General features: G+C 42.9%; 2 protein-coding genes and 2 pseudogenes across 2 annotated transcripts; 2 read left to right on the forward strand and 2 right to left on the reverse strand.

Moving 5' to 3' along the window:
- Positions 1–11,240: 11,240 nt before the first annotated feature.
- On the reverse strand, positions 11,241–11,756 carry LOC147447266 (uncharacterized; annotated as a pseudogene).
- A 2,442-nt stretch (positions 11,757–14,198) lies between these two features.
- LOC147447267 (uncharacterized) lies at positions 14,199–23,935 on the reverse strand (annotated as a pseudogene).
- LOC147447268 (uncharacterized) lies at positions 22,492–22,740 on the forward strand. Its single transcript, XM_086524290.1, has one exon. It carries the CDS (start codon positions 22,492–22,494, stop codon positions 22,738–22,740), a length of 249 nt encoding a protein of 82 aa, XP_086380416.1.
- Positions 23,936–24,922: 987 nt separating the features above from the next.
- LOC147447269 (glucan endo-1,3-beta-glucosidase 11-like) lies at positions 24,923–57,674 on the forward strand. The gene is made up of 2 exons (XM_086523120.1): positions 24,923–25,553; positions 56,427–57,674. Exons 1-2 carry the CDS (start codon positions 25,484–25,486, stop codon positions 57,509–57,511), a joined length of 1,155 nt encoding a protein of 384 aa, XP_086379246.1. The 5' UTR covers positions 24,923–25,483; the 3' UTR covers positions 57,512–57,674.
- The last annotated feature ends 14,415 nt before the right edge of the window (positions 57,675–72,089 follow it).

Raw genomic sequence — 72,089 nt, forward strand, 5'->3', positions numbered from 1 at the left:
TCGTAGTCAGAGGAAGAGTCACTAGCCGCTATGCTCGGGTCTTGGTTTGTACTACCTTGGGTCCCCGCCGAGGGCCCGGAACCTAAGGTAGGTGGACATTGAGAACTCGCATAAGTCGAAATTCTATCTAGTTGCTCCGTCTCTAGAATACAACCAAAGCGCAGATGCATGTGCCTTTGGCATCCTACAAGCATCGGCGAATAACCTCGAAGGTTAACCGCTTACTTTTTTAGGCGTCCGTTTTCATTCGTTTTTTTTATGTTTTTTAATATTTTTGAATGATCTATTTTTTATTAAAGTGTGTGATAGCTCAAAACGAGCGTATCACTCCGAGGGTCGCGAGAGGGTCGCAGTGTGCTTTATAGCACAACGTTCGGTCACCCTCCGTTGGTCCTCAAAAAATCTATTTTTAGCTACGTGTGAGACTAAAATACGTAATTTCAAAGGGCGACTGAGGCTTGAGCCTGAGCGTGAGCTTGGGCTTGGGTATAGGCTTGGGTCTATGAGATATTCCCGATCCCGGTCCTACCTTTAAATTTTTATTATTATTACTTGTATTATTTTATTTTATTTTTATTTTTTATTTGGGGATAAGGTCACCACGGCTTGCGCGCGACCTTATTACTTTTAATTACTTTATTTTATTTTTATTTTTTATTTGGGGATAAGGTCGCCGCGGCCTGCGCGCGACCTTATTACTTTATTTTATTTTTATTTTTTATTTGGAGATAAGGTCGCTGCGGCCTGTGCGCAAGCACACACACACTCTACCTACCTACTTACAACTAATACACCTATTGTTACACACTAACACACTTCATTAGCTCTCACAGATCTACTTCCTACTTACTTTACTTTACATTACACAAAACTAACAACCTTAATACTAAGACCTTATCACAGAGAAAACGCAGTAACCTTTCAAAACTTCATTAACAAAGAAATACACACTAGCAACACAAAATCCTTCTTCTCAACACACACACCTTCCTTCCCTACCTTTCCTACAATTGAAATTGCACCACAAAAGAAGCACAGAGTGCCATTCAAGCTTAGTGTATGGCATTCCCTGGCAGCAGTGCCAAAAATGTGCGCGTATGTCGCACGTGTCAATGCAAGGAACTTGCCGATACACTGTGTGCGAGCCACAAATGGCTCCAAGCACACAACGAGCCTAAACTAGTAAGCTCAAAGATGGCGATGGTGTGTCACTCACCGTTCTACGCTTGCTATCGTGGAGGATTTCTTGTCGTGAAGAAGAGGGAGACGCCGCGCTCAACCGCCTCGCCGCCGCAATGCTCGATCACTATCTCTCTCTCTCTCTCTCTCTCTCTCTCTCTCTCTCTCTCTCTCACGCATACACACACACACACACACAAGGAGATGAAGAAGAAGAAGATGGAGATGGAGCAAGAGCACTCTTCAATCGCACAAATGAGAGAATCAGTGAATTTTAGGTTTAGTTGACTTTTATATGGGCTCGCCCCATTCACACTTGGGTGCCCATGCTTAGCCAACTAATCCCTTGAATGTTCCAATTTTAGAGTGTGCCTCTCATTGGCGATCACTCTTAACCATTCCTATTGGACGGACAAGCCCGATACCTGACACTACCAAGTAAATAATACAACATATGTCGTAGGTGATAGGGTGTCCATGAGCCGTGAGGGTTAACAAGCACATTTTAAAACATATCTATGCACATTCGCATGCGAATCAAGCCAATACACTCCAAGTTGCTCTAGGCATTAGTGTGTCTTCCTTTGAGAACAATGGAAGGCTATGTTCAGTACATGGGTTTCCATGAGATAGCACTCATATTATTTTGGACCAATGCATAGTAGCAATATTTCATCGAGACCTAGATGGTACAAGCATCTACCTACAAGTTGAAAGGTCTTCGCTTGCCTGATATGTTTGATGGTATTCGTAATAGTTTGGCTAACATTATTGTGCACATCACACGTGTTGACAAAATGTCTATCAGCCCTTTTGAGTCGATGACTTTCTAGGAAGAGAGTCTCTGTGATGGGATTGCAACAACATCTCATTTGGCCTTGTGCTCTCCCATATAGGACATTAGTGCTCTTAGAAAATGGGGTTGGTTGTCTATAGATTGAACAGATCCTTGGTCTCCCCAATATGTTTGCATCTCAAGATTTATTTAAGATCCTGTCTCAAATTCATCTATTGGTGGAAAAAACACTCTTCTTCCCTCATTGGTCTGGTTTACGCATTTGCTTAGTTCACTTTCATTGGCATCTCTGACCATCTATTTCTCTACACTCCTCTTGTATACCAAGGTGGAATCCCAAGAAGAGTTTTCTGTGGTATTCAACACTACCCTTGGTTTTGATGCTGGTTCTTTGAGTTTTGGTCGATGCTTCTGATTAGAATCTGGCTCTATTCGCTCCTGGTTTTGTGGAATCATTAGTGCTGGTGGGACAAGGATCGCATCTTTAGGTTTTTTAACTAGAGGTTCTAGTAAAGCTTGGGTTGTTTGAATCATTTTTTGATACATTTCAAGCCTTTGCTTCTCTAGTTTTGCATATGGATATGTCATCCACCTTTATTATTGAGTTTGATTGTTTCTAAGCCGTGTGTCATAGGATTTAAGGAGGGTTTCTAATGGTTTGTTGACCATTTCTACCAATATGGATCCTCTTGAACTAGAACTCTTGGTTTTTTCAACTATGCTTGGCTCTGGTAATACCTCAGGGGTTCCCTTTTCCTTGTTTGTTTCTCCTTCTAGTTTTCTCTTGTTTGTTTTAGTTCTTCGGCTAAGGAAGTCTATTCATGTTCCGTCCTAGCTTTCCACAAGTTTCACTGACTTTTTCATTCAATGCTAGGTGCATTAGTCTTTGGTTCTTCTATGATAGGTTTGTTTGCCATTTTTTGAGCTTGGGCTCTTGTGATCACCTGGATTGGTATCACATATTCTGTTTTTGACCCACTACAAGATGGTATTGCCTCGAGTATATTCAATGTTACTTTTTCTCCTTTGTTAGATTCCTTTGGGCAATCAGGAATCGGATGACTGATCCCACACTCAAGGCAATATTTCACTCTAATGATTTCATCATGTAGTCTCTCATCAGGTGGTCACCACTTGTTAACCCATGATGCCACCATTATTCTTTTGTGCATATGTTTAGTCATGGGACGGGCTTGTTGATCCAAGAGGTTTATAGTAAAAGCCTGGTGATACTAGACCCATTTAGCACTGACTGACAAAATTTGGGTGCCCGTACGTGAAAAGGACGACAAGCCCTAGATAAGGCTGTAAACTAGGGCTTTTAAGGCATTCAAAATGTGCAAGCTCTTCTCTGGCTTCACCTCTTCTTGCATGTTTATGAGCGTGTGAGTGAGTGAGTGTGTGTGTGTGTGTGTATGTGTGTGTGTGTGTGTGTGTGTGTGTGTGAGAGAGAGAGAGAGAGAGAGAGAGAGAGAGAGAGAGAGAGAGAGAGAGAGAGAGAGAGAGAGAGAGAGAGAGATCAAGCATCGGCACGGTGACACAGAGAAGGACGAGCGACAACACAGTAGCTTCTTCTTCTCTGCATGCACACGGAGTCCCTAAGTGGCATCACTGTAGGAGGTGAGTGACACACCACCTTATAGACGTAGATCTTGTTTGCATCTGTCAGGTTGTGTGCTTTGTAGCCTTGCGGCTCGCACACAACGTATAGCAAGTCCCTAGAATTAGACACCACCACACTTATAACAAGGTCCTTTGGGTTGTTGAGGTGCTCCTTGATCAGTCCTCTGAAGGTGCCACGGGAAGCGTGTGTGAGTGCAAGTGCAAGAGCAGAGAGAGACGTGCTTTGGGTGGAGCGCACAGAGCAACATAATCCTGTTGCAGCTCCTTATTCTTTTGTGTATTAAAGAATAAGTGTATATAGGTTAAGTTAGTAGATGGGTTAGTAGTAAGTGGGATGTCCAGCCAGTTGGCCTGAATCCCAACAAACTCCCACTTGAAGGCCAACGCAGCCCAAGTGACTTGGTATGTACAACCGTGAAGCAATATACTGGCTTCAACACTATACCCATCAACTCACTGCAATGTGTAAACCTGTACAAAGCTAAGCCTTTCGTCAAAGCATCTGCTGGGTTGTCGTCAGTGTGTACCTTGACCAAATCAATGAGCTCTCTCTCTCTCTCTCTCTCTCTCTCTCTCTCTCTCTCTCTCTCTCTCTCTCTCTCTCTCTCTCTCTCTCTCTCTCTCTCTCTTCATTCTTTGTGGGCATATGTACAATTGTCCACACAAAAGGGAAAGCTAAGGCAAAAACACAAGTTTTTGGAAACACGGGTAACATTGCATATTTTGGTTTCAAAAAATTTACAATGTTTGTTTAAAACTTTAAAAGAATTGACAAAAAACTTTAAAAATCCCAATATTTAGATAAAAGCACAAAGTGAAACTCGAAAAAGTTTAGAGTTTTTCACAAAAGTACAATGTGATGCCTTGATGCCCACACATTCTCAATGCTATGTCCAGTGGCCAAGGTCAGTGTGAAAGCATGCTCTTCGTCCTTGTTTGAACCACATGACATTGATGCAATGAGGCATTCATGAGAGTTGGAGTCCTTGTACAATACTCTCCGACCAATTAAAGCACCATGTGTAACTCATGCCCCATGTCGTGAAGTGAGTGGCAATATCACTTGGCATGATGCCACACTTTGATCCACCAAGAAGGTCTTGGTGCAACAATGATGGCTATACACTTGATTTCTCTTTGCAAAGCGCACTCGCTTTTGACCCCTTTGATGTTTCTTCCTAAGCTTTCCCGTTACTCTCAAGGGTTGAATAGGCACCGTTATGATTGTCTCATCATTTACAACTCTCCGTTGTCCATGCCCGAGTCGGGTGGCTGTCACATGCCCCTGAATTTCTAAAATGCTTTCCTTCTTTGGCAATTCGATCTCCTTGGGAGCCCTTTCATCTGAAAGACATGAATAATCCAATTGTACCTACCCTATCAATGATTGTACCTGCCCCTCATCAAAAGATGGGATATGTTTCTCAATCTCATTTAACACACTCTTCAAATCTTCAATGCATTGGTTGAGGATATGCGACAAAAAGGACCGTTACATGACCATGTCATTGGGAGGCTCATCGGGCCCTCCAATTATGGAGCCAACGTCCTCTTGTGTATTCTCCATCGCCATTTCCCTAGTTGTGTCAACGATTGGGAGAATACGCCACAAATGAGGAAAGAAGTCTCTTACTACTAGTCGCATGCCATATAGGTGCTTGCACATGCTTGCCCAATCTGCATAATCACAATAAGAGGATTGCAGGCTGACATGATACCATATCTCGTGGCATGACACACTCAACACCTTGAAAAGGAGGGCCACTTCCTCAATCACTTCAATGGTTGATGGGTCACTTACATATCTGCAAAGCATTTGTTCTCCACCCAACACGTGTTTCGTTCGCCCCTTGTCATTCCCATACATGTTGTGTTTACCTGAGTCAAATACAAAAGGAAAGTAGTATATGTTACCATATACATGTGGTAGTGATGTGTGTGAACACACTAGGACCGCCGGGGCAATTTTTTCCTCTTTAGGAGGTTTTTTCCCCTCGAGCATTGTATATACGCCCATCACTCTAGGGCTATCCATCTTTCCATTGCATACTAAGTAACACACTCTCTATTGTGTGCCTTGAGCTTCCTTCGTCTTCTCCAAGCTATGTGCGTTTCTCTGCAACCCTAATTCCAACAATTGGTATCAGAGCAGGTTGCGTCCTCCCGGGCTTAGTCGCCAGCTACTCCAGCACACGCCTGCTCACTTTCTCCGATTTTAGTGAGCTTTGGCAAGTGTTCGCAGGTTGGAAAATTTGTTTTGGGATTGCTCGGAGTGCTTAGTCTGCTCAGATTTTTGATTCGAGCTCATTCCGGCTTCCGTTTCCACTACAGGCAGTACTGCACAGGCTATTTCGTCATTTTGTGCAGAATTTTTGTCAGTGCCGTTTTCTGCATAACAAGTGCCTCATAGTCTTCTACGGTTTGTGCTATATAGCACGTGTTGTTCCCGCTCCATTTCTCCTATTTTCGGGCAGTTTTCACATCAGGTGCAGCATTTACCATGGCTGACAACAACACATATGTGTTCAAGATGTTTGCTACTAAGGACAGGTTGGATGGGGACAACTACCCTATGTGGGCTTATATGATGCAACATGTTCTTGTGTCAAAGGTCGACTGGAACATTGTGCACGGCATTGATGTACGTCCTGGTTCTGAGGATGTAGGCAATGTTGAGGATGTTGCAGGTCTTGCTGCTATTAGAGTTGTTTTGCCTACGGTAGAACAAGCTCGTTGGGATGTAAAGGATGAACAGGCTCATGCATTGATTGTGTCGTTTGTAAAGCGCACCATTGTTCCTCACATTCGTTCAGCAAAATCTGCAAAACAGGCTTGGGATATTCTAACGGGTCTTTATGCAAACAGCAATGAGGCTAAAATTGCTTTGCTGCGTAAAGAGCTGAAGTTGAAGATTATGCATGAGGAAGATGATATGGACACTTTCCTTGCTGGTGTCAAGGATATCAATGAGCAACTTATTTCTGCAGGTGAAGTCATTTCAGACAGTTCCCTTGTGCAGACTGTTCCTGATGCCTTACCAGATTCCTACCAGACTTTTGCTAGTACTTGGAGACTGATGACCCAAGGAAATCCTGAAGTTGTCAAGTTTGATGCATTATGCACATTGCTATTGCAAGAGTCACTTTCCAGAAAAAATAGAACTAGGCAGTGTGCAGTTGAACAGGCTTTTATTGCTTCTCAAAGAAAGGGTGGTAACAACAATGCGGCCACTTCTTATGGTTTTGCTGCGAGTGGCAAAACTTCTGTTCCTAATGCTTCTGCTGGCAGCAATTCGTCTGGAAATTCTGGTGTGATAAGGGCAAAAAGAAGATGCGTTGCCATTATTGTAAAGCTAATGATCACTTGATTAAGTCATGTCCTAAGTTGAAGGCCAAAGAGGCTAAGAAGAAGGAGGGTGGTTCCACTGCAAATGCTGGTTCCACTACAAATGCAGCCATTGTTGAGTCTTCTGTGAAAGGAGACTGTGTTCCTGATGTTGATGCAGAATGGGCTTTTAGCGCAGAGTGCACTTACAATCCTGCTGTCCATGATGCATGCTTGTCAGTTGTTGCAGATTCACATGTGTGGTATTTCGACAGTGGTGCTACAAAGCACATTACCTCACATCGTGAATTGTTTACCTCTCTCGAGTCTGTCCCTCATGGGAATTCAGTCACTTGTGCCAACAACGCCTCTTATCCAGTTCAGGGAGTTGGAAAGATTGTGCTCACTGCTGCTAATGGCAGTTCCTTCACACTTGTTGATGCACTTTATGTACTTGGGATCAAGAAGAATCTCTTGTCTGTATCCGCACTTGCTAGACTTGGACTTGTAGTCAAATTTGTGGATGACAGTTGTACAGTTCATGATCTCAGTTTTGGTGATGAAATTGTTGCATCTCGGCTTTTGTGTCGTGGGCTGTATAAGCTCACTTTGTATGACAAGTGTGGACAAAATTTTGCAAATGCTATTGCAGATTCAAGGGCTATTTCAGATGCAAAACTTTGGCATGCACGTTTTGGTCATCTGAATTTTGCCAGTTTGCTGCGTTTGCAGAAATCTGATATGGTTGCTTCTTTGCCGCCTCTTGAAGCACCTATCAAACATGTTTGTGAAGGCTGTATTTTGGGTAAGATGAGGCGTTCTAAGTTTCCAAAGGATGGTTCAGTTCAGGCCACATGCAGGTTGCAGCTTGTGCATAGTGATGTTTGTGGGCCCATGCAAACTCTGTCCTTGGGCAATTACCTTTACTTCCTGAGTTTCATTGATGATTACTCTAGGCATGCATGGGTATTTTCGCTTAAAGAGAAGTCCGAAGTTTTTATGTGCTTCAAACAATTTCTGGCTATGGCTGAAAATGTCTCGAAATGTACTATGGGCACCCTCCATTCCGATCGAGGGGGGGAGTATATGTCTCATGAATTCAATGCATTTCTGGCTAGTCGTGGGATAAAACACCAATGTACAGTACCTTATACACCTCAGCAAAATGATGTTGCTAAGAGGAAAAACAGGTCACTAACGGAAATGGCATGATGTATGGTCAAAAGTCAAGCTTTGTCGCATTCTTTTTGGCTTGAGGCCATCATGTGTGCCAGTTATGTACTTAACAGGTGTCCAATGAAAGCTTTGCAGTCTATTACTCCATATGAAGCATGGCATGATAGAAAGCCTTCTATTGAGCACATGCGTGTTTTTGGCTGTTTGGCATATGCTTTGGTGCCACAAACACAGCGGAAAAAATTTGGACGATAAGGCTGTCAAATGTATTTTTGTTGGTTATAGTGCTGAAAGCAAAGGTTACAGGTTATATCATCCGCAAACAAAGCGTATTCTGGTTTCACGGGATGTAGTGTTTGTGGAAGATTCTGTTCAGCCCTTGCTGTCATGTACTAGAGACAGTACTGTAAGCTCACATGACATTTATGACACTTTGTTGGCTCTTTTCAGTGGTGGAAATACGAATGTAAGTTCCAATGAGGCAAATGTACAGCCTATGGGGGTTTTTGAAAATGTTACAGATCAGCCTATTACTGATGCAGATGTACATGATGTACTTGATGAGAAAAGGGTTGAAAATGAGCAGGCTAGAGGTATGCCAAAATGACTGGTGCACACTTTGTGTGACAGTAAATTGGATGCACCTTTGTCTACTCGTACTCGTTCAGGCTCTCGCCATGCATCTTATGCATCAGATTGTTATGCTTTGGCTGTGTCTAGCTTACATGATGTTGAGGAGCCTCTGTCTTTTGATGAAGCACAGAATTCAGAAAATTGGATGGTTGCCATGCAATCAGAATATGATGCACTTATAGAAAATTACACATGGACTTTATGTGATTTGCCTCCTGGCAAAAAGGCCATTGGTACGAACTGGGTTTACAAGTTGAAACAAAATCCGGATGGTGAGATCGATTGCCATAAGGCTCGACTTGTTGCAAAGGGCTATGCACAACAAAAGGGCATAGATTATGAACATACTTTTGCTCCCACTTGTCGTATGACTACTGTGTGTTTCCTATGTGCATTGACAACTCATTTTGGTTGGGATGTACATCAATCAGAAATTGTTACTGCTTTCTTGAATGGTGACATATTTGAGGAAGTTTCTGTAACGCAGCCTCGTGGTTTTGTCATAAAAGGACAAGAGGACAAAGTGCAGATGTAAGAAGGCTTTGTATGGGTTGAAGCAATCTCCTCGTGCTTGGTATGAGAAAGCTAACACTCATTTGGTCAAACAAGGCTTTCGTAACAGTCAAACAGAAAGCACATTGTATGTAAAGCGTGAGGGTGATGTACTTCTCATCGTGGTTCTTTATGTTGATGATTTGCTGATCACTGGACCAAATGAGAGACATATTGTTGAATTTAAGGCTGATTTGAATGCTACTTTCAGATGAAAGATTTGGGGCTGTTGCATCATTACTTGGGTATACAGTTTAAGCAGTGTGATGGTGGTATTGCCTTGTGTCAGACATTGCTATGTAAGCTTGGACTTGAGGATTGCAAACCTATTGCCACTCCCATGGAAACAGGTTTAAAATTGAGTCTACATGATGCTAACGATCCTGCTGATGTCACTCTTTACCAAACTGTTGTTGGCTGCCTCATTTATGTATGCAACACGAGGCCAGATATTCAATTTGTAGTCTCACAAGTCAGCAGATTTATGCATAGCCCAGGGTCTAAGCATTGGCAGGCTGTCAAGAGGATTTTTCGCTACCTTAGTGGCACTTTACATATTGGCTTGTTTTATCCCAAGGGGGGATCATTGCCGCCAAACTTACATGCTTTTTCGGACTCATATTGGGCTGGTTGTTTTGACACGCGAGTGTCCACAAGTGGTTTTTGTTTCATGCTTGGCAGTTCGTGTATATCATGGTTGAGCAAGATAGCAACCTTCTGTGGCCACTTCGAGTTGTGAGGCTGAGTATAGGGTAGTCTTCACAGCTACAATTGAGTGTGTATGGCTCAGACGCCTTATGGATGATTTGGGTGTTGGACAAGACACTGCCAACATTATCTACACTGACAGTCAGAGCGCATTGGCAGTTGCGAGCCCGGGGCAGTCACTTATCAAAAGACCCCTATATCACATGCGTTCAAGAGGTAATTAATAATACCCCGATATACATACTATACTTACACTGTGAGCCTATTTAAAAAACCCCCACCCCCCTCTGTATGTATACATTTTTATACATTTTGGTCTTTTAATAATCCTCTCCGGTTAACTCACGTGATATCATACACATTCTAAAAAGTGATCGCCCAGGGTTGCGAGGAACCCAGTTTTTCATGCTCGCACAAAGCACATTGAGGTGCATTACCACTATGTCAGGGAGAGGCTCTCAGCAGGAGAGATCAGCTTGGTTTATGTGCCAACACAGGACAACCTTGCATATCTTTTCACAAAGGCATTGTCTCGTGAGAAGCTTGAAGCTTTCCGCAAAGCTTTGGGCTTACTCCCCTTTGTGGACTGATCATGTCCTCAGGGCATGGCACTTCCCTTTACTCATGTGCCAGCTCTCATTCACCGCATCACTCCAGGGGGGATTTGTTACCATATACATGTGGTAGTGATGTGTGTGAACACATAGGACCGTCGGGGCATTTTTTCCCTCTTTAGGAGGTTTTCCCCCCCGAGCATTGTATATACGCCCATCACTCTAGGGCTATCCATCTTTCCATTGCATACTAAGTAACACACTCTCTATTGTGTGCCTTGAGCTTCCTTCGTCTTCTCCAAGCTGTGTGCATTTCTCTGCAACCCTAATTCCAACAGTATAAAGACTCAGTTAGTCAAACTATAAACCAAGCAAGGACATAAACCAAAGACACAGTTACCTAGAATGCAGGATAAAAATACAGTTACTCAGAGTGTAAACCGAGTCAAGGAACCAAACCAAGGACACAATTACTCAGAATGTAAACCCAGGCAAAGATATAAACCAAAGACATAGTTACCCAGAATGCACGATAAAATACAGTTGCTCATAGTGTAAACCCAGTCAAGGAACTAAACCAAGGACACAGTTACTCAGAATGCAGTATAAAGATACAGTTACTCAGAGTGTAGACATAGGCAAGGACGTAAACCAAAAACACAGATACTCAAAATGCAGTATAAAGACACAGTTACTCAGAATGTAAACCCAAGCAAGTACAAAAAAGGACACAATTTCTCATATTGCAGTATAAAGGCACTATTACTCCAAATGTGAACCCAAGCAATGGCAAAAGGTAAACCATGGCATACAAAAAATAGAGGGGCAATTTCAATCTCTTGTTTTTGTTTGAAGAACTCCACCGCAGTACCACCCATCCGCGTTCTTGTGATTGAATCGCCAATAAGGGCATGCAACAAGTCCAAGGCTGATCGATTGATCCGTGCATCCAACAAGGTATACTTTATGTACTACCAAAGTCTCTCCACCAAATTCGTGGTGTCAACGGGCCCATGAGGGAAGAGCCGGCCGAACTTTGGCCACAATTAATGCCAAGTGCATGTCTTTGCAGCCCATCCATTGCTAATGTATCTTAATATGTTATCATGCTCCAAGCATTCCTGAAGGAGTTCTCTGTACTTCGAGTCAAACTCTTCCTCCATCGGGCATTGCATCATACTCTCCATTGCACCATGCAAATGGTCCTTCATTTCCTTGGGGACCTGCAAGAACACACGAGGAGGGGGGAGGCAATCATAAGCATGGAAAATGGAGAGGTGAAGAAACATAAGCAAGCCTTTGGTCGCACCTGTGGAAGTAAATGCTCCACCGAAGCTTTCTTTGTGTGGAACCAGCATACTAGTACAATGCATGCAACTTGGGTGATTTTACTATTTTCACCCACTTCCCAGCAAAATGGATCGGACTCAACCACTTTCTTGATGGCTTGTAGTGAAGTGACGCACTTATCAATCACCAATGCCTTTGGCGGATGTTGTTCATTCTTTGAAGGACTAGTTTCAAAGTAATCTTCAAGGCGACTTTTTCCTGGCCAGTTCCTACATCACATGTGCATAACATGAACCACACAGGTACGCCAACACCATGCTGATTAGGTACCATTGTTGCATACAGGGGCATGCCAAATACATTTGTCTTGAAGGTTGAGTCTATTGCCTAGGAACTATTGCTTGAGAAACACATACACATGCGAAGCATCCAATCATCTTGGATAACTAGAATGAAGGGTCGGTTTGTCTCCTCAAGTACATCAGGGCTGTAGGGCTGACAGTGTAGCACCTTGTTCTCAACTTAAGAGCCTCCCTGTACATTGATGACCAATCGTCACTTCCAAGACTTCCTATAGTAATGAATATGGTTAACATAGGTAAGTATAAACCTAGGCAGACAACATATAAACCCGATCGAGTGTAAACCCAGCTACATTTCAGTTCACAAAAAGTAAAACCATAGAAAGGTCATTGTGACCTTCGACACGCAATTTGTAGGACATCATATGTCATAAAATCTAATATCTAACCAACCCAATTGATTTTCTCATATTAAACTGATCATTTAATGTGGGAGAATAAACAAGAACAAGGGTTATAATATAGACATGTGCTCATGGATCTGTCTCAACACGGGGCCAAGGTTAAAGGGGTCCAAATGAGAGATGTTCTGTTAAAGAGCAATGCTACCTAATGGAGCTTAAAGACCTTAGGGTTATCTTCATTAAAGACCTCCAAAAGTTAGTGTTAAAAATTCCTTTGATCTTAGGGAAGCTAGGGCTAAGCTTGAGGTGGGAATCCTACCCAAGCATGAGGTGCTTGTCGGCTTGCTAAGTGTTAGTGGAAACCTTGCTCAAAAGCTTGAGGTGCTTCTCACATGCTTAAATGACTAAGTTTCTTGAAGTGTTCAATTCAAAGATAAATTCTCAAGAGGCATCAACGTTTCCATGCTCGATTGACTAAGTGCTTGAAGTATTCAATTGAAACCAAATGACTTAATAAGCATAAAAGATACATGTTCAAATGATCCTCCACATGTGGCCCTCATGATGTGCTTGAATGTTATTGGATAAGTTTTAAAGGGATCCAATGAGAATTTAGATACATAAAAATAAATAATTAAGTTCTTTATCTCAAAGAGGAAAAAGAGGACACGTGTCCAAATGAAATAATTAAATAATACGAGAGAGAGAGAGAGAGAGAGAGAGAGAGGTGGACCAAGCATGAGAGGGGGGTATACTCTCCCCCCCCCCCCCCCACACACACACACACACATTCTCTCATTGTGTGGAGTGCAAAGTGCAAGAGCTCCATCTCCTTCTCCAAGCTTGTTGAGAAGTGGAGAGCCTACACCAACACTCTTGGCTATTGAATGCAAATCCAACCAAGAGCCATGCTTCAACGCTTAAGCTTGCCATCTTCTTCATCTTCATTACCATGCTATTATGCTATGCTAAGCAAGAAGAGTGATGATAAGTGAGGAACTATTTCTTTCTCCTATGGATGATTCTTCTTCCTCTTCCCTACCCTCATTCCCCGCTAGCTCTCTCCACCTTCGAAGGTGTTTGAGGCCTTGGGACTGAGGCTTGGGATAGTTATTCTTTTTGCAAAGTTTATGTTATGCTTGTGATGCATGAAGCTTTCCATCTTCATAGCATCACCAAGGTCACAAGGAACACAAAGATTGTATTGTAACAAGTCTCTCTTGATGGGAGAATCTATAATACAAACGCCTTTTGGAGGGGGGACCGGCTCCAAGTAAATCCGGTCCTCAACTATTGTCATGTTCTCTAATATTGTCTCTCTTGCAAAAGTATTGTTCATGCCAAGTTAATTAAGTACTATGTTCATGTTGCTACCATCAATTAAGTTCACCCCTATGTTCTCAAAGTAATCTCACAAAAATGCTCACTCTAATTCTCTTAATTCCGCTATTCTCAAAGTTCATAGGCCATTTCCATTACATCATCTGGATTTCTTTTGGAATCATGAAGAATCTATAGGATACTTGCTCTACAAGAGATGCCATGTTGATGTGGATGGCTTCTTTAGATACACTCATCCTTGCAACATGTACCAACATCAAACAAATCCTCCATGCATCGCTTCTTCACCATAGGATGCACATGAAGGTGATATAGGTCACTCTGCGACCCTGGAACATGCCCTTTGTGACCTCTCAAATACCCGTATTGTGACCTTCCTTGTCTCATGTCTTGGAAAAACCACAAAAACCACGAAGGGGCATCCACACTTCTTGGATGTGCAGAATGGCCTACGCTCCTTGCCCTTTCTTCGTGTGTCGCCCAATAGATGGCACACAAATTTCCATTCTGTTTGTATTGCCCAATTTAGTCTAACCAATCTAGCTTTGTGTTGACAGGCATATCAGAGTACCAATTTAGTAGTTAGTCGGAAGTGCTTCATCGGATATAGTTAGTCGGATGTTGTTTAAATCGGATATTTAACAGTTATGATATATCAAGACTGAGGTTGTTATTACCAGTCTGTTTTGTATGATGGTTATAAGTCGGTTCTGGGAGTTGTGATGGCGCAGTTGTATTCAGAGATGTTGTAGCTCTTCTTGATCAATGAAGCACTCTTGTTATCTTAGCTCTGAGTTATCAATTTCTTCTATCTCTTACCTTTAGTATGATGTTAGTACTTCTGTGTATTATTTCCGAGTTATGAGATGCTGAAAGAATTGTGATGCACTATGCATTTCCTGTGTTGATGAACCACAACACATTTGGCAATCCTGCGGGTTCAGTTCTCGTGGCCGAGGACGTATGGAGTTATCAGGTATTATTCTTCCGTTCATGAATCTCATTTTGGTGATAATGCATGTCCGAGCGAGGTAGAAGACACTCTCGTATATATTACACACGGCCTCAAGCCAGAGCAGGCAATATAGATCCATTCCACTATGAGGATGTGATTGTAGAGGAACAAATTGATCTACCACCTCAAGAACGGCTGGTGAATTCTGGGGAGGAGGGTTCTGGAGCAGCAGAGGACAGGGCAGTGAGGCAACTTGTGGGGGCACTACTCTTGACAGGAGGACCTGCACGAAGTAGAAGGCGACTCCAATTTGACCCATTGAGAGGATCTAGCAGGCAAAGACCTGTAAGAATCCCAAATCCCATCCCCATGGCTCAACCACCTCCTAATCCGCAGATCAAATCCTCCAAATTCAAAGGGAAGCCCAAAGAGGATGCAGATTGTCATGTAGCACAATTTGAAACCCGCTGGCAAGCAAGTGGATACCAGGTGATGTTTCCAGATCCTATAAAATTACAGCAATTTGCAGCTACCTTGGAAGGTAAGGCCATGAGCTGGTTCAGCCAATATGGTATGGCTCACTTTCCCACTTATGCTGCACTTAGTTTGGCTTTTCTACAAAGATTCCGGAAGGAGAAAACTCCTACAGATATTTTAAGCAAGTTACGACGCATCAAACAGGGGACAATGTTGGTAGAAGATTTTGCTCAGAGATTTAGAATATTTGTTGAGAGATTGCAAGGAAATGAAAGGCCAACTAATGAAATGTTGGTTGGCTACTTTCTCAAAGGATTGAGGAGTGGTATTAAAAATGCAGTGGCCAGCATTGACATTGGAGGAGGTTTTGATAATTTGGTACAGGCTGCTTCTAGAGTTGAGAAGAGGATGGGAATGACAAAGTCTAGTAAGAGAGGAGACAAGGAATCTGAAACAGGTTCCTAGTCAGAGACATCTTCTTCTGAAGAATCGGATACTGGTAGTTCATCTGATGAGGAGGAAACGAAGAAAAAGAAGAGTCCTAAGAAGAAGAAGAAGGACAAAATAGGGGGTGAAGTTGATATAGTTCAACAATTAAAGAATATTGGCTATTCAGTCATAGCACCTAAAGAGAAAAGGTACTGTGAGATTTGTGAAAGAGATGGACACACCACTACTCAATGCTGGTACAACCCTAAGCAAAGGGGTAAAACATGTACAGGTGCTGGGCGGGGTATTGCTTCAACAGAGGCAAATCAGGTGGCTCCATTCAGAGGAAGACCTCCTGAACAGGGATTTCAGAGGGGACCTGGAAGAAACCAGGATAATAACCAAAGAAGGCCCCAAGGGGTTATGCCTTGTGTATATTGTGGTGACCCTACACATTGGGTTGGCCTTCGTTGTGCCTTATGGGTAAAACATCGTGAGGAGAGAGGTGTTCTTGTTGTTCCATTCAATCAGGAGAATCAGCAAGCAGGTCCTCCACGACCACCTCCAAATCAACCACGGGCACAAGCAAATGTGATCATTATCGACATTCCGATTTATCAGGATACCCCTAATGAAACAACAACAGTGCTTCTGACTGAAGAGTATGACAATGTGGAGAATGATTGTCAATATCCAGATAATATGGAAGATGAAATTGATGTGCTGGCTGTGACAAGATCCAAGGCTAAAGGTCCTATTGATTGGGAACAACAAAAAGGGGTTAGAGATCAGGTGCAGAAACAGGTTCAGAAGTAGCAGCAAGGTCAACACTTGGAGGATCATGCAGAATCTTCTGATGCACCAGTACAACATAAAAAACAGGTTGAAGTACCTGAACCAGATTGGTTTGAGGTATTAATTAACTCTCCTTTACACTTGTCTTTAGACCAAATGCTTTCTATAGTTCCAGCATTTAAAGAGAGATTGTTACATAAGTTACTAGGAAAGCACTATGAAAGTTCCATGCGGCAGAAAGAGGAGCCTAGGGTGAATAGCATTCATCCTTTTGATGTGGATTTCATGGTTCCAGTTATCAAGGTGACTTTACAGGACAAGATATTTGAGGAAGTATTGCTAGATGGAGGATCTGGTGTCAATATCTTACCTGAGTCAGTTTATCTCACAATGGGCTTAGGGAGATTGGAACCAGCACCTTTCCAAGTTAAAATGGCTGATCAAAGGAGGGTTCAGCCAATTGGAATTTTAAGGAACTCTTCTATTCAGATTGCAGGGATGTAATTTCAAGTTAATTTTGTTGTTCTCAGAATGAAGGAAGGTGATGCTTCCTATGAGATGTTGTTGGGAAGACCTTGGTTTAGGTTAGCCAAGGTGAAACAGGATTGGGGTGAGAATCAGGTGGTGCTTACCAAAGGGAAACAAATAATTAGCATACCTATGTTGGGAAGAAAGCACATTCGTGGAAAAGAAAGACCCTTGTTTGCTCAATCAATCAGTCTTGCTGAGGAAGTAGAGGATGATGAGGAGGAAGCCTTTTTGCAGGCTAATCCGACTGTCATACCTGTTTTTGAAGTTGATATTGAGGGAATTTTGCAGAAGGATCAGGAAACAGAGGAACTTTTTGATGAACCTGTCATGGGACAGGAAATTCAGGGTTCCGACATACTAAAACTGATGGATCAGAGTCTATCAACTAGTGTCAAAGAGGAAGTTCAGCAGGAGGAGAGGGATGCCAGAGATATGGTGGAAAAAATTTACAACAAACAATTTGGAGGATCTAAAAGGGTTCAACAGGATGAACTAAAAGAATTGAATTTAGGGACTGAAGAAGAACCAAGGATGGTTAAGGTTAGCATTTATGTGGATGGGGAATTCCTACAAGAGTTATGGCAATTATTGTTGGAATATAAAGATTTTTTTGCATGGGATTATGCAGATGTAAAAGGTATTGATCCATTACTGCATCAACATCACATTAATCTGAGAGAAGATGCCATTCCGATTGTCCAGCAGAGATATAGGATGAATCCCAACTTTGCACAACAGGTTAAGCAGGAAATTGATAAATTACTGGCAGTTGGGTTCATCAAGCCTATTCATGAAGTCACTTGGTTATCTCCAATCATTGTGGTACCAAAGAAGAATGGGAAGATTAGGGTTTGTGTGGATTACAGGAAGTTAAATGCTGCAACTATTACAGATCCTTTCCCAATGCCCTTTTGTGATGCTATCTTAGATGCAGTAGCAAGGAAAGAGATGTATAGTTTCCTTGATGGTTTCTCAGGGTATAATCAGATTCAAGTTGCAGAGGAGGACCAACATAAAACAGCCTTTATTACAGATTGGGGAGCCTTTGCACCTACTGTCATGAACTTTGGCCTTAAAAATGGAACACCATCCTTTAATTTTACAGCTTATAAGACATTTGAACCTTATTTGCAGGATTTCATGAGAGTGTTTGTAGATGACTTTTCAGTTTTTGGTCAAAGGGATTTACACCTTGAGCATCTGAAATTATGTTTTGAAAGATGTAGGATGTTCAGATTGTCCCTTAATCCCTACAAAAGTGTGATGGCTGTCAGGAGTAGTGTGCTATTGGGTCATGTGGTATCTCAAGAAGGGATGTCAATAGATGTGAAGAAGATTGAGGTAATACAATCAGCACAAGCACCTGGCAATATCAAGGAATTGAACAGGTTTGTGGGACAAGTTAAGTGGCACAACAGGTACATCAAATATCTGGCTAATGTATGTATGCCTCTTACCCATTTAACCAAGAAGCATGTAGAGTTTGTTTGGTCTGAACCACAGGAAAAAGCATTTCAGATTCTCAAGAAAATGCTCTCAGTTGCTCCCATATTACAACCTCCAGATTGGGTATTGCCATTTCATGTGTTTGTTGATGCCTCGGATATAGCTATTGGAGCTGTTTTAATGCAGGAGAAGACCCAAGGGTGGTTTAGACCTGTGTACTATGCTAGTAGGGTGCTTACATCTGCTGAGAAAAACTATGCAGTGACTGAGAGGGAGGCATTAGGGATGGCTTATGCTTTAAACAAATTCAGACATTACCTCTTGTGCAATAGGGTCATATTCCATGTGGATCATCAAGCATTGCTTTATCTTATTAAAAAGCCTTTACTTACAGGTAGATTGGCAAGGTGGATGCTATTGTTGCAGGAATTTGACTTCCTTATTGTTCACACACCTGGCAAGGAACATGCAATAGCTGATTACCTAAGTCGGATTGAGACAGGGGAACAACCGACAGGGATTTCGGATCAGTTGCCAGATGCAGATTTATTTGAAGTGCAGAGTTCCATTTCTGATTCATGGTATGACCAAATGCTGGTGTTCCTGACTGATGGTGTTATGCCAACACGGTTTACAATAGACCAAAGGAGGAAATTTTCCCTAACAAGCAGACCCTTTTTAGTGATTGCTGGAGAATTATATAGAAAAGTAATTGACCAGGTCATTAGAAGGTGTGTACCAGATTTTGAACAATCAGCTGTGTTGCAAGAAGCCCATTATGGAGCAGCAGGAGGACATTTCTCAGGGGACATTACAGGAAAAAAGATACTCCAAGCTGGTTTGTGGTGGCCAACTGTGTTGAAGGATGCTCATACCTATGCAAAAAGCTGTGTGGTGTGTCAACAGTTTGGTCAACCTGATTCTAGAGATAGAATGACAGATCATCCTATACTGCCATTAGAGCCATTTCAAAAATGGGGTATGGATTTTGTAGGACCAGTCAAGCCTACAACAAGTAAGGGATGCAAGTACATTCTAGTAGCTACTGACTACTGTACAAAGTGGGTGGAAGCTGTGGCATTGAAAGATAACAAAGCTCAGAGTGTGGCAAAGTTCTTGTATCACAACATTATGACCAGTTTTGGATGTCCAGTAGAGTTAGTCAGTGATAGAGGAACACATTTTTTGAATGAGGTGATTTCTGAGTTAACAAAAACCCACATGATAATGCATAAGAAATCTACAGCTTACCATCCCCAAGCTAATGGACAGGCTGAGAGTACCAATAAGACTCTTATAAAGATTCTGAAAAAGATTGTACAGGAGAATAAGAGGGATTGGGATGTAAAGTTGGATTCTGCTCTGTGGTCATTCAGAACAGCTTTCAAAGTGACAACATGTATGACCCCATTCCGATTGGTGTATGGCTTGGAAGCTGTAGTACCAATGGAGTTTGTAGCACCTAGTCTGAGGATTACTGCTGAGAAGATGACTCCAAAGCTCTCAGTTCAGCATAGAAGCAAGTATTTAATGCAGCTGGAAGAAGACAGGTTGATCAGCTCCTATATATCAGAAGTCATTCAGAGAAGAAGGAAAGCTTGGGTCAGTATGAATGTCAAGTTTAAGGTTTTCCAGGTAGGTGACTGGGTAATGCTTTACAACTCAAGGTTAGGTCCACATCCTGGGAAGCTCAATTTAAGGTACAAGGGGCCATATCAGATTATAATAGACCTAGGTCAAGGAACTTTTATTGTAGCAGATGTTTTTGGCACAAGGGTAGAGAAACCTGTTAATGGTTTCAGGTTAAAAAAATTTCAGGGCAAGCCACCCCATTTGGATTGGCTCAAACCTATTATACCAGAGGTTGCATTCTGTGGAATGGTGGAGTTCTCTTCAGGAATGATGAACCAAGTCACTGATGATTTATCATCAGAGTGCATAGGCTTTGCATTCATGTCAGGGATCGGATTGTATTTCATCGGAGTTTGTTGGCTCGGAGTTTACAGGGTCGGAGTTCACCTGATCCGATTACTTAAACAATATTTAAATTTCAAATTTTGCGTCGAAAAGGGTGCAAAGTTCCTTCCACTTAACTCCATCATACGAGTAAGGGACGACATCATTTCCTCACACACTTTTAGAGGCCTTGGCGCTTGTGCGATTCACGTAAGTAGCGCGCGCATGCATACTCCACGACTTGCTAAGCTTTCTCCTACTTCTGCTTCAGCTATGGCTAAGCCTAAACCTCTTTCTGTCATGAGACCGTCGCCAGAAGATGAGCAAGGAGAAGTTGGTAAGCTGCGCCCTCGCAGAAAAGGAGTAGTGCTCAGAGTTGATGTATCTGACCCAGAAGACGAGGTCGACGTGCTACCTGAGGAAGAATCAACACCAATGTCATCAAGCAAGATGTTGCAAAGCTTAATTGAGCCTTTCATTGATTTCAGGGTGGAAATTGACTGTCAGGCAAAACGGAATGAGAAGTGGTTGAAGGCAACAGGTTTATATGAATTTGCTACTCTACCCTGGGGCCAATGGAAAGGGAACATTTATGCAAAAACGCAAATGGAGCTGTTACGAAAATCCAAAGGTGCCATTTCTGAGAAGGTACATCTTAGTCTAGGTGTGGTAGCTCAGGTATTTCAGCTTCCCTTTACCTCTGTTACTGCAGTACCAAAATGTTCAGATGAAGATATGAAAAAAGAATTTGGACCAAGAGAAGGAGGTAGGCAGTACTTTATGTTGAAGAATGTAGAGTATTGGAGGAGAGAACAACTGAAATGGTTTTTGGAAAGAGTTTGTTTTCTAGCTAAATATGACTACATGTCTAAGGAAAATTGGGCACCACTGTATTTTGCTGAAAATGGGGGGAAGGTCAGTTGGGCACATTGGGTGTATGATAGGATTCATGCAGAAGTCTTTACCTCGGATAGAAGAAAGACCCACTTGAGTAGCAGGTTAGCAGCATTTCTGTCTACTTTGTTTGCTTTTGCTCAGAAAGTTGATGTAGGGGAGGTCACAGTTTCTCTCATTACTCCTATAAATGTGGTCAGTCCTGGGCCGGAACATGGGAGAATATCTGACAAAGCAAAGTTTAGTAAAAGCATGGATGAAAAGCTGAGGACCATACAGGATTTTATTGAAGCAGGATACACTGAGGATGAGGCCAAGATGGCATTGGCTAGTCATGAGCAAAAACTGCTTATGGGGAATTTGCTCAAGAGTTTGGATGTTGAGACACAAACTCCTAGTAGGGTTATAGGCAAAACTTTTAACATGCCCAAAAAGAGGAAGTTGGATAGTGCTTTGCAGGAGGTGGCCAAATCATTAGATTTCTCTCTAGCTGGTCCTAGTACTTCTACTAAATCTGATTTGCTTATTACTGATGTACCAATAGCTCTGAAGATGTTGCAGGAATTACAGGGATTTGTAAGGTATCAACAACACAATATGGAGGAACATTTACAAAATATAGCTGAATCTTGTCTATCTAAAGCAATGCTACACCAAAAGTCGGAGTTGGTGGAATCCTTGAAGCAGGAATTGGTAGAGCAGAAGGAGAAACATCAACAAGAGATGCAGGATCAGCTGCAACTACATCAACAAGAGATAGCAAAGGTTAAGCTCTCCTTGGGAATGTTTCAAGAATGGACTAAGGAATTGGAAGGCAGAGTCAATTCTGAGCTGGATCAGGTGTCTAGCAGAAATACAGAGTTACAGGTGGAGAATGAAATGTTACAACAAAGGTTGAAACCTTTGGAAGCTCTGGAAAAGCAAGTATTAGCTCAAGAAGATATCAATTGAGAGAAAGGCTGACATCAGTTATCAAGTATCCCTATGAGGCTGTGAGATCAGGCTTCATCAGTTCTCATGAAGCTGCCTTATTAGAGACAGTAGAATCTCTGAAGAAAGAAAAAGATGTTTATCAGGAGCAGCTTCAGAGTTCAAGGATAAACAGTTGCAGGTGGATGAAGAATTCATGGTACAAGGTGGTTCTGCACTTAAAAAACTAGTGCATGTTCCTGTTCAAACACTGCAAGCTGCTGAGGAAATTCAGAAGTCAAGTGGAGAAGCTGTGCCAATGGAGGTTGAATATCAGAAGGAGATTACAGATGCTGCAAATATTGAAGTTCCAGAACTCAGTGCAACAAAGAATGAGGAGACTGTGGTAACTACAATACAAGAAGCTGATACTGAAACAGTTCTCAAAGATATGTTTGAAGTTTAGGATGGTCAGGAATTCTTTTGTCTATCTCTTGCTGATCAAGGGATATGTGGATTCGAGTCAGATTTCAGAGAAATCCACCACCGGGCTGTGCCATGTGTTGACAGGCATATCAAAGTACCAATTTAGTAGTTAGTCGGAAGTGCTTCATCGGATATAGTTAGTCGGATGTTGTTTAAATCGGATATTTAACAGTTATGATATATCAAGACTGAGGTTGTTATTACCAGTCTGTTTTGTATGATGGTTATAAGTCGGTTATGGGAGTTGTGATGGCGCAATTGTATTTAGAGATGTTGTAGCTCTTCTTGATCAATGAAGCACTCTTGTTATCTTAGTTATGAGTTATCAATTTCTTCTATCTCTTACCTTCAGTATGATGTTAGTACTTCTGTGTATTATTTCCGAGTTATGAGATGTTGAAAGAATTGTGATGCACTATGCATTTGCTGTGTTGATGAACCACAACACTTTGTGGTTGACAACTACACTATCTAGTGTTTTTTGAACATCAGCAAAGCCCACTATGAGCTGCTCAATTCACACGTCACTCTTGCTAGCACTCTCACCCCTGTCATGTAAACCCAGGCACTGTAGCACAAGAGCAAAGGTCAAGGACCTCCTTTCCAAATTCAAGTGAAATACCATGCATCCTAATGTTGGTGCACCATGTTTTTGCGATTGCTGTCCTGGTTGCGGTCCAATCAAGATGTTCACTTATGTGGCATGAAAACACAATTCTTTCCCAATCTTCTACGCATGGAATCCTCTTTCCAGTGCTATTGACAAGATACATATTACCTTCTTCATCGGTGACCATGTGTCTTTCCCATTTTCTCAAGTCCAAGAGGCCCTGTTTGTCCACTACTTTGAGAGAATCTATGGTTGGTCCTTGCCCTTTTTGTATGGAAGCAATTATCAGGCTGCATGCTTGTCTATCAAAGGCAAAATACCGATTAAATGTAAATGCAAAAGCATCTAGGTATGATTGTTGAGCCATTCCAAACAAATCTTGCATTAATTCGTGGCTATCACTAGAGTCTCTCCCATCCATCTCCTTATCAGAGGTGCTATAAATTTGATACATATCAAGAGGGCCTTGTCGCCCAAGCATTTGGTTTGAAGAATCTATCCACTGTGGCTGTTGCTCAACGGGTGGGAGTTCATTCAAATCCTAACGACAAGCCATCCCTTCCATTGTCACCCTTATTCTCAGTCTTGCCCGGGTTTATAAAGACTTTTCCACATCTCCCCAACTATCCAATCATGAAGCCATGGCAAGAAGATCCTCTGCCCTACTGATAGCATCAAATTTCTCCTATTTTTGCATTGCAATACCCTAACTTGCCCGGGTTTACAATTGAAGAGCTCAACTATGGGTGGCTGTGGAGAGATGTCAATTCTTCACGACGAATGTAGCTTGGCAATCCAGAGCAGGGACAGAGGCTTAGAAGTGGCGAGCTCTTTCAAAAGAGGAGAGGGAGAGGAGAGCTGCATCGACACAAGGCCATGGTGAGCTACAACATCACTTGCTCTACGTGCTTACGCTCGTGCCATTTGGAAGAGGGGGAGAGAAGGCTTGCAATGGCAGTCCCTCGACGCTCTTCCCTCGCACCCTTGCAGAGCATGCATGGAGAACCTTCGTAGTACCACGGTGTAACTACCTCTGCAGCCCCCAATCATGCGATTTTTGAAATCGCACGACGTGGCACTCAGCCCCATCATCATCCCCGCCCTGTCAACCCCACCTCGTCCATCGTAGTCTGTCTCATCACCCCGCCACGTCGGCACTCCGCAACCCTCGACGAGCTCGAGTTTATGTCTTGCAACGGACAACCTCGGGTGCGTCGCAATACGTCTCGCCACGTGTCCGACCGAGATGCCCTCGCTCCTTGCCCCACTCGCGCACCGTCGATGCCATCAAACGGGTCTATCACCATCCAAGGAAAATAGTCCTCAGCTGAAGGTTTACCTCCTGGTAGGATTCACAATTTCACTCTTGCAAAGGCCTTTTGGGTCAATTGTCAATCGGCATTAGTACGCCGCATTACTCGGAAAACGCTGGTACCTGGGAACAGGTGGCGACAACAACGCCCAAGAGATATTGAACAGACCACCTGGTCTAGTTCTTGCTCAGAAAACTCAATAATACACTATGGCGCAAGCTAAATAGCGTCGCAGAGAGATTCAAAAACTCCCTCGCCCCCCCCCCCCCCCCCTTCCCCCCGGCCTCTCTCTCTCTCACACACACACACACACACACACATCACACACCCACAGCGGCTTTGAAGGATTTGGACATATCTTTTGAAACACAGGAAGAGGGTCTTTAGCATGGATCTGCGTGAGTGTGCTGGTGGAAATGGTACGAAACGTTCGCCCGTTTATATGAAAGGCATCTCTTGCAGATGGAGGGCGGAATCCCTCAGAATCGCTTCTTCTCTCCTGGGTTCGAATCTGCATAGAATCTGTTAGGCGGGTAGTCTTCCCCCCCTTCCCCTGTATATAACCCTTCTCTTCCAAGAGGGTACCCCCTAGCTATGGATCTGTTGTCGGTGCCGAGACAGCGCGCGACGTAGTGTACATTGCTTTTCCGCACACGAGACGTATTTAAGCTTCAGCTCTCCGCTTTTTTGCCCGGAAGTGCCTACTCTCAGCTTTTTTTTCTCTGAGAGAGAGAGAGAGAGAGAGAGAGAGAGAGAGAGAGAGAGAGAGAGAGAGAGAGAGTCATCTCCCAATCGTATCCATGAGGATGGGCAAGACGGAAAGTTCATCAAAGATCGCACTGGTCCTGCTGCTGCTTTTCTTCTTCTCAGGTTTGTTTACCGTTGGTTATTCTTCTCTCTTTTACACACACACACGCGCGCACACACACACACACACACACACACACACACACACACGTAGTTGCGACAAACACCTACAGAGCGAGCAAGAGAAATTTTTTAGAGAGAGAGAGAGAGAGAGAGAGAGAGAGAGAGAGAGAGAGAGAGAGAGAGAGAGAGAGAGAGAGAGAGAGATCCGTTGGTAGAAAAATTTGGCCCCTGGATGCTTCACCCTAGCCCGAGAGGCATAACGAGTGTAAGAGATTCATTTAGTTGAATACATGAAACTAGAGGTCATATGTTCAATTCCTGGATGCTTCAACCAAGCGCTGGAGGCATGTAAAAGATTAGCTCAGAGTTTGCATGAAGGTAGCAATTGCATTCTGGATGGTGATGATGGGTCTAGAAATTAATGAGTGACAATGTGTGGTCTCAGGCTCAAGGTTAAGCCATTTGAGTGGCAAGCCATGAATTCGGGAGCAGTTAGCCTTGTTAGTTAGAAAGGATTGTTAGTGACCAGGGATAGAATTATGTACTTTAACCATCTTTACTTCTCTAAATTGGGAGTATATGTTGACGTTGCCAATATCACAGAGTGCGCTGCAGAGTTGTTGATATGGGAGAGTGGGGTTGACTTCTTTCCCTTACCCATCCATGGGCCTTGCTTGAATGTAAAGGTTCTTGACAGAGTAGGCTCAAAAACTCACATGTTAGAGCCGTTTGAATTTGTATTTTGTTGATGATTGAGTAGTCAAAAGGGATTAGATGGTAGGGACAATCCATATTGACAAGGATGTTTGAAGTTTAATTCTAACAGAGAGATAACTCTTAGTCCTTTGACCTTTCTCTATGTGGATGATAATATCAGTCGAGGCATTAATTGTACTGACTACATACTCTGTAGCAAAAACAAGGCTTGTAGAAGTTGAAGGTGCTTTGGCATTAGAAGTCGTCCTCTCACTTGAATGATGATGATCACTCGCACAAGTAGTGCAAAATTCATCCTCCTTTGGGTTTTGCGAGGCTTGTTGAGAGAGAGAGAGAGAGAGAGAGAGAGAGAGAGAGAGAGAGAGAGAGAGAGAGAGAGAGGACAAGTCTTACGGGGCACAACTCTACTATCACAAGAGTACAAGGCTTTGCACATTACAATGCCAAAATGGGGTTGCCCCCTCCTCCCTATCTAGGTGAGCACAAACGTGCCCGTCGCCCTCCCATAAATTTCCAGGACCCTAAAACTAGGAATAAATGGAAAATAGGAGAATAAGTAGGGCGCCCAAAAGAAAGGCCACAAGTGGTTGGCCGAACTGAATTTGGACCATGCCCCCATATGCCTAGAATTTGGAAAAACCTCACAAGGTCGGTATAGCCACAAAGAAGCCCTCACTCACAAGAACTAGATGGGAAAACCAAGGAGATGACCTTCAAAACTTTTAACACCCCCTCTCAAATCTTGGGTACACAATCAATAAGACCAGGGATGTGGGTTCTTGTAACGGGAGGGCACCGTGTGCCAATTGAAAAGAACAGTGCAACAGACTTTTAGCTCTTCAAAATATTTAGAGAGAGAGAGAGAGAGAGAGAGAGAGAGAGAGAGAGAGAGAGAGAGAGAGAGAGAGAGAGGGGTATGAGCCTCCTGAGAACGGCCACGGGAGGGGACCCCCCACCTAGACACGCTAGCCTCACTCCACGCACTCGCGCATCGTGGGGACTCCACGCAAGGTTCCCCGGGGCACGCTATGACCCTCCGTGAGTGCGGCGGAGCCTGAGGCTACGTGGAGCTAGGGACCCGGAACGCAAGACCCGCGAAACGCAAACGGCCGTCGACCCATGGAACGCAACCACGCCCGAGCCGGCCCCGTCCGAGCCGGGCCCCCGTGAAGGCAACTCGACCCGAGCCGGTCCCGTCCGAGCCGGGCCCTCCTGAGCCGGTGCCGTCCGCGCCAGGACCCCTTGAAGCAACACCTCGACCCGAGCCGGGCCCTCCTGAGCCGGTGCCGTCCGCGCCAGGACCCCTTGAAGAAACACCCCGACCTGAGTCGGTCCCGTCCGAGCCAGGCCCTTGAAGACAAAACGTCCCCTCCCCGACGCGCCCAGATTCTGGGGCGTCACACTTGGTATCAGAGCTCAGTAAAAGAGCTCCTGGAAAAGAGCTGCAGACCGACGTGCCCGACGCGCACGATCCTCACGACGACTCCAACCTCAATGGCCCGGGTCGTCAAAATCTTGGTACAAAGTGCTCCAGGAAAAGAGTTGCAGACCGACGTGCCCGACGTGCACGATCCTCACGACGGCCCCAACCCAACTCCCGGGGCGGGTCGTCAAAATCTTGGTGGAAAGAGCTCCAGAAGGCAACCCACGTCCCCGTGACGCCTCCAAACACCGGGCCGTCACCCGTGACCTGCGCTGGCCCCGATCCGAGCCGGGCACCTCCAACACACAAAAAGGAAAGATGCGAGCCAGACAGGGCTCTCCACATGAGAAAAAGGCAAGATGCGAGCCAGACAGGGCTCTTCATAACAAAAACAGAGAACCACCAAAAACGCGATGGACCAACCCAACTGTGTTCGTCGCGCCCCGGCCACGTTTTGTGGCCCATGCTGAGCTGAAGACCCATTCAAGTCTACAAAGAGACCACAGGGCCCCGAGCTTGCCCTCCAAATGACGTCCAAACAGGGACCAACTTCGCAAGTGCTGCATTGCGACGGAACGCTCCTTCAGATTCGGCTTTCAAGAAGCCTCTGCGCGGGCCAACGTAGCAGGTGGCTCCGCGCACATCGGGTTACCTATTCGGGGAACGCTCAAGTATGGGGAATTCTACTTGGGTGTTCAAAGCATACATTTTCAGCCTTCTGCCAAAACCCCAAAAATACACACACTCACTTTATTCTCAAAAGTACAAAAACAAAGCATGCCTACTTACTTGCATTTTGGGAACAGTTTTGCTCACTTGCACTTATATGCACCCCTTAGTCCCTTGGCCTCATGCATAGCCAAACACTCTTTTTCCCCACGTTCGATGAGGACGTCGAACTTTCTTCAACCGAGGGTGTATATAAGGGGTATGAGCCTCCCGAGAACGGCCACGGGAGGGGACCCCACACCTAGACACGCTAGCCTCACTCCACGCACTCGCGCACCGTGGGGACTCCACGCAAGGTTCCCCGGGGCTCGCAAGACCCGCGAAACGCAAACGGCCGTCGACCCATGGAACGCAACCACGCCCGAGCCGGCCCCGTCCGAGCCGGGCCCCCGTGAAGGCAACTCGACCCGAGCCGGTCCTGTCCGAGCCGGGCCCTCCTGAGCCGGTGCCGTCCGCGCCAGGACCCCTTGAAGCAACACCTCAACCCGAGCCGGTCCGGTCCGAGCCGAGCCCTCCTGAGCCGGTGCCGTCCGCGCCAGGACCCCTTGAAGAAACACCCCGACCTGAGCCGGTCCCGTCCGAGCCAGGCCCTTGAAGACAAAACGTCCCCTCCCCGACGCGCCCAGATTCTGGGGCGTCACAGAGAGAGAATCCACGGGAGACGGGAGTGGCAGAGTTCCACTCCTAGAGAGCATTGGCCTCAAAATCTCGACACCCCTAATGGTATTTCTTTTATATTGCTTCAACGAGGTACAACAAACGGGGCTCTGGTCTACTTGAACATGTGAATGCCAGAGGTTTCACAAATTGCTGACGTGTCAAAGCCCTGAAGAAGGGAGCCAACTTGCAGATGCCGGCCAAGGGGCCTAAACCCTAAGAAGAAGAAGTAACAGAAGAAGAAATTCTACCTACTTATGGGGACCCCGTCCGATGGGGCCCCAAGTGACATAAAGGATTAAAATAAAGCAGGACCCACAAACTGATGACGTGGCAGATTTTCAAAAATTGCACTAACATGATGACGTGGCAAGTTGTATGGATTTCCGCGTTTTGTGTTGATTGCTTACGGATTTTCGTGATTTACGTTGGCAGCTTTTTGCATTGCTTTTTGAACCAGGAGCTTTTGAGTTTGAAGGCTTTTCATGTAAAACTGCTTTTGGGGCCTAGGGCCTTTAAATATGAGGCTAGGGCTCATTCTCTGGCATGCTTCTTGGAGAAGGTGCAGAGTCTGGAGTACCGGCGTGTACTGTGTTGATGCAATATAAAGAAATACCGAAAGGGGCGCCAAGGTTTGGGGCTAATACTCTTTGGGGTGGAATTCCGCCACTCAGTGTCGCGTCTCGTCTCTCTCTCTCTCTCTCAGTTAAGTTGTTATTGAAGTGCTAAAAGTCTGTTCAGTCCGTTCTTCTCTATTGGCACGTGGTGCCCATCTTGTGACAAGAGGGGATATGTAGAAAACTGGGTCTCAATGACAAGCTTTTCCAAGATTCACAACACATCACCACATGACACCAAGAGGCTACATATGGCTGAAATTTGAATATGACAACTCATCACCTTCCCAGGAGAACAGGTACAAGGGTATAGACCACATCCAACCATTTCCAGCAACACATTCACCTTATAAGACCATGCAATTGCAATGCAAGCTAGAACTACCATGTCTATGTCGGTGTACAACAACATTTGACTTCCATTGTCCATCTCCGACATATTAAGTTGATGCTAGATGCTAGAGAATGTTCACCATCGATAGTTCCAAATCGGGATCCAAGGCTGCAAGCAATCTCTCGTCGAAACGGATCTCCAGTCTCCTCACCAATTGTAGGCACACCAGCTGAAGTCGGTCCAAAGTTAGCTCTCTTTGCTGCACAAAAGCCTCCGACCAGTGGCTGAAAATCTGCAAAGGTACTGGGCACGAACCGTTGCACTCGCATCACCTTTCGATCTTCAAAACACAGCTCAAACCTTGTGCAGCTCCTCAAGGCTCACTTCCCTTTGGCCCTTTGGCTATAAATAGGTTTTTGAGTCTCATTTGTGGGACATCTTGTGTGATCACCACACTTGGACTCTTGGCCTTTGGAAGCTCTCTCCGCACACTCGTATTGGTGTGGGTTCAATAGTATGGGACACTAGCCCTTGTGGCAGAGGCTAGCTCGCTTGGTTGCAGGCTCCCAAGCTCAGGAGTGAGCCCGTATTGGCTCTGGCTGGGAGGTGAGCTTGATGTCCGCTCACTATGTGTGTCTAGGTGTTAGTTTGGCTTGTGTCATGTCATGTGTACAGGATGGATCCAGCGACGGACTAACAAGAGGTACGGGACCACTTGACTTTGGGGCATTATCGAGGAGGGCATTTTGGCAGGAATCATCCTTGCATGGATAACAAGTTGAGAAAGCAATGCTGATGTGGCACGTTATGGATGCACGAACGTGGTATGAGGACGTGGGATAGCTTGGTTGGATGCCAATCTTGAAAGTGTTAAGACTTTTTGCTTTGGAGCATTAGTCCTTGATGCCAGTTGTCGCCAGTCTTGAAAGCGTTGACTTTTGTTTTAGAGCATTAGTGTTTGATGCCAGTTGACTTTGATGCTTTTATACTTGTAAAAATATTGTGATTTTTTAAGGTTGCTTTTGGAGTGAGCTTGTAGACCTATGCCTATAAAAGAGAGGCTAGGGGTGCTATTAAAGTACGATTTGGCCCATTGGATTGCGATTATGGATGACTCAAAGGGAGAGCATGGCTCTTCGAGTTGTACACTTGGGACTTTGGTCTTATGGAATAAAGAAATACTGTGAAGAGTGCCTAGTTGAGGGGCCAATGCTTCTGGGAGGGGAACTCGCCAACTCCGTGTCTCTTTGTCTACTATGTTTTCTCTTTGAAGTTCAAGTGTCCGTTGTTTCGATTCAATTCAATATCGTTTTAGTGTTTCAACCTCCTTGTCAAGGTGACTTGCCGGTTATGACAAGGTTGTGAACTGAGGTATATGTGACATAAAAAGTTCAAACATGGTACGAGGAACGATAACGGAGAATGGGGTTGGTGGCCAGTGCTTGGAATGACGAAAATGAAAATCATTTTGTCGATTTTTTTGAGCCACACATGTCCCATAGAGCTAACAACCAAGCCTCAAGGCAATTAATAATGAGAGTAGAGAGGGAAGGTTGAGGAGGCCAAGCTTGAGGCCCTCCTTTTATAAGCTATGGGGGCTTCCACAAGTGGCCCTAAAGGAGCGCATAAGACATGGTGAAAATGGCCCTCTAGGCTCTAAGGGTGCTAGGATAATTCCTAAAAATAAAGAAATATGTATTGGCCATTCCTTGTCCCGGTTCGGACAACCGTCTGTTCCCAATGACATTCAGAACGACGTCCCTTGCGAGCCCACCATTCAAGCATCCGGTCATCCATTCCCTTTCGTTCAGGACTCTCCCATTCTGAGGATGAGAAATAGTGGAAGAAGCGAAGAAAAAGCAAGAAAATTAAGAAAAGAAGACCCTTGAAAAAGTCTAGAAAGCATGGGAAGCAATCTAGCAGTTCAAAAAAGGAGATATCGTCCTCTTGTGATAGTTCATACAGTGAGAAAAAGAGAGAGAAAACCAAGGAGTCTACGGATGGGGGTCAAACAATCAAGTTTGACACATTTTCAAGCTATCAAGACACTCATTGAGCCCTTGAATTAATACATCAGTTTGACCTCGCCTTTTTGGGACGTCATTTTCCGAAATCAAGGTACGAACGATGGCATCTTACTTGAAAGGAAACGCATATACATGGTGGTCTACTCGGTTGTGCACAGAGAAGCACCTAAGAAGTGGATAAACTTCATAAGATTTTCACTTCAGCATGGTTAACGAAAGAATATGAAGAAGATGTCATCACGGCTTGGCATCATCTGAGAATGAAGAAAGAACACTTTGGATGACAATTGCTAGAGGTTTTGGGATACCTTTATGCCAATGTCTTCGTTTTGGATTTTCACTTTGAAGGACCAGTTTTGTTGCGGTCTACCCAAAGAGATAAAGAGATACAACGATTTTGCTTGCAAAAGAAGTTTGATAATGAAGAAGCAAGGGAATCAGTTGATAGTTCATCAAAGAATTCCGAAGATTCAGATTGAGGTGCTAGCGGCTAGTAGGGCTACCAACATGTCATAGGGCACAAGAAAAGAAAATAGAAAGGTAAGCTAGGTCCACCGATAATTGGGGCAAGGACACTTTTTGGCTCTCGATGCAAAGTGGATGGGGACAAGAGAACCTCTCTTCAGTTTTGAGGTGTATCTTGAGGGTTTTGGATTATTAGTAGCATCCATTCAGAAAGATATTGAGATATCAGCAGGTTGAATCTTGTGTGGTGCGGAATGCACAAAGGGGAATCACTCCTCTTCTTTGTCATAGATTGCCTAGATCGAATAAAGTCACTATTTCTTCTTGAGATTTTTAGGGATATTGACGATCTTACGGTATTTTGCGGAATGACTGTACATTGAATTGGAAAATTTTCTAGAGTGAACTGATTACATGTGCTCTTTCATGTGTGTATTATTAGAGTAATGTAAAGAAAGCTAAAATGTCTGCAACATTTTGTTTGATGATTGATTTGAAATTAGTGTATCTAGTGTTATAGACTAGCGAGGTTTGGATGTGATGGCTAAGTGAATGAGAAGTGAATGTGATTCTAGTACATCAAGATTTCTATCTGGATGAAATGATCATGTGTAAGATGCAATGCTATATAGAAACGCATTTCATACCCATGAAACTTATGAAACGTTTCTTTCATATGAAACACGATTTTTATACCTTAACCCTACTTTACTTGAAAGAAGTTTCTATCATGGAAATTTGTGCTCAATTGTTTTGTACGTTTGGAGTCACGTTGAGTAGAGGATGCACAACTTGCGCGCAATCCCAGGTATATAATTTTCTTATTTTGAGCATTTGAATGCTCATTGGCTGATAGCTTATATAGATATTTTTTAATGTTATATCATACTAGAGGATAATCAAAAGACAGACCTAAGAGTTCCAAAGTAGCTGAAGAACGTGGCAGAAAAGGAAAGATAAAAGCAGGATTGGTACCAGATTGTATGGGGACTGGTCCGAATTAGATGGACGAAAGCACAGAACTTTGCCACGCTTGGGGCAAAGGTAGAGATTAGGAAGCCCTCATCTTCTTTGACGGAGGAGCCTAGGCCAACTTCATTTCACCTGCATTGGCGGCTCAACTTGGAATTACGCCTGAAAGATTGGGGCCACATGCGGAGGCAGTTTTAGCGGCACTTGGACGTGATGTTGCCATTACACTTGTCATTGGCAAAGTTCGTTTGCATTGTCAGGGTATTTAGGGCACGAGGACTTTTACATCATGCCTAGGAGTCCCTTGGTACCACAAGAACAACACCGTGGTTGATGAAAAGGATAGAAAAATTGTGCTTGATGTAAAATTGAAGGGTGAGTCCGTCCCTATTGTATCGGCTTCGGCCATTTTGAAATTAATGAAATTTTGTCTTTTTGTTTATTCGATCTACTTGAAAGAATTGAATGATGAACAAAGAACCAGTATGTCTGAATTGAATAAGGAACGACAAGAATTTCTGCACACACAGGCTGATTGCTTCTTTGAAGGCCTACCAGGCGAGTTACCTCCACCTTGTACTGAGGACCATATGATTGATTTGAGTCCTGAAGTACACCACCGAACCGGCCTCCTTATCGAGTTAGTCGAGCAGAGAATGAAGAAATAATGAACCAAGTAAAAGAACTTCTAGAAAAGGGTCCCATCCAACCTAGCACATCACCTTATTGTTCTCCGGTTTTGCTAGTATTAAAGAAAGACGGATCTTGGAGAATGTGCATTGACTGTAGAGCTCTTAATAAAATCATCATCAAGAACAGATTCCCTATCGCAAGGATTGATAATATTCTCGACAGACTTCAGGGATCCTCGTGTTTCAACAGAATTGATTTGAAAAGTGGATATCATCAGATTCGAATTGCTCCGAGAGATGTTTATAAGACAGCCTTTTGGACAACTTTTGATTTATATGAATATTTGGTGATGCCTTATTGACTCACAAATGCTCCAACAACATTTAATTGAATGATGGATAGGATTTTCCGAGAGTATCGATGTTTTGTCAGCACTTTCTTTGACGACATTATTGTTTTCTCCAAGAATAAAGCAGAACACAGTCATCATCTACTACATGTCTTTTAGGCATTGTGCAAGCATAGATTGGTTATCAATGTTAAAAAGAGCGAGTTCTTACCGGAGATACATTTCTTAGGACACATTGTCTCAGCAGAAGGAGTACATATGGACCTGGTCAAAATCGAGACTATCCGCGATTAGCCTAACCTAAAGAATCTTCACGAAGTTCAAAGCTTTTTGGGCTTGTGCACTTATTATAGGCGGTTCATTCATAAGTTTGCAGAGTTAGCTTCACCTTTGCATTTACTGACTCAAAAAGGAGTCCCTTCCACGTGGGGATTGACATAGGTGACTACTTTTCAGACGCTTTGACTACCGGATGAGTGTTGGCTTTGTTGGACTTGCAAAAGCCATTCGAAGTTTATTGTGATGCTTGTGGTCGTAGTCTTGGAGCAGTCTTGATACAAGAAGGCTATGTGATTGCTTATGAAAGCAGGATGTTTTCACGGCCAGAATTGGTATCACAGATATATGAGAAATAGCTATTGGCAGTGATCCATGTGCTTACATAGTGGCGACACTATTTACTTGGAGCCGATTTCACAGTCTTTACAGATCACTAGAGTCTACGCTACCTCTTGTCATAGAAGTAGCTTTCGGAAAAGCAAATGCGATGGGCTAACATCTTGTCACAGTTTCACTTCTAGATTGTCCATGTTCAGGGACAAAAGAATTTAGCATAGTTACCTGGAACGCGGAACGGGAACGGCGACGGGATCCCCGCGGAACGGGGGAATGGCTAGGGGTCCGGAACGGGAACGGCGCGGAACGGGAGGTATAAAAAACACCCAAATAGTGCATTTTTTAGCTCCTTGTGTTTAAATACAAGGAGTATTAGAGTGCTTTGACTCTAATACTCACAAAAAACTCGTTTTGAAGACCATTCAACCTTGCTATGACTAGATGATGAGAGAGAGAGAGAGAGAGAGAGAGAGAGAGAGAGATTTGAGAGAGTGGGAGGGAGAGGAAGAGAGCTTGAAGGCTTGAAGCCTTGAGCCTTGAGAGAGTGAGTCTTGAGAGGGAGAGATCTTGAGAGTGTGAGAGGGAGAGAGCTTGAGCCTTGAGGATTAGCTTGTGGAGAGAAAGGGGGAGGCGGGTGCATTTTATGAGTCCTTGAGGCCTTGCACACTTCAAAAAGAAGGCCAAACATTTACTTCAATTTTTTCAATTTTTGCCAAATTTGTTTGTAGCCGTTGGCCGTTCCAGGGGCGTTCCGGAACGTTCCGGAACGGCCGTTCCGGTTTGAATTGGCCACTCGGAACGTCGGACGTTCCGGGACGTTTCGGAACGTTCGGGAAGGGAACTGCCTCCCGGAACGTCGGAACGAGGGCTAGGGGGCGTTCCCCGATAACTCTGGAATTTAGTGATAGATGCATTGTCTCAAAACCCTTGGTTCTGGCTATTTCCGCGATTCATCACAGAAGCTTCGAAGATATGGTTGACCAACACACCACAGATCCTCACTTTGCTTACATTTTTACTCGGATACAAAATGGGAAGACTTTGTTATTCCATATGGGATGGCTATTTGATGCGGAAAACGATGTTGTGTGTTACACAGCCTTTGAGGGAAAAGGTTTTGGCAGAGTGCCATTGTCCACCTTTTACGGGTCACCGCAGCATACATACCACCTTGAAGGGTGTGGAGCGTTACTTTTATTGGCGAGACTCAAAAAGGATGGGGATGACTTTGTTTGCAGTTGTTTAGTATGCCAAAAGGTTAGGTTTGATAGGAATAAGGCACATGGACTACTACAACCTTTACCCATTCTTACCCGCCCTTGGGAAAGCATTGCTATGGATTTTATCTTTGATCTCCCCAAGACTCAAAGTAGGCACGATGGCATTTGGACTATCATGGACAGATTTAGCAAGCAAGCTCACTGCACTCTAGTAAAGAAAACAATCAAGCCTGATCATTTAGCGAGACTGTTCATTGCTCATATTTTTCGGTTACATGGCATGCCTGAGACCATAGTCTCCGACAAAGATCCTTGATTCACGAGTTTGTTTTGGAGGGCTATTTGGAAGAACATTTGTAGTTCTCATCATCATTTCACCTGCAGATAGATGGGCAATCTGAGATAGCCAACCGAGTGGTTTTGGAATTATAAAGTCTTACATCTCGGATTAGAAGACTCAATGGGGAAAATATCTGCCTTTGGTGGAATTTGCCTACAATAGCCCTTTGAGGTAATCGAAGGTGCTAAGGTCCCTCCCTCTCTAAGCACCGAAGACAAGATTTATGAGCTGATCAATATACGAGGGACTTGGACATTGCTTTTGCCAAGGTTCACGATGCTCTAGAGAAGTCATAAGCACGCACAAGAAGACAACAGATCTACATAATCGCGACTTGAAGTAAGGAAGATGATTCGGTACTCTTACGTTTTGAGAAGGTACGCTTGATGAAACGAAAGGGAAAGGAGTGGCTTTTTCCAAAGCTTAGCATGCGGTATTCTGTTCCTTTCCAGATTCAAGAAAAGATAAATGAAGTATCCTTCAGACTCAAGTTGCGAGATACATGGAAGATGTGGGGGAGCAGGAGAGAGAGCCCACTTGCTATCCTATGCAATGAGAGTGAAGGAGAAGAGGAGAGAGGCGCTGAAGAAGCACACGCAGAGAAGAACGTGAGAGAGAGAGAGAACGCTCGTCAGAATCTGGGAGAAGTCACGCTAGACCCAATTTGGGTTTGACCTTTGAGTATATGAGTAAGTGACTAGGGGGCCATTCACACTTGGGCCCCCTCACTTACAAGTCTTTTAACTTATAAGTTAATAAGTACAAGGCACTTAGGCCTTTATTCCCTAACAACCTCCCACCTAAAGGCAATGTACCTTGGGAGATCAAAGAATCAGCTAACTATGATACATCAGCTGATCATGCACTTACTCATCCAACACCCATCATTTGACGGCAATATGCAAACCGCTCTGCTGGAAGACTCTTGGTCAAAAGATCTGCAGGATTGTCATCTGTGTGCACCTTGACAAGTGTAATGCTCTTGTCATCAAGCACACTCCTGATAAAATGATACTTCACCTCTATGTGCTTTGTCTTGGCATGAAAAACAGGATTCCTTGCAAGCATAATAGCACTCTGACTATCACAGTGTAGCACAGGAACCGGTGACTTAATGCCAAGCTCTTCTACCAAACGCATGAGCCACAAAGCTTCTTTGCATGCCTCAGTGGCAGCCACATACTCAGCCTCAGTGGTAGACAAAGCAACACATTTTTGCAGTCTAGAAATCCAAGAAACTGCACCTCCTGTGAATGTAAACACATATCCAGAGGTAGACTTCCTGCAATCTGGATGTCCAGCAAAATCTGCATCTGTAAAGCCATGCACATATGTCTCACTCTTCCCAAAACAAATGCACAAGTCTTTAGTGCCTTTCAAGTATCTCAAGATACACTTCACTGCTTCCCAATGCTTTTTGCCAGGATTGCTCATGTACCTGCTTACTACTCCCACCGCAAATGCAATGTCCGGACGTGTAGCAACCATAGCATACATCAAACTGCCAACGGCTGATGCATAAGGAATCTTGGCCATTTCAGCCCGCATATCATCTGTGTTTGGGCAGTCATGTGCAGTCAGTTTTACATATGGAGGCAGCGGAGTACCAAGTGCCTTTCCCCCATCCATATGAAAACGATGTAGCACCTTATTAACATAATCTCGTTGAGATAGATACAGACGCCTGTTAGGTCTATCTCGAGAGATACGCATGCCCAAAATATGATTAGCATCACCAAGATCCTTAATGTCAAAGCGATTCTTTAAGCTTTGCTGTAATGCATCCAACTCCGTGACATTTTTACCCGCAATAAGCATGTCATCAACATACAAAATCAGCAATAGACGAGATCCATCACTTGCCGTTTTGATATACAAACAGTGATCAGAATTACTTCTCTTGTATCCTTGAGACCTCATGAATGTATCAAACTTGTGATACCATGCACGGGGAGACTGTTTCAAACCATACAAGCTCTTCAAGAGTCTACATACTTTCTTCTCTTGCCCCTTTGACACAAAACCTTCTGGCTGCATCATATAGATCATCTCAAGCAAATCGCCATGCAAAAACGCTGTTTTGACATCCATTTGCTTTAACTCCATATCTTCAGAAGCAACCAGGCCTAAAACAAGACGTAATGTGGCAAGCTTTACAATAGGAGAAAAAATCTCATTAAAATCCACACCATGCTTTTGCTTGTACCCTTTAGCAACCAAACGTGCCTTGTACTTAGAAGAAGCATCAGATGTGACCTTGGTCTTGTAAACCCATTTACATGGCAGAGCCTTATGCCCTTTGGGCAAATCAACCAAGTCCCATGTATGGTTTTTCTCCAAAGACTGCATTTCCGAAACCATTGCTTTGAACCATTTCTTACTGTCTTCCCGTTGCATAGCCTCTTTATAGCAAGACGGCTCACCACAATCAGTAAGCATGACATAGTCCAAAGACGGTTCATATCTATCGGGGGGCCTTGTCACCCGAGTAGACCTACGCACCCAATGATCCATAACAGGTGGATTTTCAGCTTGTAAACCATCGAAAACAGCAGGCTGTTCAGCCAGTTGCATCGCAACAACGGGCGGTCTAGGAGCATCAACTTGTTCCCCTACCTGTGGTGCATCAATGGCAACTTGTTGGGGCTGATTTTCAGCACCATTTTCAGCATGTAAAGGCTGCTGAACATTGGGCCTTCTTGGCTGTCCATATGTAACATCTTCACGAAAAACAACCCGGCGCACTTCCTCGACCTTTGTGGGCTGTTTGTGCATGCAATTCTCATTGAAGATGACATCATTGCTGCGTATGATTTTCCGTAATGCGGGATCCCATAATCTATATCCCATTTCACCATCCTCACCATATCCTAGGAAAATGCATTTATGAGACTTTGGTTCTAGTTTGGTGCGCAGTTCACTCCGGATGTGAACATAGGCCTCACAACCAAACACTCTTAAATGTGCATATGAGGGTGGCTTGCCAGACCACACCTCCTCAGGCACCTTTCCACCCAAAGCCTTGCTAGGTGAGCGATTAATCAAGTGAATAGTTGTTTGCACAGCTTCTGCCCAAAAACCATGAGGTAATGCAGCATGTGACAGCATACTCCGAACTTTCTCTTGGATAGTCCGGTTCAATCTCTCTGCAACTCCATTCTGAGAGGGATTAAAAGGAGCCGTGAGCTCTCTTTTAATACCTTTAGTAGCACAAAAGTCAATAAATGCTTTTGATACATACTCCCCCTCATTGTCTGAGCGCAAAGACCTAAGCTTCTTGTCAGTTTGATTCTCAACAAACGCAAGAAACTTCTTGAAAGTATCCAAAACATCGCTTTTAGCACGTATTGGATACACCCACACCTTACGTGTAGAATCATCGATAAACGAGACAAAATATTTCTTTCCCCCTAAGGACAACTGTGGCATTTCACATACATCGGAATGCACTAAGTCTAACCTGTCAGACTTCAAAGAAAGAGACCTTTTGTGCGGTGTTTGACTGTGCTTACCATAAATACAGTGCTCACAATGAGAAAAATCAGCATACCTCAAACACGGCAAATAACCACAACGAGACAGAGTTTCCATTCCTCTTTTACTCATGTGTCCCAACCGGCCATGCCACAAAGAAACACTTGGCTGCTCGGTTACGGCGACAACATGGTCACGCACACTAGATACATGCAAAGGATACAAAGTGTCCGATTTACAACCCTTGGCTACAATCCGGGCCCCTTTACAAATTTTCCACTTGCTATCACCAAAAGTGGTGTGATAGCCTGCATCATCTAGCTGCCCTGTACTAATCAAACTCTTCTTGAGTTGTGGCACATGGCGCACTTTGTGCAAAACAAAAGTCATACCATCAGCAAAGGAAAACTGGACACTGCCAATACCTGCAATGTCACATGCATAGTTATCTCCCAAATAAACAGTGCCCTGCACCTCACCTGAGTACTGTGTAAACCAATCCCTATGAGGTGTTACATGAAAGGAGGCACCTGAATCAAGAATCCAAGTATGCATGTCCACATCAGAACCCATAGCAAGGGTATGTGCATCCACAGAGGAGGCATTGAGTACATCAGTGCTACTGTCACTGTCACAACTACTAGCAACATTGATTTCCTCAATCAACACAGTGCTCTCCTTGGCATTTCCCTTGTCCTTTGCATCAGTTTCAGCACCCTTGTTCTTCTCTTTCTTCCACTCATAGGATTCTCGTTTATAATGCCCTTTCTTTCCACAATGATGACACACAACATCTTTCCTACGAGATTTGCTGCGTGCCCTGTCCTTACTGTCAGATTTCTCCCCCTGTTGAGACCTGCCTCTCAAGTGCAATGCATTAGAAGACCCACCTGTGGTGTTCTTCCTGTTCATCTCTTCCATCAAGAGAGAACTCTCTACATCTGCATACTTAAGTGACGCACTTGAGTTACTAAGAGCTGTCCGGAATACATCCCAACTCTCGGGCAATGTGCATAGTAGAAAAGTAGCTTTGAACTCCTCATCAATCGTGAATTTCAGCTCTGTTAGTTGGCTGAAAATAGAATTGAATTCATTGAGGTGCACTGACATGTGCGTGCCCTCCTTCATGCGGAGATCCATAAGCTTCTTAAGCCAATACACTTTACTGACAGCACTCTGCTGTGCATACAACTCGTCTAAACGCTTCCACATGCCCCATGCTGTCTGCTCATTCTCTACATTGAAGAGTAAATTGTCAGACACCGAAAGCATGATCGTGGAGCGAGCCAACTCGTCCACTTCTTCCCATTCTTCAACCTCCATATCAACCGGTTTCACACCCTGTAACTTAATAGGTTTCGCCTGTTTCTTCTGTAACATCACATTATAACATTGCTTCTTCCATATAGCAAAGTTATGGGCACCTTCAAGCTTGCGAATGTGCAACAAATTGCCACTTTCATTGCTAGAAGCCATTCTGAGTGATTGCAAACACTGAAACCCTGTTTTGCCGACCTAAACACGCCCAAATGTGCGCAATCGGGCAAAAAACAGCTTGCTGTTACAGAAAAACAGCGAGCAAATTTCACGCGAAATCACCCCAAAACGGCGTACATTCACTACCAAACCCTTACCAAAGGTTTCCACAAGGTGTATACATCATTTGCTTGCTGAAATTCCCTGTTTTAGGGCAAAAAATCAGACCTGTAAACACCTGTTTTGCTGAATTTTCAGAACCTCGTTGGTGGAAACACCTGTAAGATTGACCTGTGAGACTTGCCCTAATGAAATTGCATCAAATTGACCCCGAAATTGGTCAATTTCAGCAGAAATAGGCTGCTGTTCGCCAGTTTTTGAAACCCTAATTTTGGGGAAACTGTCACCGGAGGTCGATTCTACACGGTGAGAGGATCCCTTCGCGACAGAGTTGATCGAAAACGGTTGAATATCCTTCCCGCAGCGAGCAAGAACAGAATTCTGATCTGTGTTGCGAAAATGGCTCTCTTGGAAACCCTAAAGCTCTGATACCATGTGTGGGGGAGCAGGAGAGAGAGCCCACTTGCTATCCTATGCAATGAGAGTGAAGGAGAAGAGGAGAGAGGCGCTGAAGAAGCACACGCAGAGAAGAACGTGAGAGAGAGAGAGAACGCTCGTCAGAATCTGGGAGAAGTCACGCTAGACCCAATTTGGGTTTGACCTTTGAGTATATGAGTAAGTGACTAGGGGGCCATTCACACTTGGGCCCCCTCACTTATAAGTCTTTTAACTTATAAGTTAATAAGTACAAGGCACTTAGGCCTTTATTCCCTAACAGAAGATTCATAATGCGTTTCATGTGAGTCTTTTGAAACCCTCTAAGGGTGAGGTGCCAATTGATGGGGAGGTTGATGAGCAACCCAAAGTGAAGGAGAGCGAGGAGATACTCGTTCCAGAACAGATTCTGGCACATAAGGAAAGAAAAGTGAAAGGTAAAGTGATTCGGCAGTTCTTAGTAAAATTTAAGAACTATCTAGCATTGGATGCGAAGTGGATGGAGGAGGAGGACCTAGCATATACTCCTCAAATTTTGGAACTTTACCTTGAGGCTTTTGGATTAGCTGCGTCTATTCCATAAGATCCCGCGGAAGCAGGGTTGAATCTTGTGCAGATAGGACTGCACAAGAGGGGAGTCACTCCGCTCCTTCGTCACTACCTGGATGGAATAGAGTCACTGATTTTCCTTTGGATTTCAGGGATATTGCTATGTTGACAGTATTCTGTTGTATGACTTTATGAATACTGAAAATGGGAATTTCCGAACTTGAACTTGACTGATGTGAATCCTCTCATGTGATTTTGTTTGAGTGTAGGACTGAAAGACAAAATGACTGCAACATTTTGGTCTTGAGAATCTATAGACATGATCGCAAAAAGGACTAGCTAATCCAACATTAGTGAGGTGCGAGATCGATCTAGATGTGATTGTGAAATATGTTACTAGGAATTATAATCTTAAATTTGGAATCATTTCTATGTGATTGATATGATGTGAATGTGCATTGACTGAGTCGTCTTTGTGCAAGTGCTAGATTTGTGTTAGTCTAGTGTGTCGATACCTAGAGTCAGTGTCTATTGAATTGGTTTATGGCCTCTGCCTGTTTTGCAGTCGTAATCGGAGGGCGATTACAACTCTTTCAAGAGGGGGGTATGTCACAAACTGTTGACGTGGCACACCAAACAAGTGTCCCAATTCATGGGCACTTGCCAACAAGGCCCTAGGGACACTAGGAAAAAATAAAAAAGGACCAAAGCGGCTGGTTGTATGGATGACCGCATAACGCGTTGACTGCTGATGTGGCTAAGCGTATGGAATTCCAAGAATGTGTTGACTGTGCTGATGTGGCACGTCAGACCGTACAGAATTTCGTGAAACCCGTTGGCCGGATTCAGCGCTAGCTTTTGGGGGTCCACTTCTTTTTAGTTTGAAAGATTTTTATGTACTATTTTTCATCAGGCCAAGGGCCTTTAAATAAGTCCCTTGGGCTCTCTCTGGCTCACTTTGCGCTGATGAGCCGGTGAGCAGAGACGACCCAAGGGCAATTGTACTTTGCTCAATTATTAATACAAAAAGAAATACCGAAAGGGGTGCCAGTCTTTGGGGCCAATCTCTTTGGGCACAGAACTCCGTCAGGTCGTGTCGAATAAATTGAACTTCGATTTAAGTGTGAAGTGATTAAAGTGATTCTCTCTCGTGTGTTGTGCCAGATTCCAGACTTGGGGTGTCCAAGTTTGTTACTGCAAGATCTACGAATCCTTGCTTTCTAGAGACAGTTTGGTCATGCATTTGGACCCGCTATGTTACAAGCTTGGACACTCCAAGCGAGAAATCAATAGCAACACACGAACAAAGATTTCCAAATCACTGAACTTTGAGAGAGAGAGAGAGAGAGAGAGAGAGAGAGAGAGAGAGAGAGAGAGAGAGAGAGAGAGAGAAGTCGACACGGCACGGCAGAGTTTCGAGCCAAGATGCACTAGCCCCAAAGACTGGTGCCCCTTCCGATATTTCTTTATTATTATGTTCGCGAAGTATAGATCCCTGAGGATGTCACAAATGGGTGACGGCATAGCCTTGGACACACTCACAAAGTCGGGCAGCAAGCCCGGACACACACAGTCAGGTCGGAAGTATACGTGATAGCGTGTACGGCATTTTCGGAATTTTCGACGCAAAACGCATTGACAGGTTGACGTGGCACAATGTACGGAAATCAGCTTTTTGCGGAGATGCTGATGACGTGGCATCGTACGGAAATCTTGCTTTTACGTTGGCTGAAGTTCAATGGCTGATTTTCGCAAGGCTTTTGGGACAAATTGCTTCATTTTAAAAATCTTTTAAGCTTTTGATTTTGGGGCTCTGCTTTTGGGCATCCCTTTAAAACAATAACTAAGTGGGCAAGGCCTCACTTCTCAGAGTATCTGGACGCAGAGTTTGAGAGTGAGGACCTACCCACTCTCTTGTACTTTGAACACAGGTTAATATAAAAAGAAGTTTTTGGGGCCAATATCTCTAGGCACAGAACTACACCGGGCCGTGTCGACTCAAGTGTGAATTGTGAATTGTTTTGAAGTGAATCTCAATTGTGTCGCGGTAGAATCTTGACTTGGGGTGTCCAAGTTTGTTACAGTGGTATCAGAGCACAGAAAGATTCTTCTTCTACGCTTTATTTTTGAGAGCCTTTAGAGGCAATTTTTATGGGCAGCTTTTAAAAGAAGCTTTTGGGGCTCTGCTTTTGGCATCCCTTGTACTCTTTAAATAAGCAGGCAGGGCCTCACAACTCAGAGCATTTGGACGTAGAGTCTGAGTGTGAGCGCCTGCCCGCACTCTTGTACTTTGTTTGAACTCAGATTAATACAAAAAGAATACCGAAAGGGGCGCCAGTCTTTGGGGCCAACATCTCTAGGCACGGGACTCCGCCGAGCCAATGTCGAATCAATTGTGAACTGTGAATCGTTTGAAGTAATTATTTGTGTGTTGTCGCGGTAGATTCTTGACTTGGAGTGTCCAAGTTTGTTATGATGGTATCAGAGCACAACCGATTTCTCTTCTACGAGAAATCTGATTCCTAATTTTTTTTTCCGCGGCACCTATGGCTCTAGGCAAAGATCAGTTGACTCCCTCTGCATCAGGAGATGCGGGAAGGGATCACAACAAAGATTCAGGCGAGGAGTATGGCCTGCCTCGGCCTACTCAGGTGGAGCTCGAAGAGATGAAGCGTCAACGATTGATCGGCGATGCAACAAAGATGATGCTCAATTTTGCGAAGGACCCAAAATTTGCAATATATATGAGCGAGACCTCTTTCGATGAGGTGCACTCGCAGTGGAAGAATACCATAGAGCCACCCCTCAAACCGGCTCTCAAGAAACCTCCTACGCCCAGGATGTACATAGAGCAAGAGGTGGTTGATGCACGAATTGCTGAGCTTTTTGACGTGCAAAACAAAGATAAAAAGCACGACAAAAAGTAGAAGAAAGGCGCTGACTTCCCCGGTTATTTGGGTCGTCAGTCGACATTTGAAAAGGCAAGAAAGCAAAAGCAGCGTGTTCGATTTGAAGGAGTACCCAATTCTTCTTCTTTTTCTTCTTCTTCTGACAATTCTTCTAGGTCATGTGACTCGAGCGAAGAAGACAGAAGAGGTAAAAAGCGAAGCAAAAAGCAAAGCTTTGGAAAGGGCAAGAAAAAGACAAAGAAGCCAAAATCTCGCCCCGTGGTACAGTTCTACAGAGGACTCTCTTCAAATAGTTCGGACTCTGATGACAACATCTTTTACACAAAGAAGAAGAATTTTTACAAAGCCAACCAGTAAGACTTCTTGGACGATAAAAGCAAGAAAGTCCGAGAGTTTAAGGAGGGTGGACAGTCAATAGAATTTGACACTTTTTCTGGTTATAGAGATTCTTTGAAGGCTGTCTTTTATACAACAGTTTGACATCGCTTTCTCTGGAGGGCGTTACTCAGAGCACTCTAAGATTTGGAGAGCTGCCTCTTACTTTAAGAGGAATGCTCGAACTTGGTGGTCCATGCTTCTATTAAACAAGACTACACCAGTTAAATGGCTGAAATTCAAGAGGCTTTTTATTTCTTCTTGGCTAACTCGAGAGTATGAACGTGATATACGAACTGCTTGGAACCATCTTCGGATGACCGAGAAGGATACAGTGGACGCTTATTGCGAGAGATTCTGGAGCTCTTTTTTACCCGCCTCTTCATTTAAGAAGATCTCGTTCAAGGAACATATTGAGCGGTTTACCTTGGGTCTACCTACAGAGATCCGAGATCATTGCTTGGAACAAAAGTCAGCTTCCATTCAGGAGTTGATGAGTCATGCAAAACGGGGTTTTGCCATTCACTCTGGCAGTCTTACCTACCCCACAAATGAGATTGTGACGCAAAGAGCCGACCAGACTTTGAAAAATGAAAGTAGAAAGAGAAAGAGCAACCCAGAACAGAAAGACAAGGATGCACGGCCCAATCTTACTCCTCAAGAGCCGGCTCACTACATCAAGGAGGGGAAGTGCTTTGGATGCGGGGAAATTGGACATATCTCCGTGAAGTGTCCTAAAAATGCACAGAAAGAACAAAGACAAGGATGACGAAAGGCCTGAGAGTTCGAGAGCAGTCGAGGAACGTGGAAGAAAAGGCAAGATGAAAACAGGATTGGTTCCAGATTGCGTGGGTATCGATCCCAGCACGTGAGACGAGAGTATAGAACTTTGTCGAGCTTAGGGCAAAGTGAAAGATCAAGAAGCCCTGCTCTTCTTTGATGGAGGAGCCAAGGCCAACTTCATTTCGCCGGAATTGGTGGCGCGGCTCGAGATTACTCCTGATCAGATGGGACCACTTGCGGAGGCAGTTTTAGCGGCACCCGGCAGGGACGCAACCATTACAGTTGTCATTGGCAAACTTCGGTTGCATTGTCAGGGGTATTTGGGGCATGAGGACTTTTACATAATGCCTTTGGAAGGTTGTGATGTTCTCTTGGGAATTCTTTGGTACCACAAGAACAACGTCGTGGTCGACTATCGGGCGAGGAAAGTGACTTTGACAACAGAGAAGGGCAGAACCATTGTACTCGATATAAAACTTAAGGGCGAGTCTGTCCCTATTGTATCGACTTCGGCCATTTCTAAATTAATGAAATCCAGTCTGTTTGTTTACTCGATCTTTTTGAAAGAGTTGAGTGATGAGGATAGGATAAATATGTCTGAACTTGATAAAGAACGCCAAGATTTTCTCCACTCTCATGTCGATTGCTTCTCAGAGGGCTTGCCAGGCGAGTTACCACCCGCTCGCCCTGAAGATCATACCATTGATCTGATACCTGGAAGCACACCACCGAACCGGCCACCTTACCGTGTGAGCCGAGCCCAGAACGAAGAGATTATGAACCAAGTGAAAGACCTCTTGGAAAAGAGTCTTGTCTAGCCTAGTACTTCATCGTATTGCTCTCTAGTGTTGTTGGTTTTGAAGAAAGACGGATCTAGGAGAATGTGCATCGATTATAGAGCTCTGAATAAAATCACCATCAAGAACAGATTTTCGATTCCTAGGATCGATGATATACTCGACAATTATTACAGGGATCCTCGTGCTTTAGCAAGATTGATTGGAAGAGTGGATATCATCAGATCCGAATCGCGCCGAGAGACGTCTACAAGACAGCCTTTCGGACGACTTTTGGGTTATTTGAGCTTTTGGTGATGCCTTTTGGCCTAACCAATGCTCTTGCGACATTTAACCGGATGATGGCAATTTGTTGACACTTTCTTTGATGATAACATTGTTTTCTCCAAGGATGGGGCAGAACATAGAGATCATCTGCTTCAAGTCTTTTATGCATTACGAGATCACAAGTTAGTGATTAATGAAAAGAAAAGTGACTTTTTCCTATCAAAGATACATTTTATGGGACACATTGTGTTAGCAGCAGCATGAGTGCAGATGGATCCGGCTAAGATAGAGACTATCCGTGATTGGCCCGATTTGAAGAATGTCCATGAAGTTAGAAGCTTCTTTGGATCGTGTTCGTACTGCAGGCGGTTCATTCGAAAGTTTGCAGAGGTTGCTTCCCCTTTGCATATCTTGACATAGAAAGGAGTCCCTTTCTCGTGGGGACCCACAGAGGTGACTACCTTTTAGACATTGAAAGAGAAATTGACTACGGGATCAATTTTTACTTTGCCGGACTTGCAGAAGTCATTTGAAGTATATTGTGATGCTTGTGGTCGTAGTCTGGGTGCGGTCTTAATGCAAGAAGGCTGATTGTTCTCAAGGCCGGAATTGACAGCACAGATTTATGAGAGAGAGCTTTTGGCGGTTATCCATGCTCTTATCGAGTGGCGGCACTACCTACTCGGAGCGGATTTTATTGTCTTTACAGACCATCAGAGTTTACGCTACTTCTTGTCATAGAAGTAGCTATCGAAAAAGCAGATGCGGTGGGCGAACATCTTGTCACAGTTTCACTTCTAGATTGTCCATGTGCAGGGACAAAAGAATTTGGTGGCAGATGCTTTGTCTCGGAAGCTGTTGGTTCTGGCTATTTCCGCGATACATCATAGGAGCTTCGAGGATACGGTTGATCAATATGCCACGTATACAAATTTTGTAGACGTTTTCACACGGATACAGGATGGGGAGACGATAGTAGGATATTCCATTCGGGATGGCTACTTGATGAGATAAACCATGTTGTGCGTTACACACCCGTTGAGAGAAAAGGTTATGATTGAATGCCACTGTCCACTGTTTACGGGTCATCACGACATTGCTACCACCTTGAAAGGGGTAGAGAGATACTTCTTTTGGTCGAGACTCAGGAAAGATGTGGACGAGTTTGTTCGCAATTGCTTGTATGCGTGAAGGTCAAGTTTGACAGGCATAAGCACAGGGATTGTTACAGCCTTTGCCCATACCCACTCGCCCCTGGGAAAGTATTGCAATGGATTTCATTTTTGATCTCCTGAGAACACAGAGTGGCTACGATGGTATTTGGATTGTTATTACAAATTTAGCAAGCATGCTCATTTCATTCTAGTGAAGAAAACAGTCAAGCTGGATCACTTAGCAAGACTGTTTGTGGCCCATATTTTCAAATTTCATGGCACGCCTGAGATGATTGTCTCCGATACGGACCCCAGATTTACGAGTTTGTTTTGGAAGGCAATTTGGGAGAACATTGGCATGCGGTTGCAATCTCGTCATCTTTCCACCCACAGACTGACGGGCAATCTGAAATTGCCAATTCAGTGGTTTTAGATTTATTGAAGTCTTATATCTTGGATTAGAAGACTCAATGGGAAAAGTATCTACCTTTGGTGGAATTTGTCTACAACACGATACACTCTTCGACGGGGAAGGCGCCATTTGAGATTATTGAAGGTGTTGCGAAGGTTCCACCCTTCCTAAGGACGAAAGATAAGGTTTTTGAAGCTGATAAGTACACACGCGACTTAGATACAGCTTTTGCCAAGGTCCACGAGGCTTTGCAGAATTCTCAAGAACGACAGAAAAAGGCAGCGGATCGCCATCGTCGTGATTTGAAATTGAAGGAGGATGAGTGGGTGTTCTTACGTTTTGAGAAGGCACGCTTGAGAAAGAAAAAGGGAAAGGAGAAGCTTTTTCCAAAGCTTAGTATGCGATACTACGGACCTTTCGAGATCTCTGAAAAGATCAATGATGTCTCCTTCTGACTGAAACTGCCTGACACTTCGAGGATTCACAGTGCATTTCATGTGAGTCTTTTGAAACCTTTTAAAGGTGATGTGTCCGAAGATGGGGAGTCCAATGAGCAACCGGAAGTGGAAGAAAACGAGGAGATCCTTGTTTCTGAATAGATTTTGGCACATAAGGACAAAAAGAATAAGGGTAAAGTACGAAGGCGGTTCTTGGTTAAATTCAAGAACTATCCTGCATTGGATGCGAAGTGGATGGAGGAGGAGGACCTAGCAGATACTCCCCATAATTTGAACCTTAACCTTGAAGCTTTTTGTTTAGCATAGTCTATTCCAAATGGAACCTAGAATTCAGCTTGGCTGTAGATCTGGTGCAGCGGGATGCACAAGAGGAGAGTTAGTCCGCTCCTTTGTCAACAGATGCCTTGATTTTTAGAATATAGTCACTGATGTCTCTTTAAGCTTCAGGGATACATAAAGCTGACAATATTTTGCTGTATGACTTTATGAAATGGAATTCCTGAATATGAAACTGATTTGTTCTTGACTTGCTTTTAAGTGCAGGAATTGATAGACGAAATGACTGCAGTATTTTGGTCTAAATGATCTCAAATAGACATGGTTGCAATAGGGGTTAGTTAATCGGGCATCTATGAGATCCTGAGTGGATCTAGATGCGATTGCTAATTGCATTGCCGATAAATCATGGTCTAAGATCCGAATGAATATTGATTGTCGTGTGATGTCTAGTGATGTCCTGTGATGTCGTGTGATGTGAGTATTGATTGCTACGTGTGCTAGATGTCTGTTCCTAGTGCGTCGGTACTAACAGTCAGTGTCTGCTAAGACAGTTTATGGCCTCTGTCTGTTTTGCAGAGGGCGATTACAATGCTTTCAAGAGGGGGGTATGTCACAAATGGGTAACGTGGCTGCTGCCGGTACACACACATACCCGCCTGGTTGCCGCTAGACCCACACACACACCAAATTGTTGACGTGGCGCTGCTGAGGGGCTGGCTGTGTACGGCAGGGTTGCCACGTGGCCAGGCTATACGGATTCCACGATTTTCGGAAAGCAGACCAGCGGCAGGTGCTAAAGTGGGCAGCAACGTATGGAGGCTATGCAAATTTTTTGGCATTTGCTTTTGGGCATGCTTTTTCTACGCAGGGGCTGGACCTTACGTAGTTGTTTGGCCTTGCTTTATTTACGCTAAATTTGGCAGAGAGAGAGAGAGAAAGAAGCGCTATTGCTTTATTTGACAAGCAAGAGAAAGAAGGCTTAAAATTTGTGCTTTATTTTTGAAAGCCTTTAGAGGCAGTTTTTATGGGCAGCTTTTAAAAAGAAGCTTTTGAGGCTCTGCTTTTGGCATCCCTTGTACTCTTTAAATAAACAAGCAGGGCCTCACAACTCAGAGCATCTGGACGTAGAGTCTGAGTGTGAGCGCCTGTCCGCACTCTTGTACTTTGAACTCAGATTAATACAAAATGAAATACAGAAAGGGGTGCTAGTCTTTGGGGCCAACATCTCTAGGCACGGAACTCCGTCGAGCCAGTGTCGAATGAATTGTGAACTGTGAATTGTTTGAAGTAATTATTTGTGTGCTGTCGCGGTAGATTCTTGAGTTGGAGTGTTCAAGTCTGTTATAAAACCTGTACTTTGCAGAAAGACATGGACAAGCACTCTTGAAAAGAAGCACTTCTACAAAGTCAACCAATATGACTTCCTTGAAGACGAGCAAGAAGACAAAAGAATTTAAAGAAGGTGGACAATCGATTACATTTGAATCCTTCTGGTTTCGATACGCTCGAGCATGGTGGTCCACACTTCTTCTGAGGAAGGACGCTCCAGTTACATGGTTGAAATTCAATTTTCTTCTTGGTTGACTCGGGAGTACGAACGAGATATACGAATCGCTTGGAATCATCTTCGGATGACCAAGGGAGATTCTTTGGACGCTTATTGCGAGAGATTTTGGATCTCTTTTCTACCTACCTCTTCATTTGTTCTTTAAGGAACATATTAAGCGGTTTTGCTATGGACTCTCTACAGAGATCCGAGACTACTGCCTCAAACAAAAGTCGAATTTTATTCAAGAATTGATGGGTCATGCGAAACGGGGTTTTGCGATACATTCGGGAAATTTGACTCACCTCAGTGATGAGATCTTAACTCAGAGAACCAACAGACCTCTCACAATGAAAGTAGAAAGAGAAAGAGTTCCTAGGACCAAAAAAAAAAGATACGCATCCCTGACACTCTTAGAGAAAGGGCTATCTATCTCGAAGTGTTTTGGTTGCGGGGAATTTGGACACATCTCTGCAAAGTGCGAGTTTGTTTTGGAAGGCTATTTGGGAGAACATTGGCACATGGTTGCAGTTCTCGTCATCTTTCCACCCGCAGACAGATGGGCAATCTGAGATTTCAAATGCAGTCGTACTGGATTTATTGAAGTCTTACATTTCTAATCAGAAGACTCAATGGGAAAAGTTTTTGTCCTTGGTGGAATTTGCCTACAATAACACGATCCACTCTTTGATGGGGAAGACACCATTTGAGATTATTGAAGGTGCTACGAAGGTTCCACCCTTCCTAAGCTCGAAAGATGAGATTTTTGAAGCTGACCGGTACAAGAGGGACTTGGACATTGCTTTTGCCAAGGTCCAGGAGGCTTTAGCAAAATCTCAAGAAAGCCACAAGAAGGCAGCAGATCGACACCGTCGTGATTTGAAATTGAAGGAAGACGATTGGGCGCTCTTACGTTTTGAGAAGGCATGCTTGAGAAAGAAAAAGGAAAAGGAGCGGCTTTTTCCAAAGCTTAGCATGAGATACTATGGACCTTTCCAGATAATAGAAAAGATAAACGATGTCGCCTTTAGACTGAAGCTGCCCGATACTTTGAGAATTCACAATGCTTTTTGATGTGCCCGATGATGGGGAGCCAGATGAGCAACCCAAAGTTGAGGAAAGCGAGGAGATACTTGTTCCAGAATAGATACTGGCACATAAAGAAAGAAAGATTAAAGGTAAAGTCATTAGGCGGTTCTTGGTTAAATTCAAGAACTATCCTGCATTGGATGCGAAGTGGACGGAGGAGGAGGACCTAGCATGTACTCCTTAGATTGTGGAACTTTACCTTGAAGCATTCGGTTTAGCATAGTCTACTTCGATAGAACCCCGATTTCAGCATGAGTCTAGTGCAGCGGGCTTGCACAAGAGGGGAGTTACTCCGCTTCTTTGTCAACAAATTACCGCGATCTTTGGATATAGTCACTGATTTCCCTTTGGGTTTCAGGATACTACTGAGCTGACAGTATTCTGCTGTATGACTATGAATTGGAATTCCCAATAATTAATATGATATTGATTGATTTGTACTTGCCTTGTTTAAGTGCAGGAACTGATAGACGAAATGACTGCAGCATTTCGGTCTCATAAATCTCTATAGACATGATTGCAATATGGATTAGTTAATTTGTGAGTCTCGACTGGATCTAGATGCGATTGCTAAATACGTTGTCGATTAATCATGGTCTGAGATTTGGAATGATTTTGAATGTGATTTGTCATGTGATGTCCTGTGATGTCAAGTGATGTTCTGTGATGTGACTGTCGATTGGTACATATGCTAGATGTGTTGTTTCTAGTGCGTTGGTACTAACAGTCACTGTCTGCTAAGACAGTTTATGGCCTCTGTTTGTTTTGCAGGCGTAATTGAGGGCGATTACAATGCTTTCAAGAGGGGGGTATGTCACAAATGGGTGACATGGCATGGCCCTGGACACACTCATAGAGTCGGGTAGCAGACCCGGACTCACACAGTCAAGCCAACAGCACACTTGGCAGCCTGTACTGCATTTCCAAAATTTTTGACGCAAAACGCGTTGACAGGCTGACGTGGCACAGTGTACGCAAATCCGCTTTTTGCGGAATATTGATGATGTGGCAGCGTACGAAAATCCTGCTTTTACGTTGGCTGAAGTTCATTGGCTGATTTTGGCAAGGCTTTTGGGACAAATTGCTTTATTGTAAAAAGCTTTTAAGCTTTTGATTTTGGGCATCCCTTGTAACAATAAATAAGTGGGCAGGGCCTCACTTCTCAGAGCATCTGGACACAGAGTCTGAGAGAGCACCTACCCACTCTCTTGTACTTTGAACACAGATTAATATAAAAAGAAATACTGAAAGGGGCGCTAGTCTTTGGGGCAAATATCTCTAGGCATGGAACTACGTTGGGCGGTGTGGACTCAAGTGTGAATTGTGAACTGTTTTGAAGTGAATCTCTACTGTGTCACGATAGAATCTTGACTTGGGGTGTCTAAGTTCGTTACAGAGGATCCAACTCTCTGTGATACTCTCCGTCCAGATGCCCCTCGAGAGTGACCCCAAGGACAATTATAAAGAGTACAAGGTATGCCCAAAAACAGAGCCCCAAAAGCACATAGTCAAAAAGCATTGTACCCCAAAAGCATCCGCCAGCAAAAGCCCACGCAAATCTATAACAAGCTAGCGCAAATTTCAAAAATCTGTACAGTTGTGCCACATCAGCAATCAACGTGAATGGCAAAAATCTGTACAGCCTGCCGCGTGTCCTACTAGCACGATTTAGGAACAACTGGCCCAGTTGTCAAGCTTTTGATAAGTTTGGATTTTAGGCCCTTCAGTTGTGGTGTTGTGTAAGTTGGGTAGAACTCAAATTAAAAATCGCTAGTTCTCTTCAGTTTTAGGCCCCTCGGCCATACTTTTGGTTCAGTTCTTTGGGGTTTTCAGTTCCTCTTGTCCACTTGGCCATTTCTTTTCGAGCTGGGTACGCCATACACATCTGTTGGCTTTTCCTGTCCATTGGCATTTCAATTTCAATCGTAAGAATTCTCTAATGAACCATCAACGGATTCGCCTGCTTCACTGGAACCCTCAGATTCAAAATCCTTCGATGAACTTGCATTTTGTTCCCTTGGCTTGGCGGAACCCTCAGATGCACTATCATCTGATTTTTTTACTTTCCCAGAATCCTTTGATGAACTTTCATCGCGTTCGCTTGATTCATTCTCTTCACTGGAAGACTCTTGCCGTCTAGAGGTGGACACTAACCTGTCCGTATAATAAGTCAAAATGAGCCGGCATGCATTCCAGAACCTTGCTTGCCATGTCCCATAAGTCTCTGAATAGAGTCAGACTTCTGTTGTAGGCAATGTTTGTTGAATTTCTTTTGGCTAACCACAATAAACCGCTCAATTTGGTCCCTCAAAGTGATCCTCCGAAACGAGGATGCTATCAAAAAGGTATCTTAAAACCTTTGGCATTAGTCATCCAACGTGTCTTTCTTATATGATGCCAAGCCGTGATGACATCTTCTTCATATTCTTATGATATCCAAGTCGACGTGAAAATTTTCTTGAATTTTACCTACGTCGTAGGTGCTTCTCTGCATAACAACAAAGTAGACCACCATGTTTGTGCATTTTCTTTCAAGTAAGATGTCCTTCGTACCTTGGAACGTTTTGAGAACCAACCTCTCGAGAAGGCGACGTCAAACGTGTTGTACAAACTCAAGGGCTCGATGGGCGTCCTAGTAGCTTGAAAATGTGGCAAACCTGACGGCGGCCTCCTTGGTCTTCTTGCTCATCTGTTCACTGTCCGAAGAGGAGGAGCTCTCCTCCTCTGAACTGCTAGATGGCCTCCCACACCTTGTAGACTTCTTTAGAAATCTGCTTTTCTTGCTTTTCCTCGGCTTCTTTCGCCTTTTCTTATCCTTTTATATATATATATATATATATATATTGAGAGAGAGAGAGAGAGAGAGAGAGAGAGAGAGAGAGAGAGAGAGAGAGAGAGAGAGAGAGAGAGAGAGAGAGAGAGAGAGAGAGAGAGAGTCGACATGGCATGGCGGAGTTCCGCTCCCAGATGCACTGGCCCCAAAGACCGGTGCCCCTTCTGGTATTTCTTTAATATTGCTCACAGCAGAGCACATCTCGCAAGGGTCTTTTGCTCTCAGACTCTACGTCCAGGTGCTCTGTAGAGTGAGGCCCTTGGGTTCTTTATAAACAGTTGCCTAAAAGCAGAGCCCTAAAAGAAGTTTTCTCAAAAGCACCAAATCCCAAAAGCTAGCGCTAAAATCAGCCAGAAGCAGCCAGCATAATTTGCGGAAATTCATATAGTCTGTCACTTGGCACCAAGAGTGCAAAACGTGGAAAATCCGTACTGTCCTGCCATGTCATCATCCGTACAGATTGCCATGTCAGCATGTCAGCGCATTTTATGGAAATCAGCTGCAGAGTTCAAGCTTTTGGTTTTCAGGGTTTTAGGCCCCTCGACCTTCAGCTGGTTGGCCTAGCTTCTCTTGTCCACTCGACCATCTCTCTTCCAGTTGGGCGTCACACACACACACACACACACACACACACACACACAGAGAGAGAGAGAGAGAGAGAGAGAGAGAGAGAGAGAGAGAGAGAGAGAGAGAGAGAGAGAGAGAGAAGAAGAAGAAGAGAATTTTAACGTCGTAGAAGAGAGAGGTCTTTATGGTTTTTAATCAGTTTTAACCGTGTGGCTTGATTTAGAGGGTGATACTCTAACTAATCCTTTGCAGGTTCTGGTTACAGAGTTCGGGCGGCATCATCTCTAGGCATCAATTATGGAAAGGTGGCCGACAACCTTCCTGCTCCTGCAGAAGTTGTACGGATTATCCAGTCCATTTCCATCTCAAAAGCGAAGCTCTATGATACTGATCCGCTTGTGCTCAAGACCTTCCGCAATACCGACATATCCTTCTTGGTTGCCGTGCCAAATGAGGACCTTGGGAGCTTATCGGAGCAAACAGCTGCAACGACTTGGGTGCAACAAAACATCTTGTTATACTATCCGGACACCCAGATAATTGGCATAGTGGTTGGCAACGAGATCTTCGGTAACGATCAGACTGCTCAGTGGCCCCAAGTATTTCCTGCAATGACAAGCATATATGCAGCTTTGCTGTCTTTTGGCCTCCAAGACAAGATTATGGTGTCGACCACACATTCATTTGCTATTTTGTCATCGTCATTCCCGCCATCAACTGGGGCCTTCACAGAGTCTATTGCAAACACCTACATAAAGCCCATCTTGAGTTTTTTATCTGCAACAGGGGCTCCTTTTATGATCAATGCTTATCCTTTCTTTGCCTACAAGGACAATCCCACCACTGTCTCCTTGGGTTATGTACTCTTTGAGCCGAATGATGGCGTGGTTGACTCGAGTAATGGTCTCCTATACTACAACATGTTTGATGCCCAAATAGATGCGGTGTACTGGGCCATTGCGAGATTAGGATATAACAACATATCAATTTTGGTGTCAGAAACAGGGTGGCCATCAGCAGGGGATAAAGATGAAGTGGGGGCTACGGTTGAGAATGCGCAGATTTACCATACTAATTTGTTCCAGCATTTGTTGAAGTCCACAGGGACTCCTCTAAAACCGAATATAAGTCTGGATGTCTATCTGTTTGCTCTCTTCAATGAGGATCAGAAGACCGGGCCGACATCAGAGAAACATTATGGTCTGTTTCAGCCTGATGGATCAAAGGTTTACAGCTTTGATTTTTCTCAGTTATCAACCGGGTTTTCTCACCGGTGGCACTTGATTTTTGCGGCTACATGTATGATTGGGACATGGATGACTTTGTTGAATCTTTAATGGCCTTGGGCAAGGAACTTTTGCACACACACATGTAGTTTGCCCTTTACGTAGACGTGATACATGCAGAAATCTGCATTTTGAGATTGTTAGTCAGCACTGTACAATTCTTTTTGGGTCTTCATATGTGTTGTGATATATGGAACAAAATTCTTTTTGTGGAGTTATATGTGTCCGCCCTCCGGGTGAGTTATTGCGTTATATCGACTCTAGCTCAGTTCCAGGGTGAAGGCGTTTTCTGTTCTTTTGCAGTTATGTTCTAGTTGTATTATTCCCATTGGTGCGAAGCTTGTAAATCATGGATTATTTCGCAGTTTCTGGATGGGTTGAATGTTTTTCTTTTACTTCTTTTAATTTGGTTCCAATCAACTGTTGCTCTTGGCCATTTTAGTTGCGAGAGTGTGAAGTACTACCTACAGTGATGGTGGGTCAGAATGCATGGGATGATTCCTCCTCGCCCCTCCTTGATTTGTACCCTGCTACCTCCTTCATAGTTTGACCCCTTGTATTGTAGCCTTTTGTTACTATTTGCCTTGTCACACTCGCATTTTCCTAGTTTAGGTCATCCCTTATTTACTGTTGTTCCGCACAATGGTGTCATACGCATGAATAGTACATTTCATATCATCTCTCTCTCTCTCTCTCTCTCTCTCTCTCTCTCTCTCTCTATATATATATATATATATATATATATATATATATATATATATATATATATATATAGAGTACCTAGAAGAAGTGTACATCGTCGAACAACTATGTACACAGGCTAGAAGTTCAACATTGGACATGGACACGAGAAACCCATAACCAAAATGGCAAAGCAAATCATGCTAGACTATCAAGCAATGAATATCGTTGCTAAGATGCGATCTTTCTAGACCCATACAGAAATGACACCAACAGTGGTGAGTGAAGAAATATTCAAAGCAAAACCCCTCTAGACATGCTGTTGAACACCACTTTGCACCATAAAAAATAAAGGCATTTTGGGTGGTCCAGTAATGTCCAAAACCCCTAGTAACAGAGCATAGTCAAAAGCAGCTCAAAATGCTGAGGATGACATGCATGAGAGCGCTTTCCCAAAGCCGAGTCGTGAGGTGAAAAGATTCACCAGAAACATGAAACCAGATGGATGAAACAAACCCCCCCCCCCCCCCCCCCCCCCACACACACACACACAGTCCTATTCGGGGTAGGTAATAGGGACATGAGTTGTGGAGGAATCCTCCTGATAGATAGACAAGATAGAATTGCATTATGCTGCATGCAATTGTGGATGATGATGACATTGTACCACATGGCGTACATGGAGCTTCTTATGGTTGGACGGTGGAAGAGTATGAAATTTGTGGAAGTTGACACAAAATCGCTGCCAACCTTGATTTTGCAATTAAGTAGCCGTGAGCATTCCCCCCTCTCTCTCTCTCTCTCTCTCACTCTCTCACACACACACACACACACACACACACACACACACACACATATGTAAAAGTGATAAGACAATTTAGTGTGTTTAGGGGGGGAGACAGAGAGAGAGAGAGAGAGGGAGGGAGGTACAAAAAGGCTAAAAAACAATAGAGAGCCAGCTTTTCATGGGGCCCTACAGAATAACCCATGTTCTCAATTGGAACCTCAAAAGTAGAATCCCTTTAGGGCTGATATTTGAAAAAAGTTTTGGGAATCAAAATGTGTAGAGCCAAAAGGTCAATCATGAAGAGGGCGAGGGAGCCTGGGCTCAAGGGGGAGTCCACGTTTTAGTCGTCTCAGTGTCCCTCTCTCAATAAAGAAGAGAGAGAACTCTCCATTATAGTTATAATGAAGACCTCTCCGTTATAGCTATATTATATAGCATATCCTTAAACAACCTTTTGACTTATTGACCCCCATTGGCCCCACCCTTTTGATTTTGCCTCCTCCCTCAAACAACCTTTTGGCTTATTGACCCACATTGGCCCCATCCTTTTGATTTCGTCAATATGTGCCATGGGGTGCAAACCATGGGATCAATGGCCCATATTCAAATGGGGGCTATGGTCGAATCTCATCCGTCAATCTATACAAATCAACCTTGGGATCTCTACATGTCCCAGCATTAGTGTTTCTAAAGTTATAAACGCATAATCCTGCATCTAAAGCAAGGTACACATGTGAGATTGATGGTTTGGGCTTTGGTCTCTCACCACACTGGTGAGGATTCAAATCGGAGAATATAAATATTTCTCTCTCTCTCTCTCTCTCTCTCTCTCTCTCTCCCACCCACAGTGGCCAAAAAACTTTAAATAGTAAAGTCCTTCATATTTTGTAGGTTTCTTACCTTCTAATTTAAAATTTAGAGGTAACATTTCAAAATTTTTAGGTGACATCACACTTTTTCCTTGAGCTTTTCTCCCAAGTCATGAAGTCTCCAATTTTTATGGTGTTTGTGATACAATAGAAGTCGCTTCTTGTTAAGCAGCATGGTGAGAGAGAGAGAGAGTCTGATTGTCTGAGAAAAAAGAGAGCTACAGAGGGCCTGTAAGCTTCGTGATGAAAACCTTAAACAACTTTTCCAAGGAGCTGTTGCACAACTTTGGTTTACATGAAATATGATCATGCTTATGTGTACCACATCTGAGAGATGCAATTGGTCATAGACGTGGAGAAGATGTGTAGTGCCATCGCCACCTAATGAACCATCTTGTGAGGAGTACCATCACCAGTTGATTGCACTCACATCGATCTAGTATGCTAAAGATGGATAATTCCAAGCCTTTAGAAGAGGTGAAAAGAATCATAGCTCATGTTTGTTCATTGGATGAGTTATACATCAGACTCGACATTCTTGAGTCCATGGGATTGACCCTTAACTTGATGTAGGAAGAGATGAAGAATGGTTTATAGACATCGAAGCATGTTGCTGGGCTGCTAGCCTCCAAAAGATCATCTCCATACCCATCCCACATTCCAACAAACCAACAGTTCAAGAAACCATTAATGTGTTAGATGAGGGAGAATCTGCCTCTTCACCATCATCATTAGATGTTGGATCAGTGGCACCTTCAACAAATAATGCGTAAGGCACTACGAAACCTTCCTCTTCCTACTAAAAGTCTCAAAGTTTTCAACTCTTGTAACGTTGATATTGTATATCCTAGTACCGGAAAATGGGCTAGGTTTAGTGCAATCCCATCTAGAAATGTATTGACTGTACGCTTATTGTAATCATATGTAGGTTTTCTAAGTTTTTGAGAAAAATACTGTGTGTTTGAGTGCTAAAAAAAAAACCTAGGTTTAGTGTGATCCCACTTGCAAAGTAAAACCTCAAATATAGTAAATTTGCCTCTAGAATTTCTCATATATAGGTTTTCCAATTATTTGGGAGAAAGTATTGTGTATCTCAGTGCTAAAAGAAAACCTACGTTTATTGTAATTTAACCTACGAATTTTGAGATTTACCTCTAAATTCTAGATTTGAAGGTACGAACTCCTACAAATTTTGACAAATTTAGTGTAAAAACCATCAACTACAATAAGTTTGCCTGTAAAATTTCTCATAGGTAGGTTTTCCAAAATTTTGAAAGAAGCATTATGTACTTGAGTGCTTGAAGAAAATCCAAGTTTAATGTAAATATACTAAATTTGCCTCCTTGAAAAGCGACCCCAAAGAGTAAGAACCCCTAAGAATGGGGGTGCCAAGGGCCACATAAGTGCATTCTGAGAGGCTACATTTAAATAAAGTGTACATGTTAACTAAACATTTTGAAGCAGGAAGGTTTTTTAAAAGAGCCCCTCAATAGCCATTTTAGTTTTCTCATGTCAAATACTTGCATGATGCCACATGCCTTTGAGATATAAGGAGACACAATTGTATCCGGAGATGAACCCTCAGCTTGGCTCACGTGAAAACTACTTAGAGCTTCCTTATCCTCACCCTTCTCCTTCTAGACATATGCAGCACCATAAACTACAAACATTAATACCATCGAGAGCTTGCCGTGCGTTTTTCAGTACATGATCACACTTAGTGTACACGTTGAGCAAAACATTTTCAACCATAATTTGATTTTTTGGTTTCTCCAAGAGCCATTGATAGGAATCTCATCATGGTTTTTTTCATTCATGTCAACTTCTTAAATATTGGCATTGGATAATGCTACATACCTTCAAGGTGCAAGCTAATGTTGACATTGTCTGGGCCATTGCTAGTTGTGCTGGCACGCGAAGCGAGTGACTTGGATGTAAGTTTCTAAGAAGAGAAACTATGAGTGATGACCGTTCAAAATTCAAGTTCCTTAGTGAAAACCCAAAGATTGACACCAACAAAAACACTCTAGAGGGATCCACAAGGTAGAGAGCTTGAGGTGTTGCAAGTTTTGTTGACTTTGGGACCAATTAGTAGGGATGAATTACAAATCAGAGAGGAGGCATACAATCATCATCATACATACATATTAAGAAAATTCAAATATAGTAAATGTGCTTCCAAAATTTATCATACAAAACAAGTTTTTGTAGGATTGGCCCTTGATGGAAACCTTTAAATTTAGTAAAAACCTTCAAATTTTAGATGCAAATCTCCAAACTTTTAAAGAAAATTTTTAGGAAAATCATGTGAAGATCTTCAAATATAGTACATTTGCTTCTAAAATTTCTCATATGGAGGTTTTCCAAGTATTTGGAAAAAAGCATTATGTATCAAGTGCTCGGAAAAAAACCTAGGTTAAGTGTAATCCCACCTATAAATTTTGCGGTTTACCTCTAAATTCTAGATTTGAAGGTGAGAAAACCTACAAAGTTCAGAGAAATTAACAGGGATGAATCACATATCAAAGGGAGGCATACAATCATCATCATACACGCAAACTGAGAAATTCAAAACTTAGTGTAAAAACACTCATAATATGGTAACCTGGAGATTAGAGTTCTCATATGTAAAGACACAGGGTATACAACTATTGGGTGAGCAAAGTAATGCTTTCTTACTGTTTGCACAGAGAATTGAACCGGAAAATGGCTGGCCATTTGTGAAGCGAAACTTCTCTGAGTATGAAGAGGTATAAAAGATTTTTGAGTGTGTAAACGGGTGTAAGGAATGATGCTGAACGTGCAGGCTAGTAGGCGAGTTGAACTGTGTGTCGCATGGGATTACCAATAGCAGGTGTGAGCCATAGTGTGCCTACTGTATGGACTGCAACGCAGACAACCCTTAAGCATGCAGAGTTTGTGTGTGTGTGTGTGTGTGTGTGTGTGTATGTAGAGATGAAGCATGGTGCCAAACTCCGTTTTAGCCACAGGCCGATACCACTCCGTTTTGTCAGGCTAGATAAGAAGCCTCGAACAAGTGGGTAGGTTGTATGTGTGTGTGTGTGTGTGTGTGTAGAACAAAAAATCGTATCGCATTATTTTGGGTAAGCAGATCAAGCGCAAGTAGCAGCCTTTGGTAATAGTGATTGCGCGCCAAAATTCGTTTTGAAAGCTCCAAACCTGTCTTGTTTCTCAGCGAGCATCACGGCATCTCCACAGTAGCGTAGTTGTGTGTGTGTGTGTGTGTGAAAATCATTGTTTTCTATAGAAAGTTTTGTCCTTACTGCGCATGTTGCAGGCCCGCCAAAACAATATTGCAGAGGACGCCTTAGCAGAAAATTAAGAGATCGTTCATCAACAAGGTAAAGTAAGTAATATGAAATTTTCTTAGTTATTGAATTACCGTTTGAAATATTTTCTAGTGATACCATACAGCTTGTGTAATTTATCCGATTTTTTGAAGGCAAACCTGGATTTCATAATTTATTTTGGTTTAATGGTACAAGGCCTCATTTTTTTAAACAAAAACCCATGATCCACGGTGGGTTTTGACTATTAAGGATCGAATCTTTCATACCCCTAAAGTTAGGTGTTGATCCCATAGTTAAGAAGAAGAAGAAAAAGAGAAATTTTATCGTCGAAGGAAACTATCCAAGAGACCTAAAAGATATATCCGACGAGGAGAGTTGAACTCAAGATCTGCTCATTGAGAGCAGTATTATTTGAAGTTTGGGTGTTAAAATAATCATCCTATATATGTTAAAGCCAGTAATCGTGTGTGTGTTTTTTGTATTTAAAGTTGAGTGTTTGAAGTTACCTACTGGTGAGATAACTCGAGATTAGAAAAAAACCTTTTGAGTTGTTAGAAACCATGAGGCAAAGACTAAGTGTGCTTTGGTTATAGGGTCGTATCCATATCAGGGTATGTATTCCTTTGAGCTCTTTGTTGTGAGCATTTTATTCCATCTTGGCTAGAAAATTGTTGGTAAAGAGAGGTCAAAAATCGGGTAAATTTCCTATTTTTTCAAACGTCATTGTGTGCGTGTGTATCCAAGTTCAAAGTTCATAGCAAAATTTAGCAATAAGAGTTATTGCTCAATGAATAATGTGTATGTGTGTATGTGTGTCCGCCCTAACCCAAGCACCATACTCAATGAGTCGGCCTACTGCCTTATCAAGTTGATGAGAGTAGAACAATCAAGTTTGAAGGAAAAAGAGTTGTAATCATAGCTGAAAAACCATGAATCTCAATGGAGCAATAAATGACAATGTTAATCATAGAGGATTATACTCTAGTCAAAGTTTTAAGGCTTTGTCAGCCAATAGAGTATAGTATGGATGTTGTTCCAAATAGGTCGTAAAGGGTTTCCATGCTTATAGCAGTTTCAATGGATAGCCTTCAAACGAATTGTCCAAGCAAGAGTAGTCCGTTTACGAGTAGAAAATGTTCTTGAAATCATAAGAATTGATATAATTAAACAAGGGCAAATAGTTTTGGATTAACTTGCAACCTGAAACAAGCAGAGTCAAACACTAAAGTAGCTCTGTGCGGAGGAATCCAATCTTAAGACAAAAAAGACCACCTAACACCTATCAACCTATCAAGGAATTATCGACAGTGGGTCAATCCAAGCCTCAAGACAAAATTCCCCAAGGCCAGCATTCTGGTTACCCAGTAAACTGGGAGAACCTTGTGTTTAGGACGTGTGTGTCGCTGTATTTAAACTAAAATTTACACACAAAAGGACATAATAGTTCAAAAGACAACTGGCTTTAGATAAAGGACAAGGGTTATCACAAAAACGACTCAGTCTTTGATTCATTTTTGTACATCATAGTAAGAATGAGGTATCCTTCTAGTGATTTGTACATAAGGTAGATAAAAACCATTGATAGTAAAGTTACAAAGGCAAAGTATGTTGGTGATGGATACTAGCAAAGCCAAAAAAGATCCAAAGTAAAGATAGAATCCTCACCTGCATATATATAATTAAAACAACAGATTCTTTAGCTTTGAATACGTATTACACATGTCAATGGACCTATCATTTGTTATCCATGTCCTACTTTAAAACCCTTTTAAACTTATAGCAACCATGCTTAAAGAATTTACATCACAAAGTATCCATTTCCAAAAGAAACACCATTACTCCTCTTCATCAGGTTTAAAATGTGTGTTTCAAAAAGATTTTATGAAATTATTTTTTGGCTAGCGATTAGAGAGAAGGCCATTACCCCTGACCCAAATTTTATTAAGGAAATTATACATAATAATCAAATTAAAGTTTGATCAGAAGGCCATCACCCCCTCTGATCCAAGTGTCTTACCTAGTTTTTATCCCATGAAGGTCCCTTTTTGTTTTACGATGTTCTTGCTTTGTCGTGAAATCTATGTAGAGTGCGCAGGTGATGGAGAAGGTAGGAAAGAAGACTACGCACACACACCAACACACATTGAGACACACACACACACAAAATCGTTACCCTGCAGCAACCATTCAACGTGCTGCTCTCACTCTTCTTCTCCTTGAACTATTATCCAAAGTATATTTACAACATAGTATAGTTAGTGTCCGGCCACCCATAGCACAATGGATATATTCTTTAACATCATATTCTTTAACACTCCCCCTCAAGCTCAGAGTGAGCTTGCATATGATGGATTCCCAATGCTTCACGAAAGTAGCAAAACTTTTCCTTTCCAAGAGCTTTTGTGAATATATCCACAACTTGATCATTTGTCTTCACATACATCAAATCAATCTCACTTGCCAAAACTTTTTCTCTAATGAAGTGATAATGTACTTCAATGTGTTTAGTGCGAGCATGGTAAACTGGATTCTTTGCCAACATGATGCTGCTAATATTGTCACAATATATAATGACACTGTCAAGATAGTCAAAACCAAAGTCTACCATAAGTACTCTCAACCATGACTCTTCACATGCTGCCAAAGCTGCTCCGCGATATTCAACTTCTGTACTTGATAATGCTACAGTTGATTTCTTCTTGCTACTCCAACTTATCATACCATTGCCAATGGTAAATGCATAACCACTTGTAGATTTTCTATCCATAAAATCTCCTGTCCAATCTGCATCTGTGTAACCATAAAGACAAGGCTTCCCATTCTTTTCATAAAACATTCCATAACTGACAGTGGTTTTCACACATCTCATAATCCGTCTCACTGCATCAAGATGACTTTGACATGGCTTTTGCATGAATTGACTCACAACACCCAATGCATAACTCAAATCTGGCCTTGTTATTGTCAAATAAATAAGGCTTCCAACCATATTGCGGTACATAGTGACATCCTCAATGTAATGTCCATCATCAAACAACTTCACATTTTGATCAAGAGGGGTATCAACCGGTTTGCACGCTGTCATTCCATACTTCTCAAGCATATCCAACGCGTATTGTCTTTGTATCATCCAAATTCCTGATAAAGTGTCGACAATTTCAATTCTAAAAAAATATCTCAACTCACCAAGGTCCTTCATGTTGAATTCTCTCAACAAACTCTTCTTGACATGCAAAATTTGCTCATCATGACTTCCAGGGAGAATCAAGTTATCAACATAGATAACAATAACGACGATCTCTCCATCAACATGCTTCAAAAACGACGAGTGGACTTTTTAAATCCAATCTTCTTCAAGAATCTGGTTATCTTTTCACACCAAGCTCTAGATGCTTGCTTCAAACCATACAATGCTTTCTTCAACTTACATACATAATATGGAAACTCTGGGTGTTGATAACCCTCTGGTTGTATCATATAAACTTCTTCTTCCAAGTCACCATTCAAGAATGCATTATCGACATCCATTTGCCGTAACTTCCAACCGAACATACTTGCCATTGCTATCACCAATCTGACTGTTGTCATCTTTGCAACTGGACTAAATGTTTCATCATAATCAATACCTTTTGTTTGTGCATAACCTTTAGCAACAAGCCTCCCTTTGTATCTTTCCACACTACCATCTGAATTGCACTTGACTTTGTATACCCATTTTGAATCAATTGCTTTCTTTCCACTTGGCAAGCGAACCAAATCCCAAGTGTCATTCTTCACAACAGCATCCATCTCATCATCCATAACTGACTCCCATTCTGATTTTCCAATTGCCTCTTGAAAACATGTAGGCTCTTTATGTTGCACACGTGAAACCATGTATGCATAATGTGTACGCATGTAACCGTTGTATGTCAATCTATCAACTGGATAACGCACCCTCTCTGATTTTGTCAACTGTGATGCACTCTTCTCTTCAACTCTTGCAAATAGGGGTACATATTTCTCAATATGCTTACTGCAAGGTGTCCTCAAATGTGGTAAACCATGCTCTTCATCGAAGCTTTCATCTCCAGAACTCTCTTCAACCACTTTCTTCTTGCCTTTCTCGTCTTGCTTCTTATCTCGCAAACGACCACTCCATGGGTTTACACTTCCTCTACTCTCCTCTGCCATATGTGGTCGTGGAATAGTTCTTGTTGATGGTCCTGGCTTATCAACAGCATGACGCACATTCTCTTGCTCTTCATACTCATCTTCTATCATCACTGGCTTTGGTTTATACCATGTTTCATGCTCACAAAATTTGACATCTCTACTGACATAAACTTGTCTTGTCGTAGGATCATAGCACTTGTAACCTTTCTTTTCAACTGGGTAGCCCAAGAATACACACTTCACTGCCTTTGGCTCCATCTTCTTTCTTGCTTCATTTGGCACATGAACATAGCAAACACATCCAAAAACTTTCATGTAGGAAACTGTGGGCTGATCCCATAAAGTCTCTCATAAGGGGAAATTTTATGAATGGCATCTGTTGGTGTTCGATTCATAATGTGTACTGCTGTATGAACTACTTCAACCCAATATATTAATGGCATATTCATCTCATTCATCATGGCTCTTGCAATCTCTGCTATGACTCTATTCTTTCTCTCAGAAACTCCATTTTGTTGTGGTGTGTATCTGCAAGTAATCTGTCTTCTTATGCCTTGTTCACGTAAGTAATCATCAAAACTGTGTGACATGTACTCCCCCCCTCCATCTGTACGTAGGCATTTAATTTGACAACCATTCTCTTTCTCAACCATAACTTTGAACTCCAAGAATACCTCAAATGCCTCTGACTTTGCCTTTAGAAAGTAAACCCATGACATTCTGCTGTAATCTCCAGCTTCCAATGAGAACAAGCGACCTTTCTTTCTTCCACGTGCCAATATCTTGCCTGGTCTGCCTTTGTGAAACTCCTCTATGAAGGATCCATAACGATTAAAACGGACTTGCAACCCTTGATCTGTCATCTGTCCAACTGATGCTAAATTCTTTGTGATTGAAGGCACATATAGAGCATCTCCCAATGTGTTGTATGTCCCGTCTTTTTCTAGCAATGGAACTGAACCAACATGCGTAATCCAATGCATAGTATCATCACCCGTATTGACAAACTCATCCTCTTCTAATTTCTCTTTTCTGTCAAACCATTTACCATGATATGTCATATGATTTGTGGCACCACTATCTAAATACCAATCATCTGTATGATGTGGCTCCACCATGCTTCCAACAACATGCTCCATAGGAAATAAATGTCCACTTGATCTATTGTCATATATATTTTGATTATGAGGATTGTATCCAGCAAATTTTCCTCCATGTCTGCCATAACCTCGGCCTCTTCTACCACGATCACGATTTTGATTTAGCCTTGTGTAACATTCTCTTTCAAAGTGACCATAAATGCCACATGTGTTACAATATCTATCTCTTTGAGGATGTACAAATCGTCCACCTCCTCGTCCGAGGTCGGGCTCTCCCCCTGCCTCTTTGGCTATAATCATTGTAACTTTGACTTTGTTGGTTTTGCCATTGACCTCTTCTAGCATTGTTTCCACGACCATAGTTTCCTCTTCCACCTCTATTGTTTCCACGACCTCTAGAGTAAAATACCTGATCTCTCGAATTGTTATTTGATGTAGAAGGACCTGATTTTCTTAACTTCACCTCTTCTTACAAACAAAGGTTTACTAACTCTTCAAAATCAGGCATGCGTCCTCGAACAGATATAGATCTATCCAATGACTTGTATTCCGGTTCCAAACCATTCAATGTCACTGAAACTAATTCATCATCTAGAACTTCAACATTAATGCTCGCAAGATCTTCTTGTATTTGCTTTATCTCTGTCACATAATCTAATATGGATCTATTTCCTCGCCATACACAATGTAACCTTTGCTTCAAGTGAACTTTTCGTGGTTCTGTATTGGAGCTGTTCCTTCTTGCTAGTATCTCCCATGCTTCCTTTGGAGATTGAGCCTTCTTCACATGTGGTATAAAGAAGTCACTAATGCATAGTGAAATCCAATGCATCACTTTCCTTGAATTCTCGATCCACTTCTTGTAAGCTTCTACTCCTGCTTGCCATGTTTTATGTGCTTCAACATTCTCTCTATTTGGTTCCAAACCAACCTCGGGACACTCTTGTTCACCTGTAATGTAATCCCATAAACCTTTGCCCATGATAAAGTTCTCCATCCTGTAAGACCATATGCTGTAGTTCTCTCTAGTCAGCTTCTCTCCAACAATCTGTGTGACTTGAGTTGAACTTTCTGCCATCTTTATTCTCTCAATTTCTTCCGAAGGATTTTGACAAAATTTCGGCAAAGTTACGTTTGTATTTGGACAATATCTCAAGTGACAATCTCAACCAAAGTGCTCATAAACACTGACAGAAAATCTCTCACTGCCAAGGAAAAATCCACTGACTCACTTTGCCACAGACTGACTCAATACTATGCATAAATACTCTAAAACAATGTCCACATGGACCTGTATGCAAATGCAATCCATACACTGTCCTGTACCACATATCCATACATCCACCTTCTTTCCATAGTCGTAAACGACATATGAGGTCTTTCACGGGGCCAGTCAGGGGTTCGCTCCAGTACCTAATCCACCTTGCCAAGGTACCAAAGCTCCCAAGGAAAGGCTTCAAAAAACCTTACTCGACCCTCACAAAGGCTGCAGTTTTCCAAAATACATTAACCACATATCCATACATAACCACAAAGTACTCAATCTGACAATATAACCGCCTCAACTTCTTCCCACAACCTTTCTTACATAGGCGGCTGTCCATAACGGACCCACAACAACCAAACATAATCTTCGATAACACAATATCATGATGAAAAAGCTCTATGTTGCTCCAAAACCTGTGTAAATGCTGAATTCTTCACCTGTAACTTGTAAATCTAATGCCGAGTGCAAAACCGGAAATCTCCTATGCTTGTGTGAGCTGGCTGTTTGCTACAGAAAATTACAGATTTTGGAAAATCTGAGTATGCCAATGCGTCCGGAATGCCCAAAAACATAAAGATAGACTCTTGGATCACTGTATTCCGAGTTCGTGTGAGGGAGTTGTGACCAAAAAACCTCTCTTTTTGGCTGTTTTCCAGAGCTGCGAAAATCTGTGTATTGACTGTAGCTCCTTAAACTGAGCTCTGATACCACTTTGTAGAGTGCGCAGGTGATGGAGAAGGTAGGAAAGAAGACTACACACACACACCAACACACACCGAGACACACACATACACACAATCGTTACCCTGCAGCAACCATTCAACGTGCTGCTCTCACTCTTCTTCTCCTTGAACTATTATCCAAAGTATATTTAGAACATAGTATAGTCAGTGTCCGGCCACCCATAGCACAATGGACATATTCTTTAACATCATATTTTTTAACAATCTAAACATAAATCATCTTAGTCCAAACCATATAGTTTTTCTTATTAATTAACAATACAATTGACTGGTTAATGTTTATGAGTCTACACAATGTTAAATTATCCATAGTTAAATAGCCTCAACACATGCTAGTTAGTAGAAGATACTAATGACCAATCATTAATTAAGTTATGGAGCATCATTCATTAAAGTTTATGCCATTGATAAGCTAGGCTTGTAATGAAAGCACCCCCTTTCAAAAAAGTGAACAATCTTTCTACTAAAGCTACGAACAGTCTAAAGTGTTTTATTGTAATCAAGAAGTAGACCTAAAATGCTACATGTGATATAAGCAAGGTTCACAACCGACCGATATAACACCTCTAAGTGAGGTCCAATCATAGTGTTAAAAAAGGTAAGCTAACCATTAGCCAGTACCTTAGGTAATAATGTGTGTCCAGATGATCATACATCAGAGATAAAAATTTCCTATAAGAGTCAATAAAACCCTTATGCAAGCATTGCTTCTAATAAACCTTAAAGCCAAACCACTTATAGTTTATGGAGGGTTTTTTTTATAAAACTAGTCACTTGATCTGAAAAATTTGCCAATAGCCATGTATCATAACACACGTGATGTTAAAAGAGAGTAGGTGATCCACGAAACCTCTTAGATCTACCGTAGGGTATGGAATTTCACAAGTGGGAAAGCATAATATCACCATTAGGAGAAACTTGGACTCAATTCTGGGGCTTGTAAGAAACGCCAACTCAGCATAGAGAGAGGTAATTCTAGAAAATACAAAAGTAGTTTTCTGTAATTCTATTTCTCATAGTACATACGTAAAAGTTTGTTCGATCACTCGTACAAAATGCTTTTTGAGAGCCCAATTTAAGTGTACACAAAAATCCATGTTTGTGAATCTTAATGAGTAATGTGATGTGCGACGAGACAAAACACATAAGAGACGTTTTCAAAATACAAAAAAGAATACCACGGATGCAAACCTTAGGATAGCACTTTAAAACGTTGAAAATCTGACGTCTCTTGAGCTATATCTTGAGCTAGAGACGTCAGATTTTCAACGTTTTAAAGTGCTATCCTAAGGTTTTTGGATGTTCCGGATACATCTGAAGGCTTAAAAATGCTATATCTTATGCCTAGGGCCTCATGAGGTCAGAACCAAGCAAATAGAGTCCCCAAAGACGCCTCAAGGGCCTCTATTGGCATGGTTCTGACCCCTTCATAGTCTTAAATAGTACCTATCAATCGTTATCAAGTACGATCCGTTCGAATTTGAATTGCAAGTACTTCATAAAAAGGTGATTGATGCTTGTGCGAGATGCACACGTACAAGTACTTCACTTTATAGGATCGCAACAACGGGTCATAAAAAGGCGTTCGGCGCTTGTGCAAGATGTCACTATCAAGTGCCTTACTTTTTGGTGATAGTGAAAATTTCATCAAGATGGTTTTCATGGACATTTTCAAAATGAGAAAAAAGGTTTTTTCTATGTAATGTTAGCCTTCCT

The sequence above is a fragment of the Adiantum capillus-veneris genome, chromosome 11, assembly GCF_014529385.1.
Source record: "Adiantum capillus-veneris isolate H3 chromosome 11, ASM1452938v2, whole genome shotgun sequence".
NCBI classification, from domain to species: Eukaryota; Viridiplantae; Streptophyta; class Polypodiopsida; order Polypodiales; family Pteridaceae; genus Adiantum; species Adiantum capillus-veneris.

Excerpts from the sequence above, each read along its gene's own strand:
- LOC147447268 (XM_086524290.1), top strand. The coding sequence starts at position 22,492 with ATGGTACAAGGTGGTTCTGCACTTAAAAAACTAGTGCATGTTCCTGTT.
- LOC147447269 (XM_086523120.1), top strand. The coding sequence starts at position 25,484 with ATGAGGATGGGCAAGACGGAAAGTTCATCAAAGATCGCACTGGTCCTG. Across the intron at positions 25,554-56,426 it reads GCTGCTTTTCTTCTTCTCAG|GTTCTGGTTACAGAGTTCGG; the intron begins GTTTGTTTACCG and ends AATCCTTTGCAG.